This window comes from Sceloporus occidentalis, unplaced genomic scaffold, assembly GCF_023333645.1.
Source record: "Sceloporus occidentalis isolate IW3139 unplaced genomic scaffold, rSceOcc1.0.p SCAF_3, whole genome shotgun sequence".
Classification (NCBI taxonomy): Eukaryota; Metazoa; Chordata; class Lepidosauria; order Squamata; family Phrynosomatidae; genus Sceloporus; species Sceloporus occidentalis.
Genome location: NW_028316983.1, coordinates 6,085,027 through 6,155,811, shown reverse-complemented (window position 1 = coordinate 6,155,811; position 70,785 = coordinate 6,085,027). Strand labels below are relative to the sequence as shown.

The following is a 70,785-nucleotide window of genomic DNA, read 5'->3' as shown; positions in this document are numbered from 1 at the left end:
TTAATTTTGCTAGCTTTTGCCAAGCTTTCTAGTCTATTCAGGTCATTTTGAATTTTGATCCTGTCCTCTGGGGCATTTGCTACTCCTTCTAATTTGGTGTCATCTGCAAATTTGATAACTATGCCCCCAATTAAGTCATTTGTCTACCTCCGTTGTAGTATTGGGATGAGCAACCACCATAACTTAAGACTGGGCTGCACTGCTGATGGATAAGCCTAATGAAGTTACAAGAACAAGACTCTTTGTCATTTTTCTTTTGTTCTTATGTTTTGACAAAGGAAAAAAAACACCCTCATAAAGCCTGATCCCTGCCAGAGGGTCTTCTTGTCAAAATTGTGTTTAATGATCTAGAAGGTGTTCAGAGGGAATGAGCGTCACACTCACTCAGGCACCTAGGAGAGAAAAAATGCCATTAGGGAGACTATTAATGGGGATTTCCATTACTGTCTTCCAGCACCTGGAGGAAGAAGCAGAGAGTGGCACTATATAGGCTCTCTTCTGAGAAGAGACCAGAGAAACTAATCCTTTTTGTTCAGCAGATGGAAAGCCATTGACAGACCCAGAAGTGGAGATGCAATATTGCTGTTGTGGGTCTTCAAGTTGCTTCCGACTTATGGCCAACCTATTGTGGGGTTTTCTTGGCAAGATTTGTTCGGAGTGTTGCCTTTGACTCCCTCTGAGGCTAAAAGCGTGTGGCTTGCCTAAGGTCACGCGATGGGTTTTCACGGCTGAGAGGAGATTTGAACCCTGGTCTCCTAGAGTTGTAGTCCAACCACTATACCACACTGGCTTGGATGCAATACAGTAGAACACATTTCAGAGAAACCATGTGTGACATCCATGATAGATATTCAGGGGTAGTTGGCCATATAGCAAAGTACAATAACATCCAAAAGCCACAAAACAGTGATACCTTTAATCGGGAAACCAAACACACAAAATACATGACGCAAGTTGTTGAAGCTCCACTGGCTTCTCCATAAGGCAAAAATATTAATCATACAGGAGAAAAAGAAATGTAAATGTTAGTCCTAGGTTTGCATTTTCTCAAGGTGTCGTTGGTATTATTCTTTGGAGGGATATCAATGCAAGCAGATCCCTCCTCTTTCTGGCCATTGAGGCACTGGGAAGAAAGTCAGCCATTGGTGTATTCAATGTACTCAATTCACTGGGCTTGCAGGGAAAGCATCCACTTATTTCCCATTGCATATGGATCAATAAACAGACACATTGGCAGAGATGCAATCTGCTGTGCTTTTTAGGGTTGTCAGGTTGGATACATGTCATGTGCCTTGTAACTTTAAGCTGCAAAAGACTGATAAGCAGGATGAAGTACCATAAAACTCCATCAAGTTGGCTGAAGGTACCTGTCTTCCTTTACCTTTCAGCCTCAAACTTTCAGGCACAGTTATCCTCCCCAATATGGCTCATCCTTTCTTGCTGGAAAGCAGAAAGGTGGGCAGAAAACCCCCGGCTCTGTTCTTATCACTAGAACCTCTGGCCCATACCCTCCCATCCTCCACCAGGGAGGCAAGAGCTATTTTGGGATGATTGTGCCAGACAGTCTGAGTTGAAAGGTAAGGGAAAAGAGGTACTCCCCCCTCCAGCTCAAAAGTAATTTGTTGTTTATTATTACAGTGGGCCCTTCCCTTATGTGGGGAATGTTTTGGATCCCCTCATGTAAGGGGAATTCCTCGTATGCTCATGCCCCATTGCAAACAATGGGGTGTGTGCTCATGGTGCGGCACAGCATGCACACCACAGGCATGGACACTATTTGCTTTATTGTCGTGCAGCTTCAGCGTTTGCTTGAATCCGCGTATGGTGCGATCGCGCATGCAACAGGTGCACTGTATTATTAATTTATATAGCACCATTGATGCACATGGTACTTTACAACAGAATAATAATAATAATAATAATAATAATAATAATAGGATTTATTTATATGCCGCCCAATCACTGGGAATCCGGGCGGCTTACAACAGAGGGGATAATATACGGTTCCCTGCCCTCAGGTTTACAATCTAAAAGACATGACACAAAAGGAGAAGGGAATGGTGAGGGGGGGGGAAAGGGGATCAGGTCCAGCATTCTTATCTCCCTCTGAGGCCTGGACCAAGGCAGATGGACCGGAGGGAGGGCTCTTCTTCTTCAGGCTAGCCCTGGTGGAGCTGGGCCTGCCTGGTTGACTCCCTCGCAGGCCGGAAGATGACAATTATGGAAGGAGGAGTCTCTTCTTCCAGGCTAGCCCTGGTGGAGCTGGGCCTGCCTGGTCAAACTCGCTCATAGGCTGGAAGAGGGCAGTTATGGAGGGAGAAGTCTCTTCTCCCAGGCTAGCCCTGATGGAGCTGGATCTGCCTGGTCAACTCCCTCGCAGGCCAGAGGATGGCAGTTATGGAGGGAGGAGTCTCTTCTTCCAGGCTAGCCCTAATGGAGCTGGGCCTGCCTGGTCAACTCCCTCGCAGGCTGGAGGATGGCAATTATGGAGGGAGGAGTCTCTTCTTCCCGGCTAGCCCTGATGGAGCTGGGCCTGTCTGGTCAATTCCCTTGCAGGCTGGAAGATGGCAGTTATGGAGGGAGGTGTCTCTTTCCTCAGACAAGCCCTGGTGGAGCTAGGCCTGCCCGGTCAACTCCCTCACAGGCCAGAAGATGACAGTTATGGAGGGAGGAGTCTCTTCTGTCAGGCTAGCCCTGATGGAGCTGGGCCTGTCTGGTCAATTCACTCGCAGGCCAGAGGATGGCAGTTATGGAGGGAGGAGTCTCTTCTTCCAGGCTAGCCCTGATGGAGCTAGGCCTGCCTGGTCAGCATTTATGACTACAATACTTCAATATAAGATACTAAAATGTGGTTTGCCCTCAATAAACCCAGCAGAATGATGAGGAGGGGACAGAATCTTGCCCTTCCCAGTCAGCTAAGGCAAAAGCAAACAGCTGCAGCCTCTCCTAGATTGTGTGTTCTTCTGCATTAATACCTTTCATTGTCTTGACTGCACTCTGATATTACCTGGCCATATGTGTCCAGCTTCCATCTGTGAAATGTTTAGGGGAATTACTGGAAGTGCTGAAACTGGTAGTGTGAGCCAATATGAACTCTAATGGTCTGGGATCACTGCTTTCCAGTCCTCTGACTGAACAGATACCATTAAAAAGAGGGAAGAATTAAGGCACCCTTTCAAGGTTGTGACCCTGTTTCCCAGGCCATTGGGGCCTTATGGACACAGGAGGCCTTGGCATGAATGATGAACCACTGCACTTTTGTGAAGATGCGTCAGGGATTTGTCTCGTACAGCAGCAAGCTGGGATTGACACATCACATTCAAGCCAAGTGAGGCTGAATGAATCCATTTTAGATCATTGTCGGGAGCCATTAAGGGGCACAATGCTGATGAGATCTGTCTCTGGGAGCTGGAGGCGGCTGTTGCTGCTGCTGCAATTTGTGCCTGGTTTATTCCAAACCGTAGCTGGGTGTGGGGCGGGCAGGTGACAGATAGAAAGTCCGCCCACAAAAGCATGGTCAAAACAAACCGACCACGTTCCCAGGGATGAGGCTCTGGGTGATTACATAACCCGACATCAGCCGTTATGTAATGCCTAGGAAAGCTGCGTCACATGCCTCAGTCCTGAGCCACGGTCATTTTCAGCCTGGGACGCCTGCTAAATTGCACGAAACAGACACATCATTTACCTGTAGCTCTGCATGTCCCCAAAGCCCTGATGATTACAGAAGGCAACACAGCACACCTGGCATTAAGTGCAGCCTGGTGTTTCTGTTTCTCTGATTTGAGACTTTTTGTGACACCCAAGTGTGCAAAGTGGCTCAGAGCATCCTTACCTCACAATGGATACAGAGCCTAGCTGGGAGGTCTGGAAATCACTGCATTGGGAAACAATGTTTCCACAGAATTATAGGGTTGGAAGGGACTGCAAGGGTCATTCAGTCCATCCCCCTGCCATGCAGGAATACACAAGTAAAGCATTCCAAAAAGATGGCCATCCAACCTCTGTTTAAAGACCTCCAAAGGAGGAGAGTCCACCACCTACCAAGACAGTAAATTCCACTGTCAAAACAGCAATTACAGTAAAAAAGGAGTGTGTTTTCTAACGTTTAGGTGGACTTTCTTTCTTTCTTTGGGGGGGGGGGTTATTTGAATCCATTGGCTTGTGTTCTAGTCTCTGCAACAGCAGAAAACAAGCTCGCTCCATCTTTTACATGACATCCCTTCAGATATTTAATGTTAATTGTCACCCCCTCTCAGTCTTCTCCAAGTTAAATATAGTTTTCTCAATTCCTGAGAGACCTGCTGAGAGATGCACTTTAAAAGGGAAAGAAAAAAATAAAGTAAGAGCAATCCCACTGGGCTCATTGGAAGATTCTGGCAAGCTGAAGCAGCATGCTGAATGCACACATGCACTATGTTTGTGAAGCATAATGTACTAAGTGCAATTTTTAAAATATTTTTTGTGTGTGTCAGATCTGGATGTATTCTAGTGCATTGTCTACCCCCCTCAGATCTGTCCAAAATGTTAGTTTGAGGTGACCACTCTGTAAAACACAACGGAGTTTGGAAATGTTAGATGTGTGAACTACCAAAAAAGCAAATGCAACCACGCCAGTGGAGTAGTCCAAAAAGTAACATTTCCAAGCTCTTGTAAGATGATGTGAGGTGAAATTTTACTATTAGAAATTTCCTTGTGTATGTTACACACACTCACACATATTTAAAGAACACTGCCCAAGCACAGAAAATGGTAGTGTATGTATGTGACATGATAGCCCTGTTTAAATATTTGAAGGCGTTTCATACTGAAGATGGAGCATGTTTGTTTTCTGCAGCTCCAGAGACTAGGACCTGGAGCAGTGGATGCAAATGACAGGAAAAGAAATTCCAGTTCAACATTAGGAGGAACTTCCTGACAGTTCTTAACCAGAGTCTGTCAGGAATGCTTCGATTTTATATTCCTGCATGGCAGGGAGTTGGACTGGATGGCCTTTGAGATCTGTTTCAACTCTGATTCTATTTGCATATAATAAATATGAATATATTCTTGTACATATGTCCAAAAATATTCAGAATGTGGATTGTTATACCCAGTATGTTTCGCTGTTTGGACAATGCCCTCAACGGCTTGTACTGAATAGAAAACCATCAGAATTGTAACACTTTAGTTCTTCAGTGTATCTTCTGAAGAGCCCTCCTCTCCCTTAATCCTACCCTGGAAAATGCTTCCTATTCTCTCCTCTACACCCTTATTGCCTCCAGGCATCCTTATCAGCTAAATATTCCCATCTGAAGGGGGCTTGTTCTGTCACATGGAGGGCAGCCGAAAAAAGCCATCATTCTCTAGGGTCCAAAAAGCCAGTGGCTGGAAGCTGCATCCCATCTCATTAGGTCCAAAGAGGCAGCTTTGCTTTGTAAGCTCTAGTATCATCTAATGTATGGCATTCCAAGAGGTACAAGGCTAAATCCCAGCTGAGCTGCCAAGTTGCAGTCGTCCAGGTTGCATTGCGGACAGAGGAAAAACAGAGACACATCCCATGTGGCCGTTTGTTTTTGGCTTGTCTGTTGTAATCCCCCAGCTGTGCCTTTGGGAAGGGCCAAACCACAGGCTGCCTTTGAAAAATAGCAAATCCATGCTCTGTCATGGGGGACAGGGAGGCAGCCTGTTGATCACTGCAGGGCTGGATGTGGCACACTGGAAAGGTAGGGACCCTTCTCTTACCTGATGCGTTTCCCTTTTACTCAGCCAGCTTTTCCCACTTTTCATTCAGTTGCCACTTTCTGCTTTTCCCAGGGCAAGTTCTTCTAGGTCATCTTGATTCAGCTCCCACATTTTGGAACATCCCTTGTTTTTCTTCCCTTATTCAAGGTACTTCTCTCCAGGGTTGAATGGAGTGCAGGTTGCTACAGGATGGGTATCCATTGGAAAGGATTCTTCCACAGAGAATACCAAGAAGCAATAGACACCTGGCCTGCTACATGAATGTTCCACTCCTAAAATCCACACCTGTTGTCTGAAGCGGTACAACCTGGAGAAATGTTGGACACCTACTCACAAAGTAGGGCTCGAGTTCCCCACTTTGTCAACAAGGAGGATGCGCTGAGCAGGAAATAATTCCTAATGACTTTTCAGCCTCACCTTGCAGCTGTATTGCAAAAGGCTTTGCAACAGGTCAGGAGGAAGAGCATCCAGTTTCTAAACACCAAATTTCTCCCATACTGGCCTCCCTCCTGGGCCCATTTAGCAATGCAAAATTAACTTTTGTTATTACCATTTTCACTGCAATTTGTAGTAAGCTGTCTTGGATCCTGTGCTGGAAGAAAGGACGAATGGGAAATAAAGAATCGCCAAGCTAACAGCTTCTGTGGTTTGTACACACATTAACAGCCAGACAGCACTAAGAAAACACCAGTTCTTTCTATATACTTACTCTAGGAATGGGAATATGCATAGAATCATAACATCTGATGCCCTTCAGAGACTGCAACTCCCAGCATTCCTCATCCCTATGTTGGCTGAAGGCTGCTGGGCATTGTGGAGGGCTACATGATTTCCCCCCAGCTTTGTTTGGAATATTTGGCTAAATTCTGAGACATCACAGGTTTTCCTGTTCTCATAGCTGCATGCGCCTAAGAAAGGACCCATCAGTCTCTCTCTTTTCTTCTTTCCTCAACACCCCTTCTGTGAGAGACAGTGTGGTGTAGTAGTTTGAGCACTGGACTACAACTGGAGACCAGGGTTCGATACCCCACTCTGTCATGGAAAGTCACTGAATGACCTTTTGTGAGTGACACATTCTCAGGGTTGCCATAAGTCAGAAATGTGTCGATGGCACATATCACCACCATCCTTTCTGTAGGCAGCTAAAGGCCTTTTTGTTTTGGTGGACCTTTCATGGCTGATTGCTCAGGGGAGAAAAGGCCTTTCTGAATTTGTTTTACTTTTTATTTATTACGTCCTTTGCAGGGGTCTTCTTTTAATTCTATTGCAAAGGGATCTTGCAGCACCTTTGAGACTAACTGTGCAAAAGAAGTTGTAGCATGAACTTTTGTAGACTCCGTCTACTTCTTCCGTTCACTCCATGCATCTAAGGAAGTAGACCGAGTCTACAAAAGTTCATGCTACAACTTCTTTTGCAGTTAGTCTCAAAGGTTCTGGATGACCCTTTGCATACTAATATTCCAAACTAGCATAGCTATGTCTGAATTTAATTCTATTGTTAGTGTAATTATCTTTTCAATTTTTGTATATACATTTTAAAGCTTTATCTTTTTAAACCTTTGTAAGCTGTGCTGCATCTCAAACTGGGAAAAAAAGTGTTAAATACAACCACCACCACCACTTGAATGCTCATGTTCTGTATATCCTCAGAGCAGGTCACATAAATGGAAAATGATTAGTGCCCAAGTTCCTACATCAGACTTCTGTAATGTAAATCTCCGCATTCAGTTACTCAATGACTGTGTGTGTTGAATGGCAATGTTATGTAACCAAAGATGCAACTGACTGCACAACCAAAGCAATACTTATGCCAGTGGTTCTCAAACTTTTTACCTTTGTAATCCCCTTTTGATGTACAGTATATGAGTAAGAATATGCTGCCCCAGATGAAGACCTGCCTCCAGGGTAGCCAAGGGCAAACAATGAGTTTAGCTAGCTGCCGGCAGATGAATTTTAGCATCGTGAGAGAGAAGTATAAAATGAATGCTCCTTTTCAGATTCAGTGGGAAATAGGAAGTGAGGAGATGGATGGACATAAATGTCCAGCTTTATTAAAGCTGCTCTGCCCCTTGGAAACTATGTCAAGCGATTTACAGGAACAGAATTGAATTTTCTGGCCTCTTGTTCACACATATTTTTCAATCTGCTACGCCTAAATAAATGGCAGTTAACATTGCCAACTAGACCATGAGCGAATACAAAATCTCCATCCAAATTACACAAGAGAAAGAAACAGAGTGGTTAACACAGTAGTCTATACTAATCTGTCAGCTTGGGACAGGGTGGAGTGCTGGAATCCTAGCTGCTGCAAGAACTACTGTCTGGCCAAACTAGGAGTGTCTGGGTTTTTGCAAAGGCCAAACAGGCCAATTTCTAGTATGGGTTTGATTATATCCTAGAGAGCCAGTGTGGTGTAGTGGTTTGAGTGTTGGAGTATGACTCTGAAGACCAGAGTTCAAATCCCTGCTCGGCCATGTAAACCTTGGGCAAGTCACATTCTCTCAGTCTCAGAAAGGCAAAGCCCCTCTGAACAAATCCTGCCAAAGGGTTGCCTTAGGGTTGCCATAAGTCAGAAACAACTTGAAGAAACACAGCAACAAACTTAAAAAGAAGCATTTGGATTCATTGTGTATTTGAACTTGAGAATGTATGAAGCAACCTCAGAGTGACAAATATGGAAGGCCAGTGGGAGAAAAGGCAGAAAATCTCAAAGTCATTGGAAAAAAGGAACCAAGCTTAGTAATTCTCATTTCAGTTCAATCTGTATAGGAAGCCTGTATAGAAGAGAAAACTCCAAGCAGTCTTGGATGACACTGATTATCTTGATCCATTTCAAACTGGCTTCAATTCAGGATACGGAGTGGAAACTGCCACGGTTGCCTTGGTTGATGATCTCCGTCTGTGCATCGACAGGGGAAGTGTGGCCCTGTTGGTGCTCTTAGACCTCTCAGCGGCCTTTGATACCATAGACCATGGTATCCTTCTGGAACGCCGAAGAGGGTTGGGAATCGAGGGCACTGCTTTGCAGTGGTTCTGGTTCTATCTATCAGGCAGATTTCAGATGGTGTCATTTGGCGACAGTTGTTCGGCCAAGAGGGAGTTCAAATCGGGTGTCCCTCTGGGCACGATACTGTCGCCAATGCTCTTCAACATTCACATGAAGCCGCTGGGTGAGATCATCCGGAGACATGGAGCGGGGTGTTATCAGTATGCTGATGACATCCAAATTTGTTTCTCCATGTCTTGGACTGCTTCAGTGACCAAGGATGACATCTCTCCTCTGAATGACTGTCTGAGGTCGATAATGGATTGGATGAAGGAAAATAGACTTAAAGTGAATCCAAATAAAACGGAGGTACTCGCTATAGGCAATCCTAATCTGGGAATGGTGATAGGCTCTCCAGTACTGGACGGGGTCACACTTCCCCTAAAGGACTGTGTTCGTAGCTTGGGGGATGCTCCTCGACTCGTCGCTTCACCTGTCATTGCAGGTTGACGCGACAGCCAGGAGTGCCTGTTATCAGCTTTGGCTGATACGCCAGTTACGCCCCTTCCTGGAATGGGAAAACCTTGAAACGGTTGTACATTCGCTGGTAACCTCTCATCTCGAATTCTGCAATGTGCTCTACATGGGGCAACCCTTATGCCATGTCGGAAGCTGCAACTGGTCCAAAACATGGCAGCCAGATTGGTGACTGGGAGTTCCAAGTTTGATTCTATCACACCCTACACTGGCTGCCTATTAGCTTCCGGGCACAGTATAAGGTGTTGGTTATTACCTATAAAGCCCTAAATGCTTGGGTCCAGCTTACCTGAGGGAACGCCTCCTCCCATATAATCCTTCCTGCACTCTCAGGTCCTCAGGGAAGAACCTACTACAGTCACAGAGAACTAGACTAGTAACTACCTCCCAGAGGACATTTGCTTCTGCCGCTCCAAAAATCTGGAATGAACTGCCAGATGAGATCCGCCAACTAACATCTTTCGAGGCCTTTAAGAAGGCAATAAAAATAGATCTCTTCCGGTGGGCCTTCCCAAATTGATCCCCTAATTTTACTCTCCGCGTGCCTAAATTGTTTCTCTTCAGACCAATTTGAATACTTTTGATATTATTGTTTTCTCTTTTTATATGCTGTTACCTGCCTTGATCCAACATTATTAAAATGTTACCTGAAAACATTAGCTTGTGGCACGTGCTATACCAGAAGACCAGCTCTCTCTTGTTGTTGGAACATCTTAAACATGTGTTTGTATTGACAGAAAAACAGCAGTTAACACAGGTTTTGACTCAAGAACCATGTAACAGGGCTTTAATTCCCATATTTTTTTCACTTGGAAGAGAATGCTTAAATTCATCACACTCAGCTTTGATGGTAACTATGGAATGCTGGAATTTGCAGTTTAGGCAGTGGGCATTAAAAATTCCCAAATCAGAGGCCTTTAGTGTGTATATATGTGTCTTCAAGTTAGCTGTCAACGTATAACAGCCCCATGGATTGGGGATTTTCTTAGATAAGGAACACTCGATCGTGATTTTGCCATGTAAATACTAGCCAAGGGCACTAAAAACCAGGACAGTGCCCATACAGGGCTGATCCTACTTAGCTTTCAAGATCAGATGAGATCTGGTGCTATTGGGGTAGGACTTATAGCAACCATATTAGCTGCCTTTAATCTTGTTCCACCTTCTCTTCCACCTTCTCTTACATTTTCCCACATTGCAATTCAAAATTCACACCAGACCTTGGAAAACTTGTATTTTGGAAGCAAATTAATGGAAACAAATACAAGTGACATACGTTGTGTGGTTTTTGGCAGAGTGCATGCATTACCTTATGCGAGGCACATTAATGCAGTCCTATTTCTTCTAAACCCTTTCACCCTGGCTAATATAACTCCAGTCCAGAATCTTCTTACATAACTGGCTGCACTCTGGCAGTTTTTCAGATGGATTCTCCTCATTAAAAGAAGCCCATTCCCAAATCATTCCACAACCCATGTGTTGAAAGAACAAAAGTGGAATTCCCCCAACTGATAAATGGATCCTCTTCCTCGTCCTGCCTCCATTGGATGCACCAAGCAAGTCAATTATGAACACAAAGACAAAGACACCTTGTTTCAAAACTGGGTATGGCTTTTCAACCCCATCCACTAGCTTTATTCACACAAACGGTTTCTTTAATTTACAAAGCTGCTGCCATTCACACACAATCAGGGTTTCCACAGTGTTCAAAAGGAACTTAAATACAATGTCTCACACCAACCCAAGTAAACCAAAATTTTTCCTTTCTTTTTTTTTTAATAACAAAAATATAAAGTTGTTCACACACAGGTCCTAGATTACCAGCTTCTGTGCAAAGAAAAAGGAGGGTTTCTCCTCCCAAAGACAAACATTGGAAATGAACTGTTCTGAGAAGCCTGGGTTTAAGCCTTTCCCTGTTACACTTAGCAGGTGGGTTTAACAACTTGGTGTCTCGATAAACCTGAGATCACAACGGAAAAACAGGAGTAATTTCTCTGTGTCTGTTGGACTCTCACACAAATGTGGTCTACAGAGAAATGAACCAGGGAGCAGGCAACCTCTCCCACCACAACGTGGCAATTTTCCATGTAATTTCCTCAGGGAGAGAATTTCATCATACGCCTCTCCCCTTTTCCTGGTGCAAAGTGAAGTGATGCAGATGAATGAGATGAGAGTTTCTGGGGGCAAATGCTCCCTCTTCCCCATGGATTTGATTCTATTTCACCTCTAAAAGGACACTGGCACAGACATCCACATGCAATGTGCCCAACTACAAGGGGAGGCTGTGAGGTAGCTTTTCCATCTTGCTTATCAAGTCCTGGCATTCCATGAATTCATGTCTGGGAGCAAAGCAATCCAGACAATGATACTGGACAACTTTGTTGTCAGCCACTTCATTCCAGAGAGCTGAAGCTTGTATTTGATTGCTCCAATAATGATTATGGTAACAACAATTAGTGTTGGGGGAAAAAAGATGTAAACTGTACATCATTCACCTGACATCTTGGTTTAAAGGATACTACAGTGGAACTCAGGCAGGCTTAAACTCAGGATTTTTGCAAAAAGTAGACATATGCAAAGAGCATAAACAACAACAAGGAAATTCAGAGGCTGTCTCTCTCTTACTGGGATCAGGGCAGGGAACCTTATTGCTTTACCCCCCCCCCCCAAAAAAAAAACAAAACCCTCTGCAAGATATCAGGGAGGCACAGTGTGGGATCCTAAAGGAAAGGGAGGAGAAAGGAAGACAATTGCCACCCAATGCTAGCACCATGACCCTTAAAATTACAACAGGAGTAGCAGCAGGAGAAAGAGGAAAGGAACAAGGTCATGAAACCAGCTCTACTAAAAGGGAAGCACAAAAGTCTGATACTGAAGGTGTGACAAAGGGCAGGGAGTTGCTGAAAGAACAGTTGCAACTTTCAAGAGCCTACAAATAGGCTGACTCCCAGGAAACTTTATTCTAAAGGTGAAGTTGTGTGGTTTTAGGCTTCTGTCTCCTTGGCTCTCTTGAGCTGGCGTTGTGATGCTGCTGATAAATGTGAAAGCATGAGCTCAACCAGGACGTTTCTGGTTTAAGCAGCACCCTGAACAGGCAGCAGGCAACTGTAAACTCCTGCAAGCCAGGATGAAGCGGCCACTCAATCCCAGTCCAGTGCAACACAAATCCATGCCCAGTCACACCTAATGCAGGCTAATAATCACCATTCCTCTGGAGATATGCACACTTGCAAAACTGGCCAGAACCATTACGGTAGGTCCATGGACAGCTTAAAATCTTCGGCCAGCATTATGATTTGAATGTTCATGTCCTGGTTCGGCCAACACCACCACTTTGCCCCCCCAAAGCACATAGGACACAACCTAAGAAGGTAACTGTCCTATGTCTTTGGGGTGCTGCAGCTAATTGCTCAGGTGATAGGAATACATGCTGGTGATCAAGAAATCTACCCAGCTAGTCACTGTGTCCCCTTCCCTCTTTATGTTTTTTACCCCAGGGCACTGTTGCATGGCCAAACCTAAGGCCTTCTTTTCCACTTCCAGCTCCAGAACCCAGACTCAGGGTGGACAACAGTTCAAGCCTGGTATTCTATATCCAAATGCCAAGAAAGCAAAGCATGGATAGACTTTCCTTTCTCTCTTGCAGAACTGGGGACACAATGGGGCAACCAGTGTGCAGCACTGGGGGACAGGGAGGGGAGAAGAAGGGGATGCCACAGTATATAGGAAGGTAAAGCATGGGAGGGCAGACACAGGCAGACCATATTGTACACATGAAGGGATGTCAATAATCCCAGTTTCATGGATGGGTCCTCCTGTCCCTGCTATGTCAACAAAGAAGCCAAGTAAAAGGGATGATGGCAGAGTGCTATGAAGCTGAAGCCAGGCGTGAAATGCAGCTGACAGTCCCTCTACTAGCCACTGCAGCCATCTGAGAAAATGTCTGGCAAGTTTCAGCCCACACCACCAGTTGTAAACAGTTTGATGTAAACAGTTCATTAAAAACACACTTACTATAAAAGAAAGCCCTGTTAGCCCAGAAATCCATGTGCCATAGACTGTCAGTGATTATTTCACATCCCTGAAGAATGAGTAAGCAATTTCCTCTGGGAGACAACCCTATATGAATACAGACTTACCTGGCACTCATAGGACTCTGGGATCTCAGGTCAAACAATTTCTTGCTGGCTGTAACACCACAGCACATTCAGACATAGATCCAAACTGATCAGTCAGCAGCCAGATTGAGGGTGAGCTGGGGGATCTTCTCTCCTTAGAGATTAGATGAGTGTTTTTCCAAAGAGGCTATCCTGCTTCCCGAGATAGATACACTCAAAAAGACATGGGCTGGAAGTTGAAATGGTCAACAGAGAAAACATTTGGCCATATCTGAAGATCTTAGTGGCAACCCTGTCAGCAATGAACGAAACCTATCCAGGCAAGATATAGGAGGGAGGAGATGACTTCATAGGACAGTGAAATAGAAAGAAAAACTAAATGCAGTTCTGCAGCCTAATGCTGCCTCTATAGGAGTCCTTCAAACCTCCAATAAGGCACTGTGGTCTAGCTACCACAACAAAAGCACAACCCTAACTGCAGCATGAACAAAAGTGAGGGGATGTGTTTGAAGATACAAAAGTACTGAGATGATGACATTTCAGGATGGACTGAGCTATGTATTTGCATGGACAACTTTTTACAGGGACTGGATCATGCATCCACCCTCATGGTTTCCTCCACCATCCAAAGTGCAGAAATGAAAGGTAAGGGCTACTGGGCGCTAACAAGGCTTCACACACAGATGCTCTAGTACAAAGGAAGGAATACAAAAGCTTATTTGGTCCAAAAATGCAGTTTGTTTAAGATGGGCTGCACAACAAGATCTCTACTGCAGACCAATACAATTACTAACTAGTTAACAGTAGTGTATTGCCTAGTGCATAGTTCCCAGGCTGCCATAGGCAGTGTCAAAACAGAGATGATCAGTGCCTCAGACTTCTGTTATCCTACTGTGCTGTGATACTGAAAGGTACAAACAGCCCAGAAAGGTGTCCAAGAGTCTCCTCTTAGAAAATAGTTTCAAGTTGCTAGCCAGATGAGTTCCAGACCTGAACCAACTCTTATGAATCTTCTTAAGAGAGAAAAACAATAACCTTATTGTTTGGAAGACTGCTGTTTCTGCCTTGAATATAGCTGGGTAGGATTGTTATAGCAGCAAAGGATGAAAGAAAACCTGTTTATGAAAGCTTATTTTAAACTGCTGTGATTTAATGGGTTGCAGTTTATTACTAGCCATAAGGAACAAGGTCTCTGTGTCCCTTAGAATTTTGTAGTCATTCTATTCAAGGAAATTGCAAAAGTTTCCTTTGGAGAGATTATGGCCTAAATCAGGAAGACCAGGACCTACAGCTGCATTCCTCGCAGCCCTGGATTTTGCATCTATTACAAAGTAAGGAATTTTCATTCTCTTATTTGGCTTTCCCAGTTTACAAGTCAATTTCTCCTTGGAAGTCTAATGCAATGACCACACTATTTGAATGGGGGTTTGCGGAAGAAAAGATACTAGAATTTGGGAGTTAAGAAAAATCCAGACAAAACCAAGCCGAATTTGCAAATGGTAGGTCTGGAAAGCCACAAGCAAATTTTCTAATCCACAAATTACCACCGAAGGAAGAAGCTGGTTCATGTGAAAGCCCACATCCCAGAATGATATGAAATGGGGAAGAGAGGGGATGCAAAGAGCAGCATAGTAGATAAAAGTGACTTCTTTCATGGCCTCCATTATAAGGAGCAGTCTTCCTAGAGGCATAAAACATAACATTTTCTCCAAAGTCCCACAGACGAAGGCTACAGATAATGGTTTCAGTAGCAGTGTGAAGATATACACAAGCAATCATACAAGTGGTCTACTACAAAGTGTTGACTTGGTTTTACGGTTGTGATTGAGCTACTTTCCTTCATTGCTATGTAGCACAATAGTGCAAGGAACAAATCAGTGAGGTTCCTATAGTTTACATACCACAAACCAAGACCAAACAAAGAGAAGTACCAGAGCAGAATCTTGCCCTCAACAGCAGCCAGAACCTGTAGTGTCAAGATCTTCTCTTCACTGGATGAGGTCAGCTAGATCTACAGGTATGAAAGGAGTGTCAGCAACAGTGTTTTTCAAACCAGAGGCCTACAGAACAAGGCTAACTCTCTCTCTCTCTGTATGTGTATGTGGTATGTACAATGGCCTATCTACACAGAGCAAGGAAAAAACTGTGCTGTACACTCCCATTTACAGTGAGACAGATCTACTCAAGATCTGCCCCAAAAGTCCTCAAAACAGGTAACACACTCAAGAGACCTATGAAGAGGGATCCGCTTGAAGTTTTAGGATCTCATGGTCATTCAAGCAAACAAAATACAGAACCAAGGAAGCCACCAGTCCTTTGCAAACCATACTCACACAGAATTACACACACAAGTATGAACACCTTCCATCCTTCCCAAATATCACCAGCTTCTTGACTTGTAAAACTTGGCACACTGAAGTGCAGGCCTCTCATTGCTACCATAGTGCTTCTAATTTGTGGGCCACCTTAACAAGGGTTTTCTTACTTTAATTGTCATCAGACATTTTCCTTTCAAGCGCCAACACCAAAGAACAGTCATAGAAAGAGAAGTGAGGTCTGGGGGCTGCTGGATCTCCCATCTTGCTTTTTGTTTCTGACTTTAGAGGCTCAGTAGCAGCCACAAGAAAATTACTCATATTTAGGCACTAGCCTCAGCACCCGAACTGAATCTCTCCCTGCGTAAAACTGCACAAAGAACAAATGTTATGAATATCTTGGCCCAGAATTCCAGTGCTTAGCAGCAGCAGAAAAAAATATGCAGATTTTACCCAGTATTTTGTTTAGATAAAAGAGGAATTCCAGATGTACCTGCACAGATTTAGCTGATAAAAAAGCTGTGTTGGCAGAAGGGAGGGGAAGGGGAATATATAAATTTAGAAAAATTTTAATAGTCTGGTAATGGAATGGGTTTCAATAGCTCTTGCCCTTCTGATGTATCACTGGAACTTTGAAGAAAAATCTCTCAAGGCTTCACTTTGTCAGAGATCCTGGTGTTCGACCTGGACCATCCTCAGCTCTTCTTGATCCATGTAAATCATGGTGATTGTAGGTCCCTGGTAAGAAATCCTGGAAGAAAAGGGAAATGTAATAATTACATATTGGTTTTTTGTCCTGGCCTCCAAACTCTTTGTATCTAAATGTTTATAACAACCAGCCTTGATAAGGAATAGGCACTTCATGTACTAGAATACCATTTTCCCTAAAGCAAGGAATGCTGGAAGATATGTAGTAGGTAAGAAAGGCTGTTAAGAATCATAGAGTTGGAAGAGACCACAACAGCCATCCAGTCCAACCCCATTCTGCCATCAAAGCACTCCTGACAAATGGCAATTCAGCCTCTCTTTAAAAACCTCTGAAGAGACTCCACCACTCCCCCAGTCAGCGTGTTCCACTATCAAACACTTCTTACCATCAGGACATTCATCCTTATGTTTAAGGGAATCTCTTTTCCTTTAATTTGAATCCATTGTTCTGTGTCATGTTCTCTAGAGCAGCAGAAAACAACCTCGTTTCATTCTCAATATGACATCCCTCCAAATATTTGAACATGACTATCATGTCACGTCTTAACCTTCTCTTCTTCAGGCTAAACATACCTAGCTCCCTAAGTCGCTACTCACAGGGCAAGGTTTCCAGATCATTCACCATTTTGGTTGCCATACTCTGGACACTCTCCGGTTTGCAAACATCCTTCTTGAATTGTGGCACCCTAAACTGGACAAAATATTTTACATGAGGTCTGACTAAAGCAGAATAGAGTGGCACTATTATTTCCCATTATCTAACTACTATACTCCTATTGATGCATCCTAGAATTGCATTGGCTGTCTTAGCCACCGCATCACATTGCTGACTCATGTAAGAAAAGGTTTAAAATCTTGTCTGATCCTCTGATCTTGAAACACCAAGGAACAAAACTAAAAAGTCCCTGGAAAGTCATAAACAGCAGCTGGAAGTGAGGCAATGTCACTTCTGGTCATTCAAAATGGCCCCTGATCCAATATGACAATAGCCCTCTTGAATTCTGGAGGAGCTGAAAATTGAGTGGTGCAGCCCTTGGGACTCTGGGCGCAATCCTGCCCCTCTAGTAAGCAAACTCCCTGACATCTCAAGACAGGAGACCGACAAATATGCTGTTCTGCTGGAGTCCACCCGCCTTGACAATTCCTCCCCCTGCTATATGATATTAACACAGGAAACTGCCCTTTTCTGAACCAGACTATTGATTCCTCTAGTGTCTAGTCCCAACAGAGTTAACACTGGCTGGCAACCAGGGCTCTTCTTCCTTTCAACTACGATTCTTTCCCAGATGTAACTTGAAATATCTTGATACTTTATCATCCAAGATCCAGCCAGGCTGACCCTGCTTAGCTTCTGAAATCAAACAAGATCAGTCTTGTTCAGGATGGCACATAAATGCTGGATATAAATAATAAGAATGACACTGAATGTGATTACACACATGACCGATATGCATTTACAATGTTCATAAGTCTTATGTAAAACTTAAGGCCAGCCCTGTCACTTAGTAAGCCCTGCTATGCTTCAGGCAGATAAGAACAGAAATACAAGACCCAGAGTGCTTTGCGTGGCTGCCTATCTTTCCTGTACAGTGTATTATATGAACTGAATCAGTATTATTTCTGGTGTAATGCTTTGTTTACCAACCAGAAACTGGAGAGTTCATAGCTACCGTATACTGGTAAATCATAATCAGAATAAGTAAATGCACACCTAAAATTAACAAAGCCTCTGTCAATGCAGTTTTTTTTAAACAAAGTGTTTTTACACCAACCTCCACTTTTCTTTTTTGTCCTCTAGCTGAATTTTTTTTAGCAGCATTGGCACAGGGAGGGTGGGGAAGGAAGGGTGGGGAAATGGTGACTTTTGGCAAAACAGTGCAATAAAGCTTGGGATGGGGAAAAATGGGATTCTGCTCTAACTGATCATATTGTACTTGCGTGGGCCCACCTCCAGGCAAGGTAAAGAACAGCTGTCTGCAGAATCCCTTACTGTTCATACATGGGTCACCAAAATGGAAGCCATAAGAAAGGTGGAAGCTGATGGAAAAACTAAATCCGGTGGTGCATTTTGGCAAAGTTTGGTGGTGTTTTTTTTTTTTTTTTACTGGCCCTAGCAAGTTGAACATGTTTTTGTTTGCTTATGTAAGAGTCATCTGACCTGGTTATTTCATTTTTGCATGGGTGTATTGTTAAGTTTTGTATAGATGGCTTGCAGAAACATGTTGAACTGCTCCTTTTTGTGATACAGGAACTATCCATATTGTGCATGTTTATGTGCCTTTTCATAGGGTTTTCTTAAGCAAGTAATACTCAGAAGTGATTTTGCCAGTTCCTTCATTGTAAATACAATATAGTCTGCAGCACATGGTATTTGTTGGAAGTCTCCAATCCAACGACTAACCAGGGCTGACCCTGCTTAGCTTCCAAGATCAGATGGGAACTGGTGCCTTTAGGGTATTTTGGCCTTCTTGTTTTTGTTTCTTGGCAAGATTTGTTGAGAGAAGGTTTGCCATTGCCTTGCCCTGAGGCTGAGAGCATGTGACTTGCACAAGGCCACAAAGAGGGTTTCATAGCTAAGTAGGGAATTGAATCCTGGTCTCCAGAGTTGTAGTCCAACACTCAAACCACTATGTCACATTGGGTTTTTTACTTCCATGTTATTTCTGTCTGGTGCCAAATTTTCAGTTAAAGAAGTCATGCCTAGGAACACATCCACTTCATTAAGTGAGGAATACAAGTATAAACAAAGTATTGGAGCTGTGTCCTCCAAATGAAGCTTTGGGTCACCCCAATCTTACATCCAAGTCTTCAGGAGTGTGACATACCACTGCATCCAGCTCAGTACTTGGACATATGGTTAAACATGGCACCTTCATGCCAATTACACTCAACCTGCAATAAGGCTTGGGCCAACTCAGACATACACTTAGATTTTCAGAAGTGTCTTCTTCAAACTGATATACTTCCACCTTCACCACATGTGAATGTTAAGACACTGTCAAATAAATGGGATCATTTTGTTGACAGCCAAAATACACAGAAATAAAGAAATGGTGGGTAAAGACCTCAAAGCTCATCTTCTGTTAAATATCCAAATCTCAAAGACAGTGGCTTCTGTAAGATGTTACATAATCTCTGCCACTACTTTGCTAAGGGCAACACTCTTTTACACACAGCTTCCAATGTCTTCTGAGCATTCTTTGCCCAGGCATAGAGAACAGGGGTCTACACTCACTGAGTGGGTTGTGACTTTACCAGAAAAGACAAAAGTTAGCCTCTGACACATGGAACATTACTGAGGCAAAGAGGCACCTATTCTAAGGAAGGTCAGGATCCGTGGGAAGGATTAAATCAACACAAGCAGCTGTCAAGTACCACATCGTCTATTAGGAAGGACAAACACAGGGGAAGTATTTCACAGATCAAGATCAGACAGTTCGGCTGAGCAAAGTGGACTTCACTGGCAACCAAAAGGGACATCTCTCAACCTCTCACAGCTGAAAGGCTGTGAACTGATGCACTAGCTGTAAGAAGGCATGCAAAGGACTATGCAAATGCCACAATCCCTACCTTTGTTACACGATGAGAGGAACTGCTTTCAGAATAATTTAACTTGAATGGAGAAAGCCAGCGTGGCGTAGTGATTTGAGTGTTGGATTATGACTCTGGAGACCATGTTTCAATTCCCAATTCAGCCATGAAACCCACTGGGTGACCTTGGGCAAGTCACTCTCTCTCAGCCTCAGGGGAAGGCAATGGCAACCTCCTCTGAACAAATCTTGCCAAGAAAACCCCATAATAGGCTCACTTTAATGGTCACTGTAAATCAGAAACAACTTGAAGGCACACAACAACAAACAACAATGGTAGCATGATTATATACTACCTAGAATGAATACATAGAGAGATCCTCTAGCACCTTTGAGACTAACAGAAAGAAAGAAGTTGTCTACCAAAACACATGCTGCCAACTTCTTTCTTTCTGTTAGTCTCAAAGGTACTACAAGATCTCTCTACATACTGATTCCACAGACTAACACGGTTATATATTTGAATTCTACCTAGAATGAAGTTATGCCAAAAGGGAAAAATGTATCTAAATTTTCAGTCAAAGTTTACCCATAAAAGAAAAAAGCATACAAGTATATTCTGTGAGCGATAAAACAATGTTAGTAGTATCATATTTTCAAACGTAAGCCAAGGGGTTTGCAAGTTTATTTCTGGCTTATTAGTACTTGATGTGAACAGTATGCCATCTAATTACTTTGGGAGTTTACAATCAATAGCAAAACAGTCTCTTGCAATATATCCATATATAGGTGAAATAGAAACATTAAACCTCATTTATTCTACAGAAATAAATGTAAAGGTTGAGTCCACATCAAGAAACGCTTAGGCCAACCTTACACGACCTTTTTACCCTGGGGGAACCCTTGAAATTATTTTCAGATGTCAGAGAACCACTGCATAAAGTTATTGTATCTACAGCTGTACTCCCCATTCCCATCACAATCTCTCGCAGAACCCTAGCATTGCAAGGAATCCTGGTTAAGAAATCCTGGCTCAGGAACTTTCATTGCAGGAACTTGGTTTGGTTAAAAAGAAACCCCAACTTTTCTATGCTGTGCCACTCTCGGTGTCTTGGAGTGCAAAGGGACAGGAGTCTGGTGGACTGTGCTGTGAAAAGATCAGAGGGTGTCTCAGGAACAAAGATTTCCCTTGCAAATGCTACATGTAACCTCAACTTTATTTGCAAGACTAACTGATTTTTATAATAGTCTTCCTACCCAAAAAATCACTCCCCAGCAGTGTGTACATCCTTGGGAAGGAACTGGTTAACTGATTAAAAGTGCAGAAGCTCTGAGCATAAGGTTTATTCAAAGGATAATCAATAGGTCCTAGGTTTCTGCCTATCTTTTTCTGCAAACAACAAACCATCTGTGCAACTCCAGTGTATCTACATAGGACTTTCTTCCTCCATTTTACACTTCCCAACACACCAGCTGCTGCGGCTATCATCACTCAATTGTTATGTAATGCATTACATGTTGAGTTCAAGAGTTACAGTAATCCAACTAGCTGCTAATTTTGGCTTCTTCCAATACAGACTATGTTTCGCTTCTTCTTTCATCTGTTCAAGCCTCTTCGGCCTTACCTTTCAGGCAAACTGTACCAGCTCAAGTTTTGATCTTCCCTTTCCTATGCACTGTGTTTATTTCAGCTTATAAATCCTGACTTGGGAAGGTTTTATCATATTGCTCAGTAACTTTTGAGTACAGTCACTGAAAAAAAAAGGCTGGCACAACTGAAGGGAGGAGCAAGAACAACAGGGCCAAATGAGATTCAGACAAGTAGTAATAAGGGGACCAGTTTTTCATGATGAGGTACCCTGGATTGGCAAAGGGCAAACCTCCCTAACATCTTCATGCCAGGATCCTGAGCTGGACTGGCTCCTTTTCCTTTTTGTTGAGATTTAAAAAGAGCCACCTGTCCATCAACTGCCAACTGCTTAATAAAACGTGCAATCCATTGGAGTCCACGAATCAAAATATGACAGGGCAAACCAAATAATGAATAAGAATATGCCAGAGTTGGGGGAAGATTTTTTTCTTTTTTTGGCATCACCAACTACTTAATAGGGCTATACATTTAGGTCTCCTAAGCATGCTATGGTCCCATGAAACTGGACACTACCAAATACAATTGTCCTACGATATCTACTACCAAACCCTCAGCATAAACTGGTATTATATAATGGGCTTAAAGGAGCAAGGAAGTCCTGAATTCACTTCACCCCAGCTCCTAAGTGGACATAGGTGGATCACACTCAGCTCTACTGTTTGTCTGTCCAACTTCCCAATACAAAGGCATACAGAAACAGTGTACATATGTGCCTTCAAGTTGCCTGTTAACTTCTGGCAACCCATGAATTTGATAGGGGTTTCTTAGGGAAATAATGCACAGATACTTTGCCAATCCCTTCCTCTGAAATATAGCTTACAGCACCTCACGTTGGCGATTTCCCATCCAAGTACTAACCAGAGCTGAGCCAGCTTAGCTTCCAAGATCAGAAAGGATTTGGCGCCTTTCAGGCATTTAGGCCTATTACAGAAAGAGTACCAACAACTTTCTCAGGGCACTACAAGGATTATCTAGAACAGTGGTTCCCACACTTTGATCCTCTATGTATTTTGGACTTCATCTCCCAGAAATTCTGACCACTGGCTAAGATGGCTGGGACTTCTGGGAGTTGAAGTCCAAAACACGTGGCGGACCAAAGTTTGGTAATCGCGGGTCTAGAAAAAAAGCAGGACCTCTACTCTTGTTGTTCCTAATGACAATAAGACATGTATGTGGCTGCATGCACGTGCCACCGTTTGGGACAATGGGGCTTGCCATCTGCAGATGCTGAAATCTGTGCATAACAAGCCCAAGGATGACAAGGTCTCACTGTAGAATGGCCTTCACTTTGCGTACATTTACTATCTGTAAATGGTTTTAAGTTGCTCCATGGGAATCATCCATTTCTTTTCTGAAATGACAGAACAAGTCAAGTGTCAACACCCCTGTGGAGATCTCTGTAACCAGGCAGTCTGGCTAGGGAACACAAACAAGTATCAAGTCAGTTATTGGGCTCCCAGATCAGGCCCCTTGCCTCTGCCTCCTTGACACAAAGCACTGGAATCTCAAGAGAAGAGAGATTTGGGCTAGTTTTTTCTTTGACATACAAACCCAAGGTTGCTGGGGCAAACCCCTCGGCAGAAGGCCCAATTAACTGAAAGATGTCAAGTCTGCATTAATTAGCAATGGTTCTTCTCAGGCACTAATTTTCTTGCAAGAATACTTTTCTGAAAGTGGAGCTAGAAACAGCCCCTTAGGAGAGGAGGGAGCTGCTGAAACTGCTATAATAAGAGAAACCCTGAACAGAACAGGAGCACCTATTTTACAGGATCAGTGGAGAAAAGCAAGTACATTTCTGGTTCAGATACTGGTTGACAGAGATGGTGTGCAATTGGAAAGGGTGGGTCATTATAAGGCTCAGCTCTGGTTAAAACTGACAGAGGATTCCAATATGTGTGCGTGTACTTGGGACAACTGTAAATACATACCCTATTCTCACACAGCAAGCCATTTCTAGGCTGAAGGGCATTTCTGTAGGGAGGCCAGATGATGGCAGGTGTGATTCTCCTTCCACCTCCCAATTTCACTGGCTGGCTCAGTAAAGGGTATCTCTTCCAGTGGAGGAGAATGTAATATAGGCAAAAAACCATCTGGGGCTTGGAATAGACTCCTCCCATGTTGCCACATCCTGCTTGTTTTTTTAGGGGAGGGAAGAGGAAGTGCTAGGAATCCATGACAATTTCTTTGATCTCTGCTCTGAGACAATTTTCCACTTCACTTGGGGATGAAGGCAGGACTTGAGCAGGGGGCAGAGACCAACAGAGGAAACCTCTCTGGGCCAGATGAAGGATCTCAACAGACTGGAGATTCCCTTCTACAATGAATGCTTGTAAATCTAGACTGCATTTTGGTTCTTTCTACTGTGCTCCTGCCACCTGTGCTCTTGCCCAGATGTTCCAGGTCCCCCCCCCCCCCATTTGAAACAGGGAAATAAGCATGACACAAAATGAGCATGCTTTCTTCACTTTGTATATAACCAAATGGTGCTTATGAATCATAAGAGAGAAGAGTGGAGGCAGACGCCTCATGGAGAGCACAGAAAACCATGAGACTTATTAAACCACTCTTCAGTAAAGAGTGCTTGACTCAAGTCAACATCATGGCTTTAAAGAAACATGTCCTTCCTCATAATCTTGGGGGGAGGGGGGTAGTGTATAAACCAAGATGGATCAAACTTCAGAAGCCCATCCAAATCCTTGCAACTCAGGGGAACTAGTATGATGTCTACCATCTTAGAGCAGTGATTCCCAAACTTTTGATCCTCCAAGTGTTTTACACTTCAACTCCCAAAAGCCATTGCTACCTTGGCCAACAGTCAGGAATTCTGAGAGCTGAAGTCCAAAACACTAGGGAGGGCCAAAGTTTGGGAAGCACTGATCTTAGAGCACGGTCATAAGTTATGTTTGCAAGATGCTAACCAAGCCAAAGGAAGCAAAGGCTTTCTCACTGGCACTGCATGTGCAAGAGACAAAAGGCCAGAAGGATTAACAGATCAAGCTGAGACTGAGTTTACTCCAACATACAGCTGGACACAGACAATTGACCCTCCTGTATCTTGGAGACTCACTGCACTGAGCAAAGAACTACAAACTGTGCCCATTACCAGGACATAAATGGTTACAGTCTGGCCAGTTGAGTTCAATTAAATACAATAAAGGATCTTCTAGGACAGCAGCTCTTTGAGCAGTGCAAAGCTCTGCTTTCCTTTTGTTCCCCATGGCCACTTTAGTGTGTGTGTGTGATAAAATTCCCTCTGCAGATACTAGCAGAGAGAATTTATGACCCAGCCTACCAAGGCACCTGATTCCATCCGATCTTGGAGTCAGTCCTGCTTAGTGCTTGGATGGGAGACTGCCAATGAAAAGCTGGTGCTGAAGGCAATATTTCAGAGGAAGGGACTGGCAAAATCACCACAACATGTTCCCCGCCCTATGAAATGTATGGGGTACCATGAGTAGACAGGTGACTTGAAGCACACAGACCCTACCCCTGTTGATGGAAATAACAGTGGACAACTCTATGCTTGATTGAACACAATAGCTCTTGCCTTCTCTTCAGAGGTTACCACTAGCGATTTGGGAGAGCTTGAGCCTGTTTAGACCATAAAACCTCAGACTCTCTCAAGAGGGGAAGGTACCCCACCCCCTTACATTAACAAGTTCTGGGGCATCTCTTAGGTACCTTGTTGCCTGACTCAGGTCATTCACAGTTCACTGTAGCTCTCTGGAGAACTGTGCTCCAGAGATAATAGCAGGGTGACTGTTTACAAGACTGGCTTATCCAGGATAAGAGGTAATTCAAGAATCCACAAGTAAAGGTTGATGATTTTCAGCTCATGCCAGCTCTTTCACACAAACAAATGGGGCTGGGGGGAGGCAGTTGAATACATGCTTTAGGACAGGGGTAGGCAACCTGCGGCCCGGCGAGGCCTTGGGACCGGCCCCAGCCCAGTCCTGCTGCCAATTGCCGCCGGGGCTTTTGGGGAGCAATTGTCTATAGAAGCCTCAGAAACATGCATTTATATTAACATTTTTTTTAAAAATCAGCAAATTTTTTCACGTGTCCTCCATTTTTTTTAAAAAAAGTGTCTTCCATTTGAAAATTTTGTCCTACATTTGTCCTGGTTTATTTATATATTTAAGTTTTTTTTAAAATTATTTAATTATTTATTTTTTGGCTTCGGCCCCCCAGTTGTCTGAGAGACAGCAACCCGGCCCCCGGCTCAAAAAGATTGCCTACCCCTGCTTTAGGATCTAAGGTTAGATGCAGAAGGTGTCAGGTTCAATTCCAGGGATCTCCAGTTAAACCAGGTGAATCAAACAGTGTGTTTGAAGACTGTATTGGGTTAATGGACCAAATACCATGACTCAGGATAAGCTTGTTTGTTGTTGTTGTTGTGTGCCTTCAAATTGTTTTTGATTTACAGCGATTTTATGGTGACATTATCATGGGGTTTACTTTGCAAGTTTCTTCAGAGGAGGTTTGCTTTTACCTTATTCTGAGGCTGAGAGACTGTGAACTGCCCAAGATCGCCCAGTGGGTTTACATAGCCAAGCTGGGATTCGAATCCTGGTCTCCAGAGTTGTACTCCAACACTCAGACCACATCAAGCTAGCTCTTTTAAGTTTGTGCCCTGGGCTAAATGCTGTGAAAGCAGTGGCCAGAAAAGCCTGGCCACAATGACCTGCTGTCCTCCACAAGAGTCTGTCAGGCTAATAGATAACCACAACGATCATTGCAGAGTCAAACAACAAGACTATGCTTCCATCAAACTGCCACACTCATCTCAGAAAGCACTGCTCAAATGCAAACAAGGAGATGGTCAGTGTGGCACATCCTTTTCTGTTATATAAGGGGCAACCCCTTTCATGACAGCTGTGCTCTTGCAAGGAGTTATTACCACCTTAGACCCAGGAAAGGGCAGCTGGGCCTTAGACTAAATAGCCTCAAGGCAGGTCTGTCCCCTCACTGTGTTTATTAGTTTTTCATTTCCCATTCCAAAGAGACGGGGCAGGATTTCCCCCGAAGGGCACAGCCTGGTTATGCAACTCAGCAGCAGCATGTTAGCAGAGCATGGATGATCACAGACGGCAAACGTAGATGTTGGGGGGGGGGGGGAGATGAGTGCTGGGCGATGGCACCATCATCTCCCAAATCCAGCTCCCTGATAGCCTATCAAATAGTTTGAGAGAATCCTGTCATTACATCATGGATGAAAACTTGAGGCAGCATTAAACTTGCATTCTTATCTGTTTGTCCGGAGGACTACAGAAGTAAAATTCTCCCATGTTTTCACTTCCTAGAAAACCTACAAAAAAGAAGGCAACACTTTGTGCTTGGACGTTAGAAACGTTTAAAGGTACTACCTGTACATCCAAAGCATTGTTGACCCCTTCATGTTGGGCATTAACCTACAAGCAGCCATGCCTCCAAGGGTGATATGGCACCAGCTTGGAGAGGGATGCATTTAGGTCAGGACAGAGAAGAATTTTACCTTTGTCGCATGAAGGGGGCTTTGGGAACAAGCATCTTTAAATGGATCCACTTTACCAATCATGTCAAAGGCCATTTAGCTGACTTGGATGGGTCACTTTGATGAGAAAGTTCAGAGCTCTTCATGAGACAGACCCTCAACACATTTCATTTTACTGTATTATAGCAGCATTTCCTTTTCGCACAAGTTCTTTGGGGGAAAGTCAGCAGTCCTCTTGAACTTTGTAGCCTGTGTAGCTCAAACTAAAACATGCAGTTATGTTAGCCAAAAGCTACAAAGGAGATCCAAAGTGATGTTTTGAAGGATGCACCACATTTAGGACCAAATGGAAGAACTGTTGCAGTATGTATCAGGACAGCATAAGGTCCCAGGCCCAAGACTGGCACCTGCCAGAAAACCTCACAGTTGAATGCAAACAGATCGGGGCTAAATGCTCTTTTTGCTTTCATATCAAATAGATGGTGATATGTACATTTTTCTTTATAAAAGCAAATATTAAACAGGGTTTTTGAGAAGGCAACAGGCAGCACTAGGTGATAACCCATATAACAATGTTATGCAAAGTCTTGCTGAACAGGGAAAAGAACAGCACATCACTTTTTATGTAACTTTTGGAATCCATGCTGAAGGGCAGGACAACAGTTGCAGAAAATTTGGAAATGAAGCTGCCAGGACACCTTTCAGATATATGCCCCCTACTACTGGAACAGGGAGACCAAGGGTTATGGATGCAAGATTTAGTTTTTAACAGTTGGGCCCTATCACAAGCCTGCATAAATCATGACCAAATTACATGCAGTTCCCCAGCAATGTGGAGTGTGCCTGAGTCCTTGGTAACTTCCAGCCATGGATTCAATTTTATTGAGATGCAGGTAGGTTCTGGATTGTGGCCTGAAATTCTGTATAATCTAAGCAGGCCTCCCCTAAGAATAACATATGCATCTTTCCATCTTCTCCACCCTTCAGATAATCCACATTCACATTACCATGTACCAAGTCATCATTCTTGCAAAATTTCTAACCCTACTCCCCCACATCTACTTGCATCCTGCAATATTGGCTTCCATAATTTTATTCTAGTAGAAAGGTTTCTTCGCCATAAACATTTATCCACTGCAGCAGCATTTTGGGAACACCTCTCAAAAAAATAAAGACTGTTTTCCATCATTTCAAGCCAAGTTTTCTGACTCTGCACATCCTTGGTAACGGACTGTATATAGCTTTGCAAATGATTGAAGAGTCTTCCTGTTCCTGAAATGTGTAGCTGTTTTGCTGGCAATGCCTGGAATGGATACAAGGTGTCCTTTGTCTCCATTTTAAATTTTAGGATGGTAGAGAAGACTGCGGGTCAAAAACACACTACAGAAATAATCCAATTTGAGACTACTTTAACTATCCTGACTCAATACTAGAGAATTCTGGGAACTGTAGTTTTGTGTGACATTTAGCCTTCTCTGTCAGAGAGCTGTGGTGCCATAATAAACTACAATTCCTGGGATTCCCTAGCACTGAGCCAAGGCAGTTAAAGCGATCTCAAACTGGATTATTTGTACAGTGTGTTTTGGACCTTAGTCAAATTCCCTGACTGAGACCAAATGACCATAGAATCATAGAGTTGGAAGAGACCGCACGGGCCATCCAGTCCAACCCCCTGCCATGCAGGAAATCTCAATCAAAGCATCCCTGACAGATGGCCATCCAGCCTCTGTTTAAAGACCTCTAAGGAAGGATACTCCACTACACTCTGAGGGAGTTTGTTCCATTATCAAACAGCCCTTACTGTCAGGAAGTTCCTCCTAATATTGAGGTGGAATCTCTTTTCCTGGAGCTTGCATCCATTGTTCCGGGTCCTAATCTCTGGAGCAGCAGAAAACAAGCTTGCTCCCTCCTCAATGTGACACCCCTTCAAGTATTTAAACAGGGCTATCATATCACCTCATAACCTTTTCTTCTCCTGGCTAAACATCCCCAGCTCCCTAAGTCGTTCCTCATAGGGCTTTATGGTTTCCAGATCCTTCACCATTTTGGTCGCCCTGCTTTGGACACACTCCAGTTTCTCAACATCCTTTTTGAATTGTGGTACCCAGAACTGGACACAATATTCCAGGTGGGGCCTGACCAGAGCAGAATAGAGTGGCACTATTACTTCTCTTGATCTAGACACTATACTTCTATTGATGCAGCCTAAAATCGCATTGGCCTTGTTAGCTGCCATATCGCATTGTTGACTGATATTCAATTTGTGGTCTATCTGGACTCCCAGATCCCTTTCACATGTAGTTTCATTCAGCCAGGTGTCACCCATCCTGTATCTGTGCATTTCATTTTTCCGCCCTAAGTGCAGTACCTTACATTTCTCTGTGTTGAAATTCATTTTGTTAGCTTTGGCCCAGCTTTCTAGTTTATTCAGGTCATTTTGAATTTTGATCCTGTCCTCTGAAGTATTAGCTACTCCTCCTAATTTGGTGTCATCTGCAAATTTGGTAAGTAAGCTCCCAATTCTGTCATCCAAATCATAAAGATGTTGAATGGCACTGGGCCCAGGACAGAGCCCTGTGGGATCCCACTGGTCACTTCTCTCCAGGATGCCATTTTTGAGCATCCTTTGGGTTCAGCCAGTAAACCAATTACCAAATCCGTGTAACAGTTATGTTGTCTAGCCCACATTTCACTAGCTTGTTTGCAAGAATGTCATGAGAAACTTTGTCAAAGGCCTTACTGAAATCAAGATACACTACATCCACAGCATTCCCCTCATCTACCAAGCTCGTAATTTTATCAAAGAAAGAGATTAGATTTGTCTGGCATGACTTGTTTCTCTGAAACCCATGTTGACTTTTTGTGATTATGGCATTGCCTTCTAGATGTTCACAGACTCTCTGTTTAAGCATCTGCTCTACAATCTTTCCAGGTATAGATGTCAGACTAACTGGACGATAATTGTTGGGATACTCTTTTTGAAGATGGGGACAACATTTGCCCTGCTCCAGTCTGCTGGGACTTCAGAACAGGAGTGGGAATCATGCAATCCTCCAGATGATGTTGGACTGTAGGACCCAGCGATCCTGAATAGCAGTCAGTGGCAATCACCATCTTACATGACATATTCTGCTTTTTCTCTCTCTCACACACAAGGAAGAAGTCTTCTAAAATGATGCCTGCTACTCTATTCTCATACTCTACTAGCTCATGCAGTGCTCACACGGTATCATAAAAAATGAGATGTGCTTTTAAAGTAATGGCCTGTTTTTTGGGCTCGGCAGAGTACATAAAAGGGAGCTGTGGGGTATGAAGTTCTCTCATGGGACCTGATGAAGTGTGCAACTGTTGGTTCTGTTTTACCTTTCTGAAGGACTTTTATTTAAAGGAAGAACTAGACAGGGTAGATGAAAAGCTCACAAAGGAAAACAACAACACATTGGAATCTGAGTACATAGATAGCCCCAAGCTGCTGACACTCAAAAGGGCTCCATCATTGCAATACATTTTTCAACCTACAGAAGCAGAAACAAAACAAAACAAAATAGGCCTTTATAAAACTTACCCCAGTTTTCAAAGCACACCAACACTGGGTGACCTGAGTTTAAGCAGCACAAGTAACCTGGTCCATCCTGGATTCAAGCTCAAAGGCATCGGGTCGGTCCTGTGGGTTAGCAGCCAACATGTCTTTCAAGAGCTGCTTGATCCCCTCAGACATGGAAGTCCTGCGTTTCTGGGGGATGTGCAACTCCATCTTTGGGTTTTCTAGCAGCGCCTCCCCAACGGGTACAATCTCAGTCCCCTGCTTGATGTAGGTCCCCAGCAACTCCTTCTTGGTCTCAGCATCAATAAATGTTATCCTCTCAATCATTGCCCAGATAATGATGCCCAGGGCAAAGATGTCTGCCTTGGCAGTGTAGTGCCCTTCCCAGACCTCAGGAGCCATATAGAAGTCTGAGCCACAAGCAGATGACAGCCAATACTTGTTCACATTCACATTTTTGTTATCATTCCCCCCATCTTTGCCTCGAGCAGTCAAACCAGCGCAGACCTTGCTGAGCCCAAAGTCTGCCACCTTGAGAATGGGTGCACCTGATTTCTCTGTGATCAGGATGTTGTCTGGCTTCAGGTCCCTGTGCACAATGTGGTTCTTGTGCAGAAAGGCGATGGCGCTTGTTAGCTGGAGCATAAAACTCTTGTTGGTGGCAGGGTCTGGTCTGCGAGAAAGAATGTACTGGTTCAGGTCTCCCCCTTCACAATACTCCATGACAAACCAGAGATAACAAGGTTCTTCAGCACAGCCCAGGATCCTCTCACCTTGCCAGAAGGGGAAAGAAAGGACAAGCAAATGAATTACTGCACAGGCAAGACTGGAAAGTTACTTAAGCTTAATTAATACCTGCAGGAATGGACAACTTAAGGGATATGTCCACCACTTTCTTTAAAGTCAATTACACACAAAAACTATACAATGTACTGGTCATTTTTTGAATGGCTGGATATTAGAGGCTAAGAGTTGGGATTCATGCCAGAATATGATGCTATCTTGGGTACTGCCCTGGAAGCGAGGCACGATATTAAATTAGGCTGTTTGTTATTGTTGTATGCTTTCAAGTCATTTTCAACTTATAGCGTGCCTATCATGGAGTTTGCATGGCAAATTTCTTCAGAGGGAGTCTGCCATTGCCATCCTCTGAGGCTGAGAGAGAGTCACTTGCCCAAGGTCACCCAGTGGGTTTACACTAGCTCAGCTGGAATTTGAACCCTGTATCCAGAGTCAAAGTCCAACACTCAAACCACCACACCACGCAGGCTCACCTGTACCCTATTCTTTCAGACACTTGGCAAACTTCAGAATGCTTTTTAGCCATGAATAGTATTAAATAATGAGAAACAATTTTAATTCTGCGCTCTATTTCAGTTCTACAAAAACTGCCCCTTTCTCATGCAAATATACCAGTGATACCAGTTTTCTGCAATCTTGATTAGCAGTGATCTGTTAGGTGACAGCTTTCAATTCATGGGTTCAATCCACACAGAGGCATCACACAAGCAATGGTTGGGTGATGGTGTGCATTGCAGTGGATGAGAAGATGGCCATTCATTGGGAAAAGGCCTCTGGGAGCTATTTGACAGAAAAAGCATCAGTGTTAAATTGGTAGCCTGGAATCCAACAGCATGTAGCCATCACCAGCATACCCTCCAGCAGCAGGATTTTGCAGATGGGAATTTAATCAACTCAGATGGAAAGTAAGTTAGTGCTTATCAGCTGCTTTTGTTCTGTTGTAGAAATTGCAAGGAGTCTGACTATAAGGAAGAAAACCACCAACAAAAGGAAAGGAGAGAAAACATGTTCTTAGATCCTGCAGATCTCTCCTCACTCTGAACTGAAACATCTGCAGACAAGGGTGGCAGGCCCAGTAAGAGCTCATACACAAACATTACAGGAAAACTATCAAATATATCCTAAGTACCTAATAAGATAAAATATAAATATCAACATAGAATAGTGCTTCCAGTGGTGGGACATAGAGAACCTCCGCAGCATGTATCATTGGCTGGGCAAGTGTATACAGGAAGAGATACTCCTTTAAGTATAAATTCCAAATAGCAAACCGTGTCTTGCATTTTATGTAGGGGGAATTATTTTACTTACCATTGTATTTAATAGGACTTAAGCATCCACAGATTTTGGTACCTACGGGGGTCCTGTATTTGCATATCACCCTGCTAGGAGCAGGCTCTTTTGTGGTAAAACTGTACCACACATCTCCACAAAGAGCTCAAGGCAAGCCAGTCACAACAAAATGCAAAGTAAGTTAAATGACAGTTAAAACCTCACGCATTTTGAATTTAGGTAAAAAGCCCCCTTGCGATGATTGCTTAAGGAGAAAAATAAGGAAGGCAAGTCCAGTTAGGAGCTTCTGTGCTTACACTGCAGCATGCCATAGTGTCACTAATGCCAGAAAGGAATGCAGAGACAAACATGCATAATCCAATCTACTTCCATCAAACTGCAGGCTGTGTCTGCTTTCTGTGACATTGTAATGCAGCACTGGTACAATCATGCAATGGAGTAACAGTAACGATTGTACCAACTCCTTGCCAGGTTGTCCCAGTGGCTCAGTAGATGATAACCCTTTGGAAAAAAACAGGACATGCAAAAAATTGTGTAGGAACTCCTCAATCCTTGGCATGAGGCAAGCTGATTTTATAAAGCAGGGGAGAACTATATTGTTTGTGTTCTCTTTTCAGTTCTCAGACATATTTCTGTTCCACCTTGCAGCAAGTCTGAAGTTTTAAAGTTGACATTAGGGATGTGCACCGGACAAGAAGGAAGAACTTGCAATGAGAAGACAAGTATGACTGAACAGAGCAAGAAACAAGAAGCTACCAAGTCTTCAGTAACCGCCTCTGTAGTAGATAGATAGTGAGGAATGCCAATTATTTGCATAAACAAGTCTGTCACCATGACTATTACTATGGAAATTGAAAGTTATATCACAATTTGGCCATCCTGTCCTGTCAACAGAGATGGAGAAAATATTTAAAAAGAAAAAAAATGACATCATAAAGGGTGTGTAGCTCAACAAAAATCCAGGATCAATAAGGCTTTAATTTCACTCAAGAAAAAGTGGGGAGGGGAAGACATTGTAAATTGCTGGGCAGTGTTGCCTCTAATTGCTGGAGGTGAACAAAAGAAAGAGGAAAGGCAGTGACAATATAGAACAGGGGTAGGCAAGCTTTTTGAGCCAGGGGCCGGGTTGCTGTCCCTCAGACAACTGGGGGGCCGAAGCCAAAAATTAAATGATTAAATAAATTTTTTAAAAATTAATTAAATAAATAAACTGGGACAAAAAAGTAGGACAAAATTTTCAAATGGAGGACACTTTTTATAAAAAAATGGAGGAGACACAAAAAAAATTGCTGATTTTTTAAAAAATGTTAATATAAATGCATGTTTCGGAGGCTTCTATAGACAATTGCCCCCCTTGCCTGCTGCCTGCCCCCCTTGCCTGCCACTTGCCCCCCTCTCCTGATAGGTCAAAGGCCCCACGCCCACACGCAAGAGGCCAAAGGCTCCGGCGGCAATCAGCAGCAGGACCGGGTGGTAGCCGGTCCCAAGGCCTTGCTGGGCCGCATCCGGCCCGCGGGCCGCAGGTTGCCTACCCCTGATATAGAAACTGAAAAGACAGTGGCTGCACTCAAACCATGGAGGTCTTTGGGGGTCAGTTAATGAAGCAACAAGCCATAAAGGCTCTCAGCTCTGCTCCATTAAATGCTCAATACCACCCGGTTAAGAAACAAGATTGCTTTCGTGTGGCCACCGCTCTTTCAGTCAGGTGCCATAAACTTCTGCTTGGTATGGCCAACCAACACATGAAGAATGCTTCAGGGAGAGGGTGATCCTTGCTTGACATGCTGAGGCCACTATGTTTTAAGATTATTACGGGAACATCCTGAAGATGTTCTCAGTAGATAAAATACTGGCCTATCCAAGTACACTTGCAGAAAGGATTAAATAAATTTGCCATGGTTCACCCTGTTAGAAAGGGACATTTGTGAAAGCCTGTTCATTGCAGCAGATATTGCTGTAACAGCTTTTTTAAAAAAAGATAAACCAAGTTGGAACTGTAGTTAGGGAGCTCCTCCATTCCTCTAATGTCTTCTACCTCCTTCATCCCACTATCATTTCTGGTCAAACAGGATGTGCAGATTTCTAACTTACTACAGAAAGCCAACAAAGCTCCTGTTGCAGTCTTCATATAAAGAGACTGCAGGTAAAGATTTGCTGCTGTGTACCTTCAAGTTACTCCCAGCGTACATAGACTGTAAGGCAAATCTACCGCAGGGGTTTCTTGGCAAGATTTTTTCAGAGGGGGGTTTGCCTTTTCCTACTGTGAAGCTGAGGATGTGGCTCAACCAAGGTTTCCATGGCTCAGTGTGGATTCAAACCCTGATCTCTATAACTATGGTCCAGTGCTTAAATCACTACACCATGCTCGTTCTTATAAAGATACTTCCATCATACTATTTAAAAAAATCCCTAATGTCTGTCTCCAGCTAAGAGACATCAGCCCAAGCATTCCTATAGCCCAGCGATTCCCAAACTTTGGTCCTCCAGGTGTTTTGGACTTCACCTCCCAGAAGCCCCTGCCACCTTGGCCAACTGAAGTCCAAAACACCTGAAAGACCAGAGTTTGGGAAACACTGCGGTGCTCTGACTTTGGCTTTAGTTCACTAATGTGGATGAGCCAGCAAGGTATAGTGGTGTGTATACTGGATATAACTCTGTAGACCAGGATGTAGAGAGATCTTGTAGCACCCGTGAGTCTAACTGAAATGAAGAAGTTGGCAGCATGAGTTTTTGTAGACTTCAATCTACTTCCTCAGATGCATTTAGTGTGCTCTAAATACATCTGAGGAAGTAGACTGAAGTCTACAAAAGCACATGCTGCCAACTTCTTTATTTCAGTTAATATCAAAGGTGCTACAAGATCTCTCTACATACTGATTCTACAGACTAACATGGCTATATCTTTGAATTCTACCTCCATAGACTAAGGTTTGAATCCATGCTCTGCCATGGAAACACACTGAGTGACTGTGGGCAAGTCTCACTCTCTTAGCCTCAGAGGAAGGCAAAGGCAAACCCCCTCTGAACAAATCTTGCATGAAAACCCTGTGTTTGGTTCACTTTAGGATTGGAAATGACTTGGAGGCACACAACAATACCACCAATGTGGAGTTTCACAAAATTTTCAGTTGACTAGTATTCTCTCTGACCTACTGTTGATCCATCCCATCTATGTGACCACAACTTCAGAACTGCAAATGCAAAAATGCAAGAGTTAAAAGATTTTGGCAAGATAGTATGAGAGATTTCCTTATCTTTAAGATTGGTTTTTCCATTAAGTTTGCGGGGTTTATTTACAGAAAAAGTAGGAAGATGAAAAAAGGCAATGGTTAATCCTGTGTTAAATGTACTTGAATCAAGCTAAAAAGCAATCTTTTTTATTTTACTGCAAAAATTATGACTGCCCATGAATTCCTTTTTCTTGAAGCTTCTCCTGAAATGGCCCAACATTTTGCTTAAGGGCACTAGTTACTCAGCTAGTTTTCTCAGTGAAACCAGTATGCATACAGCTAGATTATTTTACTCTTGTTTCCTTCTGCTTAACAGCCCTGCAATGCTCCAATGAACTAGCTATAGAGGAATGTCCAATGCATGCTTTGTTATTTGTTATTTAATTTTAAATTGGTTAGAAGGGGGCCCCATCCTTGTTTTCCTCTGTAAGAACTGCAATTAATGAGGGCCAGATCTAGCTTTAAAACCTGCTTGTTGGCTAACACAGATTTATTTTTTCATCCTGAAAAGCAGCCCTGTTGTTAGAAACTTTGCAACACACTTTGGGACCAGACAATTCAACTTTTCTCAACTTGACAGCATAACTCAGGGGTAGGCAACCTGCGGCCCACAGGCCGGATGCGGCCCGGCGAGGCCATGGGACCGGCCCCAGCCTGGTCCTGCCGCCGATTGCCGCCGGGGCCTTTGGGGGGCAATTGTCTATAGAAGTCTCAGAAACATGCATTTATATTAACATTTTAAAAAAAATCAGCAAATTTTTTCACGTGTCCTCCATTTTTTAAAAAAAGTGTCTTCCATTTGAAAATTTGTCCTACATTTGTCCTGATATTTATTTTTTGGCTTCGGCCCCCCAGTTGTCTGAGGGACAGCAACCCGGCCCCCGGCTCAAAAAGATTGCCTACCCCTGGCATAACTAGATGGAGCAGAATGACAGCCAGTAGCAGGGAAAGATGAGGATCTGTTTAGACAATGTTACACAAAAATAAACATGACGCCACACACAAAGACAGCAAGCCTACTGTATGAGAAAGCCCACTTGAAGACAAGGGCAAATCTTTGCAAGTAAAACACATGTAGAGTTGCAATGTAGGCCTTTCATGGATGCTGTGGTCTTCTCTCCCAGCTGCTCATCTCATATTATTATTATAATTATAATTATAATTATTATTATTAACCTTTATTTATAAAGCACTGTAAATTTACACAATATTATAAATTAAATATTTTTGCACATTTATTTACTTAAACAAGCTTACTTAAATTTACTTCAACAGCACCCCCCTTCCACATTCGCTAGAAACAAAGGAAAACTAGGTCTGCTAGTATTATTGCATACAATGTCCACCTTCTCTTTTCACACTTGAGTGACCCACCATGTTACAGTGAAGAGCTAATAGAGAATGACTAGCAGCAACCGAAACAATCAAACCAGAAGTTCTGCCTATGTCCAGAAAATGAATGCCGCACATGTCTGTAGTGCCCGCCTGGGCGGTCTGTGAGCTCCTGCATGGCACACAGCTGAACAGCATCTGCAGCATGCAGCCTGACACATGAAGGAGGGGAGGTTGGCTTATCCATAATAAGCCAGCTCTGCAGAGCGACACTAGGGCCAATGAAGAGCACGCAGTTCGGCACAAGCCCAGGCTGGGAAATGTTATGGCACTAGGACAGCGCACGTTGTGGTGGCACGTGGCACACCCTTTTCCCCACTCCCAATACAACAACAACACCACAAACATTGCCAGCAACGTTCTGGTGAAGAACTGCTGTGCAGAAGGGCCCAGATGCTGTTTGCTCTTCTGCTTTATCAAACCACTACATCATGTTGGCTCTCTTATTTGGCATCCCCTCCCTTAAACCAATAGGTAAGCTTGTGCTCTTAATGTTTTAGACTTCACCTCCCATAATCACTAGGGTTGGCGTCACCCAGTGTGGTAGATCATGGTGTCACCTGTCCCCCCCATTGACCTTTTCCAATCCCACACGATACAGAACCTTTAGTGATGTTTTTTCTACTGTTACTCATTAATGATAATTCCTGCATATCACTCACTATAATGGTAATACTTGTGACATGAAAACAACTAGCAAAATCAAAAGTATACCTTTAAATTATATTATCACACACAGCCTCAGTGCATTTACATGTACATAGTTTCATGTGGTTGAAGTGAAAATTTGGTAAAAGGTGATGTTTTTTAAAAATGCAAAAAAAAAATAATAATTAAAATTTAATTTAAATATTTGTTTTAAAACAATCTGGAGCCTCTCCTTTCTCCTCCCACTGAGTCTCATCCCACTCACACCATCTCTTCAGCATTTTAAAGGAACACAGACGTATGCCACAGCTGATTTCTTCCAAAAAGCAGATGTTTGGGGAGCAACGTTGTCACCTGGTGCGATCTGCACTCCCCTGGTGACGCCACTGCCCCTAATCTTTGGCCATGCTGGCTGGAATTTAGGAGAACTGCTTTTCTGTAGGACACTAGGTCAGGTACCCCCATCAATTGGAAAAATTTCTGCCCCAGCAAAGTTAGGGGTTGCAGAGACTACTAAAAGCTCCAAACCTATATGTGGACAGAAGCTACCTCTAACTTTAAGAAAGCAGGTGTTAAAATGTGTGTGTGTGTGTGTGTGTGTGTGTGTGTGTGTGTGTGTGTGTGGCGCCTGAAACCTATTTGAATTGTGAACTGCTTCTCCCAGAAAATTTACAACTTCTGGGCCAGAAAATGTGCAGTCTGGAAGAGCCAAGGGCCACAAGTCGAGGCTGAGTGGTGTGGAGGCAACCCAGCAGGGATAACAATACTGGGGAAAGAAAACAAGGCACTTCTGTTACCACCAAAGGAAATGAATTAGCACTGTTGGGAATACTGGTTGCAAGGGCCTAAGAACTGGTTCACAAACCTGGGCTTCAATGCATTGTTGGTCTGCAACTCTTAGAGCAGGGGTAGGCAACCTTTTTGAGCCGGGGGCCGGGTTGCTGTCCCTCAGACAACTGGGGGGCCAAAGCCAAAAAATAAATAATTAAAAAATTAAAAAAAAATTAATTAAATAAATAAACCGGGACAAATGTAGGACAACATTTTCAAATGGTGGACACTTTTTTTAAAAAAGTGGAGGGCATGCAAAAAAATTTGATTTTTTAAAAAATGTTAATACATAAATGCATGTTTCTGAGGCACCTATAGAAAATTGCCCCTGCGTGCGAGAGGCCAAAGGCCCCGGCGGCAATCAGCGGCAGGACCGGGCTGGGGCCGGTCCTAAGGCCTCGCCGGGCCGCATCCTGTCTTAGAGGCTCTAATTATACTGCCCAGGCCTTCTAGGAGTTGAAATCCAACAACATATAGGGACTAATAGGTTAAATGAGTTCCTTATCCAAAAGACTTGTGGTTATCATCAAGCTTTGCCCTCAACACCATGGTGATCCTGTTGCATGTAAAGACAAGGATGGAAAAAATATACAGCAGTTGCTTATTCTCTTCTTTTAGACTGTAAATAACTAAAACTGCACAATGACAAATATTTGTGGACTATTAACTAGCAATAGCACTTACATTTCTATACCGCTTTATAGTGCTAAGCACTCTCTAAGCAGTTTACAGTTCAAAACCAAGATACAAGGGCTTCAACTTACAGACCTGACATCTCTAGCCATGTCTGAATTTTAAGTAAAACAACTTGCAAAGTACTACCAGAATAAACTTAATACATGAAAACTGTGCGCATTAACTCCTGTTAGGAGGATGTGCCTGTCTTCCTCCATTTAACTTTGAGCATACATCCATGATCTTAAGCATCCAAAATATTGGTACGTGTTCATACAGGTGCTTAGCACCATGGCATCCCATTCAAGAGCAGGTAGAGGATCCCTATATGCCTGAAAGCACAGAAATTTTACAGGGCCAGTATGTAAAAAGTGTGGTTTTGCAGGAATTTCATCTATAAGAAAAGCATCCATTAAAATTGCCCTCTCTCACATACACATCTCCATCAGTTTCCGCCTCAGGTCTGGGGCAGGGCAGTTTGGCAGGCCAACAGCGGGGGAATACCAACTTTTTTCCACCAATAAATACTGCACAGAGCCCGTCTACCACACCTTGCTTTCCATCCACTTCTTTTACATTAGTATATGCTGCAAAGAGTTTAGGGAATGTTTCCTAAACTGTTCAAGGGGGAAAGCACATCCCATGTAGGGGAATACAAATCACCTTTCCTTCCTCCATTCTGGAAACAAGGAACAGAACGTCTTCATGAAGAGCAGGAACAAAATATTTCATGTTTATTTTATTTATTTCCTGAATTTGCATCTCACCTTTCTTGCCAGGACAGAATCCAAGACAGCCATATCCCCCACTTTCCTATAAAATATTCAAGAGAATCCTCTCCTCCTAGGCTAGTCCTAGAGATGGTCACTTCAAAAAGCTGGTAATGGATGACAGAGAGAGGAGCAACACCAACCTTTTCTACACACACGCTCCCAATGTGCATTTCCAAGTTGTGGGATGGAAGTCCCATTTATGGTCCCAAAAGCTACCAGATAATATACTGTATGAGAAAGATAGTCTGCTTAAGAGTGCTGTGGAGACTCTCCCAGTGCTTAGAAGTTACCCTGACATACTTTTTTTGGCAAAAGATTAAAATGAGGTAATGACAGTTGGCTTTGAAAATTAGTATGAGATTACAAGTAGAATGTGGTTAAAAGTAGTTCACAGAGAGAGGTATGAACATTTCACTCTGTTCTGCTCTGGTCAGGCCCCACCTGGAATATTGTGTCCAGTTCTGGACAGCACAATTGAAAAAGGATGTTGAGAAACTGGAGTTTGTCCAAAGGAAGGCGACCAAAATGGTGAAGGGTCTGGAAACCATGTCCTATGAGGAACGACTTAGGGAGCTGGGTATGTTTAGCCTGGAGAAGAGAAGGTTAAGGGGCAATATGATAGCCCTGTTTAAATACTTGAAGGGATGTCTTTTTTTTTTTTTGTAGGGGAAAGCGCAAACACAGTCTCCCACTACCACAAATTATTCAGCCAAGTTTCCCGCATTTGGGGAAATCGCAGGGGTCAGCACACCTGGAGTGCAATGGATAAGTCTCACCCTGGGAAAACCATCTTTATGATCATGGTGTCTCCCCTTGCCAGGTAAGTATTTAAGGGATGTCATATTGAGGAGGGAGCAAGCTTGTTTTCTGCTGCTCCAGAGACTAGGGCCCGGAGCAATGGATGCAAGCTACAGGAAAAGAGATTCCACCTCAACATTAGGAGGGGTTCTAGTTGGCAGATTTTTATCCCAAGCAATCTTTTTAGGTATATTATTTTATTTTCCTATGTTATATTTTATATTGATGTTGGTCTTTGGCCGTAATAAATAATTTCATTTCATTAGGAGGAACTTTCTAACAGTAAGGGCTGTTCGACAGTGGAACACACTCCCTTGGAGATTGTGGTGGAGTCTCCTTCCTTACAGGCCTTTAAACAGAGGCTGGATGGCCATCTGTCGGGGATGCTTTGATTGAGAGTTCCTGCATGGCAGAATGGGGTTGGACTGGATGGCCCTTATGATCTCTTCCAACTCTATAATTCTATATGCATTTATAACAGCAGAAGAAACAGTCAGAAGTCTTTAAAAATCTTTATATTTTTTTGCTATTCTCTCTACAGATCTTTAGTTTTTCTTTTTTGGCTCCCTGCCCCCACCCAATTGCTATTTCTCCTCTTCCAGCACCTATTCTTGTTCTACTTTGAGTACTCTGATAAAAAACTATTAAGACTACAACTCACAGGAACCCGTTCTCCTCCTCTTGCCCTCAGCCAAGATTGCCATCCTGGCTGGCGATACAGGGAGGAGTAATAGTTTAAGTTTTTCCAAACCTTGGCTCAGTCATTAATCAGAATGGAAATTCCAGTCAAGAAATCAGAAGACGACGCGGACTTGGAAGGGCATCTATGAAGGAACTAGGCAAGATCTTGGAAGTAAAGAAGACATATAATTGAATATTAAAGTAAGGATTGTCCATGCCATTGCATTTCCTATTTCTATGTATGGTTGTGAAAGTTGGAGTGAAGAAAGCTGATAGGGGAAAAAAAAATCAACTCATTTGGAAGGAGGTGCTGGAGAAGAGTTCTACAGATAGCACAGACTGCTAAAAAGAGAAATAAATGGATCATAGGGCAAAGCAAGCCTGAACTCTCCCTAGAAGCCAAGATGACTAAAGTGAGGCTGTTGTGCTTTGGACATCTAGAAAAGCCAACACAGGTTGAGTCTCCTACTATATCTGGATTTCTGAAATACTGCAAAGTTGTCCACAAGGGTGGCTGAGATACCTTTGCTTTCTGACTTTTAAGCGTACACAAACTTTATTTCGTGACCAAAAATATTAAAAATATTACATATACATTTACCTTCAGGGCATGTGTAAAAATTGTATATAAAAGACATATGAATTTCATGTTTAGACTTGGGTTTCACTTCCAAGATATCACATTGTTGTTGTTAAAAGTCCTCAAGTCGACCCTGACTCATGGTGACCCTGTGGCTATCTCCAAGCCCTCTTGTCCTCCACTGATATGATCAGGTCCTGTAAACTCATACTGTACCAGTAACCTCCCTAACTGAGTCTATCCATCTAGCGTGTGGTCTTTCTCTCTTCCTACTTCCCTCCTAATATTATTGTCTTTTCTAATGGGGTCTGCCTTCTCATGATGTGGCCAAAGTACAACACCCTCAATTTGATCATCTTGGCTTCCAGGCTTGAGCTGGTCAAGGAGCCATTTGTTGGTCTTTTTGGCTGTCCACTGTATCCTAAGCACTCTTCTGCAGCACCACATTTCAAATGAGTTGATTTTCTTTTTATCCGCTTTCTTCACTGTCCAGTGCTTGCATCTGTACATGATGATAGGGAATACGATGCTTTGGATGATCCTTAGTGTTCAGTGCTACATCTTTGCTTTTTATGATCTTGTCCAGTTCTTTTATAACTGCTCTTCCCAATCATAGTCTTCCTCTGATTCCTCAAACACAGTCTCCATTTTGATCAATGTTTCATCCAAGAATTGGGGACATAATCATCAAATTTGCAGATTGACACCAAATTAGGAGGAATAGCTGATACCCCAGAGGACAGGATCAAAATTCAAAATGACCTGAACAGACTAGAAAGCTGGGCCAAAGCTAACAAAATGAACTTCAACAGGGAGAAAGTAAGGTTTCCACCACTTAGGGTGGAAAAAATGAAATGCACAGATATAGGATTATGGGGGACACCTGGCTTAAGGAGACAACATGTGAAAGGGATCTAGGAGTCCAAGTAGACCACAAGTTGAACATGAGTCAACAGTGCGATGTGGCAGCTAAAAAGGCCAATGGGATTTTAGGCTGCATCAATAAAAGTATAGTGTCTAGATGGAGAGAAGTAAAAGTGCCACTGTATTCTGCTTTGGTCAGGCCTCACCTGGAATATTGTGTCCTGTTCTAGGCACCAATTCAAAATGGACTTTGAGAAACTGGAGTGTGTCCAAAGGAAGGCAACTAAAATGTTGAAAGGTCTGGAAACCATGAAGCCCTATGAGGAAGACCTTAGGGAGCTGGGGATGTTTAGCCTGGAAAAAAAGAAGTTTAAGAGGTGATATGATAGCCCTGTTTAAATATTTGAAGGGATGTCATATTGAGGAAGGAGCAAGCTTGTTTTCTGCTGCTCCAGAGACTAGGACCAGAACAATGGATGCGAGCTCCAGGAAAAGATTCCACCTCAACATTAGGAGGAACTTCCAGACAGTAAGGGCTGTTCGACAGTGGAACACACTCCTTCCTCAGAGTGTAGTGGAGTCTCCCTCCTTGGAGGTCCTTAAGCAGAGGCTGGATGGCCATCTGTTGGGGATGCTTTGATTGGGAGTTCCTGCATGGCAGAAGGTGGGAGGTTGGACTGGCTGAATCCTGAGATCTCTTCCAACTCTATGACTCTATATGTTTTAATAGAAACAGTTTGAATGGAAAGAGAAGCCCAGAAATGGATGTCATAGGAAGTGCTTTGTTTGTGAGTTCCTGCATGGCAGAAGGGGATTGGAGTGGATGGCTCCTGAGATCTGTGGTAACTCTATCATTCTATAGGTTTTAATGTTTTGGTCCCCAAGCTGTGCTTGTGAAAACACACCCAACTAAAGGTGGTGGCAGGTTTGGGTTTGCAACGCCGGTACCTGGTGAGATCAAACTCTTCTACCCAAAAAGTCTCTGAAGCTGAATGTAAAGTTCAAAAAGGGGGAAGTTTAATTTAAAGAACAAAAGTAAAGAGTTTTCTCCTCCCCAGCTCTAGATAACTTGAAATAAAAGATACTTTACGGTTTGACTTTTAGTAATCTTCAGGGTGTCATCTCTCTGGGTTTGATCTCCTCACTCAATGGAGCTGGTGCAGGGTCTTTCAGCTCCTGAATTCTTTGACTTATTTGATGTTGGTAACTAATTTTGCTGACTTGTTCCTGGTAACTAAAATGGCTAACTTGTTCCTGGTAACTAATTTGGCGAACGTGTAAGAAATGCCCTTTCCGGCTGTCTGGGCCTGTTTGCCACCAAAAGACAGCTCTCTGCCAGCTCACAGCAAAGACTGCCCCAAACTAAAAGCCTCAGCTAAAACAGAGCTTGCTGGGAAGGGGCAAAACCGAACCTGGAAAAGTGCAGGGGGTGCTATAGCTCCTCCCACAACTGATACAATGAACATTTCCTACACTGAAACATACTATGGCCTGAACCGATATGAAAGGAAATGCAGGGGAGACTCAGACAGTCCTGGCTGGACATCCCAGCGCTCTTTAAAGGATTTTGGACTCCAGCTCCCAGCCAGCTCCCAGAATCCCAGGCTATTGGCCAAGATGGCTGCAGCTTCTGGGAGCCAGTGCAGGAGGAGTCTTCATGGAAAGAGGAGCCCAGAAGTGGATGCCAGAGGCAGGGCTTAGAGCGGGAGTTCCTGCCTGGAAGGGCCCTATGCGGCCAAGACACACTCTCTCAGCCTCAGAGGCTGCCAGCGGCCAACCCTCCGCCCCCCGCCTTCTGGCCCCGTGCGGCTCCTTCGATGACTCTGGATGTCCCTGGGGTGCTTGGGGCGCAAGGAAGGAAGGAAGGCAGGCAGGGCTGGCCCTGGAGGAGCCCCTGGCCCTCGGCTTACCCTTGAGCGAGGTCTCGACCAGGCGGAGGTAGAGGGCGCTGCGCTTGTTGCCGTGGCTCATGCGCTGCCCGAGGCCGTCGCGCTGGAGGACGCACTCCTCGAAGCGGATCACGTTCGGGTGCCGCCTCCGGAGGCTGGTCAGGGCCCAGAACTCGGCCAGCGCCAGCTCCACGTTCTCCGGGGCGTCGCAGCGGATCCGCTTGACGGCCAGCCGGGCCCCGCTGCGCCCGGACACCGCCTCGTAGACCACGCCGTAGGACCCGCGCCCGATCTCCGACACCAGGCGGTACCGCGGCGGCGGCGGCGAGGGGGACGGGCCGCAGACGGCCTCCATGGCCGACGACGACGAGGAGGAGGAGGAAGGCGCAGAGGCAGGCGCTGGGATGACGGCGATGGCGGCGGCGGCCCCCTTCGTCGGGACGCGCTCTCGCCTCAGGCGCCGCTCCGGTGGCCTTTGTGTCCCTCGGCGGCCGCCGTCGTTCTTCGTTTCCATGGCAACGCCGCGGCGCGGCCTAGTTGGTCGCGGCGGCGGCGGTGGGAGTAGCAGTGGTGTCGCCGCCGCCGTCGTCGTCGTGGCCGCGGCCGGGAGGGTCCCTTCTTCATCCCGCCCTCCGCCCCGCAGCTCCGGGACGGGGCTCTTCCGCACTCCCTCGCGGCGGTTCCTCTCTCTCTCTCCGGCCTCCGCCGACGGAACTACGGAAGAAGGAAGGAGACCGTGAAAGGGAGGGGAAGGTCGGAGGTTAGCAATAGAGAAGAAGGAAAAAAGCCCGCCTTGCCTGCCCCTTTAAAAACGGCGCGGCCAATCAGCGGCCCGGAATGAAAGGGGCGGGGCATGGGTCGTACCACTTGTGCGCATGCAGAGGGGGGCAAATATAAACCCAAACGTCCAAATTCGTGAAATGAAGCCTTTCCCAAACTCAGCTTTGTTTTTTAAAAAGCCAATAAAAATAAACCTCGACGCTGGACCACAATTGAGGGACACAAAGGGCTAAGTTTTTACCCCTTTTACGCGAACCCACCCCCCTATTCTTTCTTTTGGAACAGTCCGCTCCTTGGCGTGTAAACATTCATTCATAGCTGGGGCGGGAGAGTCCATTTTGAAGGCGGGGGGTGTTTGGTCAAAATCGGCGAATTCACTTATCTTTTTCTTTTTTCTTATCCTTTTAGGAATATTTATTTCCTCATTTAAAAAAAGGAAACAGCCATTTGCAAAGGGAATAAGGCTCAAAGGTCACTCCACTCACCTGGTGCCTTGGGAAGCCTCTCCTCTGGACCCCCCTTTTCTTTGGAGATGGGGGAGTCCCACCCTGAGAAGGAGGACCACCAGCCAAGGATGCTCCTCTGAGTCTGTGAATGGATGCAGAGGAGGATGCTCTCATGCAGAGGAGAGCCATTACATAAGCCTCTTATGCAATAGCCACTGGCCATCTCCAGGGAAGAAGGGGCAGGCAGCCAGGCCTCAGCAGCAGATGCCAAGCCGCACGCAGGAGAGACATGTGCCCCTTGCTCTCCCTGGAAAGGATGCTTAAAGAGGGATCACGGTGGCCATGAGCGCATTTGTTTACACCCAGCTTCTCACTCTTAAAACAAAAAATGGGGCTCTGCAGTTTAAAAGAGTGATGCAATTAAAACAATTAACAGCAAAAAACAACGACACGCACAAAGGCTGCTTCGCAATGGCTTTGTTCACCAACGACCGTCGCTGCTTCGTTTCCACACACAAGGGGATTTTGAATTCGAATTGACATTCTCACACGCCGGTGGGATATGTATACGAGTCAGTAGTCTGATGCGGCAGCTAAAAAGGCCAATGCTATTTGAGGCTGCATTGACAGAGGTGTAGTGTCTAGATCAGGGGTAGGCAACCTTTTTGAGCCGGGGGCCGGGTTGCTGTCCCTCAGACAACTGGGGGGCCGAAGCCGGGGGGGTGGAGCTTCCACCCTCCAGGGGCGGAGCTGCACATGGGGGGTGGAGCTTCCACCCACTGGGGCGGAGCCGCATAATAATAATATTTGCAAGAAGCTACTAGGGCCGGCAATGCCATAACACAGGAAAAATGCATGCACACTGTCTCAACCCAGAAAAGAGCAAGCAAGTCCATGTGGGGGGATTTTGCAAAGAGAATACCAAAGGATAACAACAATAATAATAATAGCAATATTTGCAAGAATGGAAGCGACTAGGCAAGGCCACAAAACAGCAAAAAACGCATGCCACTCTCTCAAACCACTTTCTTTCTCTCCCTTCCTCCCTCCCTCTCACTCCCACCCCCTCTCTCTCTATCTCTCTCTCTTCTCCCCTCCCTCCCTCCCTCTCTCTCTCTCTCTCCTCTCCCACCCTTTCTCTCTCTCTCTCCTCCCCTCCCTCCCTCTCTTTCCTCTCCCTCCCACCCTTTCTCTCTCTCTCTCTCTCCTCCCCTCCCTCCCTCTCTCTTCTCTCCCTCCCACCCTCTCTCTCCCTCTCCTCCTCCCCTCCCTCCCTCCCTCCCTCTCTCTCTGCCTCCTCCTCCTTCCCCCCGCCCCACCATTTATAGGAGGGAGGAGGGAGGACGGAGCCAGGAGGGAGGTGGGCGGCGCCCATTTGAAGGCCCGGTGCGGCTGCTGGAGCCCCAATTCAGGGCTCCAGAGGCCGCATCGGGCCTCCCAGAGGCCCGGTGCTGCTGTTGGAGCCCCGTTTCAGGGCTCCGGAGGCCGCATAAGGCCTCATAATGGGCGCCGCCATTTTGCCCTTCAAAATGGTGGCGAAGTCTTGCGCGACCTTTATGGTCGCGCGAGACTTCGCAGCCATTTTGAAGGGCAAAATGGCGGCCGAAATCGGCGGTGATTTCGGCGGCAGGAGGGACCGGGGGCCGGCAGAAAGGCGCCCGTGGGCCGCATCCGGCCCACGAGCCGGAGATTGCCGACCCCTGGTCTAGATTGAGGGAAGTAATAGCGCCACTCTATTCTGCTTTGGTCAGGCCTCACCTGGAAGACTGTGTCCAGTTCTGGGCACCACAATCCATAGAATCATAGAATTGGAGGAGATCACAAGGACCATCTGGTCCAGCCCCATTCTGCCATGCAGGAACTCTCAGCCAAAGCATCCCCAACAGATGGCTATCCAGCCTCTGTTTAAAGACCTCCAAAGAAGGAGAATCCACCATCTTCTGAGGGAGTGTGTTCCACTGTCGAACAGCCCTTGCTGTCAGGAAGTTCATCCTAATGTTGAGCTGGAATCTCTTTTCCTGTAGCTTGCATCCATTGCTCTGGGTCCTGTTCTCTGGAACAACAGTAAACAAGCTTGCTCCCTTCTCAATGTGACATTCCTTCAAATATTTAAACAGGGCTATCATATCACCTCTTAACCCTCTCTTAATGTGTAAGAAAGTGATTCAAGGTTAGAGTGAGTGAAAAGATGGTGAGTGAGGGGAGAACAAAGTTACAGTAGATAAGGTTAGACAAGATGGAGAAAATAAGAAGGGAAAAGGGAGAGGAAGTAAAGGAAAGAAAGTTAAAGATAGGAAGATCGTTTTTTTAAAAAAAAGATCAAAATCTAGAATGTTTAATGGAAACTGCTATTGGCTTTGAAGCTTTTTAAATACAAATTTAATTTTTCTCCACTTATTTAGTGACGAGAGCCTGTCCAACCATCCCACCAGCGTTTGGACAGAAGGCTGCAGACAAATTTCTGCTTAGAATCATAGAATCGTCGAATCACAGAGTTGGAAGAGACCACAAGGGCCATCCAGTCCAACTCCCTTCTGCCGTGCAGGAAATCTCAATCAAAGCATCCTGACAGATGGCCATCCAGCCTCTGTTTAATGATCTCCAAAGAAGGAGACCCCACCACTCTCTGAGGGAGGAGTGTGTTCCACTGTCGAACAGCCCTTACTGTCAGGAAGTTCATCCTAATGTTGAGCTGGAATCTCTTTTCCTGGAGCTTCTTGTTCACTGAGTTATGAAAATCACACAACCAATGGAAATTTCGTTATTCTTTGTTTCATTCCATTGCAACACATGCTGCAAGGATAAAACCTTGCAAATAAGTTGAAGAACTCCCTCATTTGCTCCTGGGTCTTCTTTCCAGGCCTGTCTGGGTAAAACGCTGCTATGCTATGCAACACTGACCATGCGGCTCTTCCTAGCTGGGCACGATCCAATGGACCCTCTGCATAGTAGTCCTTGCCTCCGGTTTTCTTTAACTGCCTTTTGTTTGAAGGCTTCTGCTGTTTTCGAAGCGTTTTTTTCATTTTCAGGCTTAGCCTGACTCAGGAACAAGTCCGGAGCCCCAAAGATAGGAAGAGCTAAGGAAGATAGAAAGGGGGAAAGGATGGTATAAAATAGGAAGATATAAGAAGGGAAAGAGTAGTTGGAAGGCCATCATTTTTAGCTATACTTAAACGATAACTAAGGGTTGTATAATAACGTATGTATGTTTGAAAGTTAGTGTCTGTGTGAAAGTTTGTGACTGTAAATTTACATTGTGTGCTATGATTTAACATTTTTTGTGATTTTATGTTCAATAACGATTACTTTCACTTGATCTTAGCCAAAAGGCCTAGAAGCGAGAACCAGAATCTTTTAGAAATTTAATCTTTACGAAAACTAAAACAAATAAATACATAAAATCCAAATTAGTATTTGGCATTGTTTTTCTTTACTTTGTCCTTTACATCCTTCATTACATACATCTAAGTCTTACCCTCGACTTATCCATGGATCATATCAAAATCCATAATTATGGCCCCCAAACCTGCCCTCAACTAATATATGAGGTCAGCTTATATACACTAATCAGCATCATCAACAACAACATGCAAGGGTAGCTGTGTTGGCCATCTAGTAAATTCAAAACAAAAATCCACTAAACAGCGATACCTTTATTGGCCAACTGAAATGCACAATATACTTGTTGCAAGCTTTCGAAGCGAACATTTCAGTAGGTGTAGAAATAAAACGTGCCAATCCTGTCCAGATTTGAAGGTCCCAGTCTGCTGGCTCACTCTTCAGGGTTCCCCTGTTGCAGCTACAATGTGGTATCTCACAATCCAGAAAACATGCAAGGGTTGCGATGTTGGCTGGTTGCAAGGTTTCAAAGCTCCAGGAGAAATTGGAGATGTTAGTAAGGTGCCTGCATTTTGTTGTTTCTGTCCTTAGTTAAGATGGCATGGGGAGGGTATCTTTAGCAGGCTGGCTAAACAGGTATCACTGTTTGGTGGATTTTTGTTCGAACAACAAAAACACTTCATTTCTGTGCACAAAGACTACTTCACAATGTTTTGTTCACCAGCAACCATCGTCAAAACTGGGCTTGCCTTTTCATTTCCACATACACAGGATTCAGAATCTGAATTGACATTCTCACACACCAGTGGGATGTATATGGGTCAGCAATGTAATGCGGCATCTAAAAAGACCAGTGCAATTCTAGGCTGCATCAACAGAAGCATAGTGTCCAGATAAAGGGAAGTAATAGTGCCACTCTATTCTGCCTTGGTCAGGCCTCACCTGGAAGAGTGTGTTCAGTTCTGGGTGCCACAATTCATAGAATCATAGAATCAGAGTTGGAAGAGACCACAAGGGTCATCAAGTCCAACTCCATTCTGCCATGCAGGAACTCACAATGAAAGCATCCCTGACAGATGGCCATCCAGCCTCTGTTTAAAAACCTCCAATGAAGGAGACTCCACTGCTCTCAGAGGAAGTATGTTCTACTGTTGAATAGCTCTTACTGTGAGGATGTTCCTTCTGATGTTTAGTTGAAATCCTGTTGCTTGCATCCATTGTTCCGTGTTCTAGTCTCCGGGGCAGCAGAAAACAAGCTTGCTCCATCTTCAATGTGACCCCCCCCCCCTCAAATACTTCAAAAAGGATGTTGACAAGATGAAGCATGTCCAGAAGAGGGCAACCAAAATGGTGAAGGGTTTGGGAACCATGCCTCATGAGGAGAGACTTGGGGAGCTGGGTGTGTTTAGCCTAGAGAAGAGAAGGTTAAGGGGTAATATGATAGCCTTGTTTATGTATTTGAAGGGGTGTCATATTGAGGATGGAGTAAGCTTGTTTTCAGCTGCTTTAGAGAATAGGACCTAATGGATGCAGGAAAAGAGATTCCACCTCAACATTAGGAAGAACTTCCTGACAGAGATGTTTGACAGTGGAACACACTCCCTTGGAGAGTGATGGAGCCTCCTTCTTTGGAGGTCTTTAAACAGAGGCTGGATGGCCTTCTGTCAGAAATGCTTCGATTGAGAGTTCCTGCATGGCAGAATGAGGTTGACTGGATGGCCATTGGGGTCTCTTGCAACTCTATGATTCTATATATGTCTGCCCCTGGTTTCCACTCCACTATATGCATCTGAGAAAGTAGACCTAAGACTACAACAACTCATGCTGCCGACTGTCAACTTCTTTCTTGAGTTAGTTTCAAAGGTACTAGCCCTGTTTAAATATTTCAAGGGATGTCCTATTGATGAGGGAGCAAGCTTGTTTTCTGCTGCTCCAGAGACTAGGACCTAGAGCAATGGATGCAAGTTCCAGGAAAAGAGATTCCACTTCAACATTAGGAGGAACTTCCTGACAGTAAGGGCTGTTCGAAAGTGGAACACACTCCCTCAGAGTGTAGTGGAGTCTCCTTACTTAGAGGTCTTCAAACAGAGGCTGGATGGCCATCTGTCGGGGATGCTTTGATTGGGAGTTCCTGCATGGCAGAATGGGGTTGGACTGGATGGCCCTTGTGGACTCTTCCAACTTTACGATTCTATGATTCTATGATTCTACAAGATATCTGAACAACAGTATTGTACCACTCCATTCTGCTTACACTGATATAGGATGGGGGACACCTGGCTTGACAGAAGTACATCCAAAAGGGATCTAGGAGTCTTAGTGGAGCACACGGTGAACATGAGTCTGCAGTTTGATGTGACTGTTGAAAAAGCCAATGTAATTCTAGGCCACATCAACAGGAGTATAATCTCTAGACTGAGGGAAATAACAGTACCACGTAATTCTGCTTTGATCAGGCTGCATGTGGAATGCTGTGCCCAGTTTTGGACATTACATTTCAAGAGGGATATTGACCAGCTGGAGCATGTCCAGAGGAGGGTGACCAAAATCATGAAAGGTCTGGAAACCATACCCTGTGAAGAGCGACTTAGGGAGCTGGATACGTTTAGCCTGAAGAAGAGAAGGATAAAGGGATGGCAATTGTTATATTAACACAAGTATATTCAGGTCGCTGCACTACATCTGCAAAGGAGATCAAAATTTATCATTGAATGGGTGCACAGTATTTCTTAATGTAGGGATCACTGAGGCCAAATGTGTCTTTCATTTTTTGACTATGCAAAACATAATGCCATAGAAATGGGGGTTAGTAGCTAACACAAGGCTTAACTATAGAAGAGGAAAGCATTTATTTTCCTGCTAATAAAATTAAGACTGCTGCGTACCGGATTTGTAAAGTCAGGCAGCGTTGGCGGTTTTCCAGTGGAAAATGGCCTGAGCTATTCCTACTGTCCCTTTTAATTCCGTTTTGATTATATTAAAAAATGGTGACAGGAGCTGTCCTTCCCTTTCTAACAGATTTTAGGAAGCTTCTGCTTAGTGATATTGAAAACACAGTCATCAGACATATCTGACCTTCAAGGCTCGTTGAACGATAATTTTATGACATAAATAGAATAATCCATGCCATTTTTCTGCCTATATGAATCCAGGAATCCCCGTTAATTGACATTTCCAATTTCTTGGCTCTTTGTTTTATGACTTTACTGGCACTTGAGGTAACCTGGAGCCCATTCACATTGGAGGTTTATAGTGCTATTATTCCACTTTAAATGCCATGGTTCTGTCTATGGAATCCTGGAATTGGCAGTGTAGGAGGGGCATTTCGAATAACAGAATTGGAAGGGAACCCAAGGATCAACCAATCCAACCCCTTTCTGCCATGCAGGAACTCTCAATCAAAGCATCTCCGACAGATGGTCATCCAGCCTCTGTTTAAAAACCTCCAAAGAAGGGGACTCCACCTCCCTCCGAGGCAGTGTATTCCACTATCAAACAGCTCTTCCCAATCTTTTGGTGGAATCTCTTCCTGTAGATTGAATGCTCTGTGTCCTTGTCTCTGGTGCAACAAACAACAAGCTTGCTCCATCCTCAATTTGACATCCCTTCAAATATTTAAAGGAAGGTTTCCCAATCAAATACTGGAAGATTTGCAGTTGGTAAGAAAGGCTGTAAGAATCATAAAGCTGTAAGAGATCACAAGAGCCATTCAGCCTCTCTTTAAAAAAACTTGCAAAGAAGGAGACTCGACTACGCTCCAAGGAAGGAGTGTGTTCCTCTGTCGAACAGCCCTTACTGTCAGGAAGTTCCTCCTAATGTTGAGTGGAATCTCTTTTCCTGTAGCCTTGCATCCATTGCTCCATGTCCCAGTCTCTGGAGCAGCAGAAAACAAGCTTGCTCCCTCCTCAATATGACATCCCTTCAAATACTTAAACAGGGCTATCATATCACCTCTTAACTATTCTCCAGGCTAAACATACACAGCTCCCTAAGTCACTCCTCATAGGGAATAGTTTCCAGCTCCTTCACCATTTTGGTGAATGTGTTTAGCCATGCCTTTAGCCATGTTTCCCTGTAAATTTATCATATTGAACACATTCAGAATTACAGCTAGGGCACATTTCTGTCTTTATGATGGGCCTGAACCCCAAAATATGGGATTTTTAGTATTTTAGAAGGAAAAACCTCCAGCCTTCAAACAGAGGACCTCCTTTATAATAAGAGACGCTTGCCAATCAGCTAAAGGACAAGCTTTCCAGCCCTCAACCAAGAGACTGTTCCTATAATAAAGGACACCTGGCAACCCTAGTGTTGAGTTTTGCTCTGAATTTTAAAGGGGCTTTTACAAGGTGTTTCGTGTTTCTGCCAAAGAGTGCTGGTGCCCAACAAAACTACAAATCCCAGGATTCCATAGGATGGAGCTACGGCACTGAAAGTGGTGTGACTTTGGTGTTGTTGCTCCATCCTTTGCATGATTTCTACAGTATAGATGGAACCCTATGACTCTGGAGATCAGGGTTTGAGTCCCCATTTGGCCATAAAAACCCACTAGCTGACCTGGGAGAGTCACACACTCTCATCCCCACAAAACCCTGTGATAGACTTACACTTACCTTAAGGTTGCCATAAATTGGAAATAATCTGAAGGCACACAACAACAACTGCCACCATCTATCAAGATAAATAATGTCCAGGAATTTGCCTTGTCTTGCACCCACAGCGCACAGACTGACATTTTTAAAAGCAAAGTAACAGCCATGATTTTAGTACAATAGCTTTTTCCTGGATGCTTTCAAGCCGAACTACAAATCCCAAGATTCCACAGAATAGAGTCATGGCAGTGTCAAATTGCTTTATTTCTGCAGTGTGGCTGCATCCTAAATATGTGTGAACAGCAAAGCTCTGAAAAGAGAAAGCAGATAAGACTATCACACTGGCAACCCCACATCATATCAAAGAAACTTAGCTCTGCAAATTTGGTTACCAGATTTATGAGTGTGAAACTCATAAGAAAATAAATCATTCCTGGATGCATTTTGAATAAGTCTCAAGCAGGCTCCAGAAGATTCTAGATTCACTTATGCAAGCCTTAGCTGACCTGGTTGTTTCATTTCACATGTGCATATACTTCTGAACTTTGCTGAAACAGGAGCTGCTCTCCTTTTTTTATATAGTGCAGAAACCTTTCCATGTTGGTTCTGACTCTGATACTAAATTTTCTGTTAGAAATGTCAATCCCAGGAACATGTCTGGTTTGCTCACTAAGGTATAGCTGTACAGATATGTCCCAGCATTTTTGGGTTACCTGCCTAAAAGCAATCCTTGTGGGTCTAGCCACTGTCGGCTGCAGAGCTACCGTTACAACCATAACATTATGCAATGTTTCCTTGCATGCTTAGGTTTCCGGAGAAGCTGTTAGGTAAGGAGATATGAAGAGATCCCCACCCAATTCTGCTCCAATTATAGTCCTCACCTATTTGCTTCAGGGTCCAAATTCATGGTGCTCTGGCTTACCTATAAAGCAAATTCTTTTTGGTCCCTTCTTCTGCGGGAAATGTTAAGACTTTTATAACATCGTTACTGAAAGGTTTGCAGGTGTGGCAAAACTGTATTGAAGAGATTCAAAGACAACCTACTGTATTTCTTTACCTGTAGCCTTCATGCTGTTAGTGTACGTTTTTAAGGGGGGGGGGGGAAGTAGGACCCGGGAGCATCCACAGAAAAAAGCTGGAAATGCATCCTAAGATGCTCAAAAGGTGGCTGTTTTGTTATTAATAGAAAAACCTGGGAGCATTTTAGCCAGTGCGTATTCTCTATTAGAATAAAATGCCAGAAATTTCTTGTCCTGTAAATGAATTGTGCGCCCTTGGTTCCAATATTTCAGCAACAGGCATTTTTTGAGCATCTTCAAATGTGATTCTTGTTTCTTGTGCAGAATGCAGCTTTGAACCAGGTTATGATAATATTAATATTCTCCAAGCTCCTGTGATTTATTTAATGCAGAGTTCAGCAACCATAGACTGATAAATGTTTTGGGAATGCTACTCCCATGATTCCTTTCTACTTGCTACATTTGTTAAGACTGATGGGAATCTTTGGCAAAAACGTTGGGAGGCCACATGTTGCCCAGTCCTGATAGTAGGCCATCCAAATACATTGTAGTTTGATTGATTAAAGAGAGTTTGTATTGCTGTCTAACATCCCAGTGCAATGGTGGATCTGTTCTGGATTTCAAGGGACTGAATCCTGTCCTCCAAATCCTCACCTTAGATCGCACTTTAGGCTGAGATGCAGAACAGGTTCTTCACCCTGCTGATAACCGAGGTCTCGCCTTACCACTGGTAACAAAAAAGAACAGGCCCCTGCCCTGTGGCACTTACAATCTTAAATTGTAAGCAACAGAGAGAAGTGAGAAAGATGCTGAGAGGGAAACGGGAGACTTTCATGGCCAGAATCCTATTGAAAATTCAGTTAAAGGACTGAATCTATCTGGGGGATAAGATTCAACACCTTTAAAGTTTGGACTAAAATCCAGATAGGATTCACTACTCCACTAATATAGTCGTCCCTCCTTATCCACGGATTTTTTTATTCATGGATTCAAGCATCCACAGCTTGAATTTTTTTTTTAAAAAAGGATAAATTCCAAACACTGATTTTGCCATTTTATATAAGGGCTACCATTTTGCTATGCCATTGTATTTAATGGGACTTGAGTATCCACGGATTTTGTTATCCACGGGTGGGATGGGGGGGTCCTATAACCAAACCCCAGTGGATAATGAGGGCCCACTATAGAAGCCAACAGACATTGTTGCCTTTTCCTTCTCTTGTGCCCAACTCAACTCACAAAATTGATTGCTGCCAAGCACACAGATATACAGGCTTTTTGTTCAGGCTCACTATAAATGATCTTATTTTGGCATTGTCCAGCTTCTCTCTGCTGTATCCTATTCCTTCCAATAGGATGAGAAAAAGGAGAGAGATTGGTTAAGCTCAAGGAACAAGGAGAATGTCTCCACCATCCTCACCATATTTTCAGATTTTGTCTTATCCTCTAGGGAAGATATTACCCCAAGGTCTAACCCTCTGTGTCCCACAAAAGGGATACTGAGAGCCTGTAGCTATGGGGGCACCCTGGTGTGGAAATGAAACCTCACATATAAGGAGATCTGAAAGGCTCAGCATGGGGGAACTCAAGAGCACATAGCCAGGATAGATCGATCATGATCAGAATCTGCATAGTCCCTTCACTGATAGGAGTGATAGTGGGTGATAGACCTGCTGTTTCAAGTGAACAGAAATCCAAGTACACTTCTTGGGAACAATACACTTTTGTCCAAGGACTTTGCACTGATTGCCCAGCCATTCAAAACTTCCCTTCTCATTCTATTCCCCTGGAAGCTACCCTTTAATCCTGAATTGTGCCCTGGGACAGGTTTTGCTATATATATAAAATATGCCTGTTTACGCACCCAAAATTTGGTCTCATTTAGGTCAGACAGATACTCCATCCATATCTTGCTTGACTGCTTAGCATTGCTGGCCATGTCATGATCCTAAGGCATCTTGCTGAGGCACTTCTCTTCCCAGTATCACCTGATTGGATTCCACATTTGGAATCAGCACAGTATATCCCTCTGCCACCCCTTAAATTACTATCTGCTACCATCTTTCATTTCTTAGTCCTTGAGCATGTAGATGAGTGAGTGTCTTTGCACTGATGGTGATTATCTTTGAATCATAAGTAAAACAATATTTGAAAATGAACTCTGGAGTTCTGTTTCTCAGAACTGAAATAAACAGGCTTGATCCCTGCTTTGAGTTGCCCAAGCCCTCTTGGCTGGTTTCATTTCAGCTAATGAAATCCCCTTATTTGGAAGTTTAATATGGGTGCTCTCCTCGGACCCTGGTATTTTGGATAACAAGGAGCACTTGCCTTGGGCCTTGTCTACACGGGTGTTTTACCCTGAGTTCCCCCTGGGCTTGTTGCACCAAGCCTATGTGGTGCAGGGCCAAACCCTTGAAATGCATCCAGACTGTCTTCACAAGTCCTGTGCTGAATCCAGGGCATCCTCCTCCTAACCCACATTTGGAAAACTCACCTTTTGCTGCAGGGTTTTTTTTTTTTTGGGGGGGGGGGTTGTTCAGCAATGGTTGCAGCTGCCTTTTCACTTGTGGTTCCCATCTCTACCCAATGCCACCACTGCGGGCATGAATCACTCTGAGTCAGACTGAGGTACCTAGTGTTGATTGTGTGGCTGGGTGCCTCTGTCTGACCTCAGTAGTGGCACTGGGCAACCCGTGTGAGAAGTTGTTGTTAGACGATGAGAGCCAAACCCACAAGGTAAGGCATGAATTTGGGAGGAATTCAGGACCACAATACTCTGGGGGGCAGCCCGGACTATTCTGGCAACTGTAGATGAACCCCTAGTATATCCATCCAGCAAAATTATAGCAGTTTGATACTACTTTGACTGCCATGGCTCCATCCTATGGAATTATGGGATTTGTAGTTTGGTGAGCTATTTAGAAAGAATGAAGGTACCCTGAAAAGAGTGTAACTGTGGCTGAAATAAGTTTAATTATATAGTGTAGACAGGCAGCACTCAGAATACCTTGGGAATGTAGGTTCAGAGGAATGGAATAATGCATGAGTTCAGTCTCTGGCGAAGAATTCCAAATTCTTGTGGAGTGTGGAAACACACTATCTAGATAGTGCAAGGGATGGCAGAGCTGTCGCCTTTTGACAGGCTGTCAAATCCATGTCGCTGTGTGCTTTCAAGTCATTTTCAACTTATGGCAACTCTAAAACGAACCTATAATGAGAGTTTCTTGGCAAATTTCTTCAGAGGGGGTTTGCCATTGCCATCCTCTGAGGCTGAGAGAGTGTGACTTGCCCAAGGTCACCCAGCGGGTTGCCATGGGTGAGTGGGGATTTGAACCTTGGTCTCCAAAGTCATAGTCCCATGCTCAAACCACTATCCCATGCTGCTCTTCTGTAAAATCCTATCGATCCATATAATCACCTTGTCAAGCACCACTTCCCCAGGGATGTTAGGGGCAGCGGTCAGGAAAGCAAAGATGAAATGCTATCAAAATCTTTTCACAATCAATTCCTATTTCTGCTTTTGATGGTGTGGATAAGAAGAAGAAATATTTGCCAGTTTGTCTCCCGGAAAAGAAAGCAATCAACTGAGAGCTGTGGAAGAGAGACTGTGGGTAAATCAACCCCAATCTTTCTTGATTTTGCTCAGTGCCCATGGGATGGGGGTACTGTTAGTGCAAGAGAGGTTTTCAAGTGAAGATTAAGCAGCAATGAAAAGGAAGAGCTAATTGGCTTGAGGTGTTTCTTCCGCAGTATTAGCCAACTTAGTAAATCCACTCCAGAGTACACCTGGAAGCACCTGTGGGGGGAAAGAGTTGGCTGCTAGTTGGGTTATGTCTTTAAAAGAAGAAGAAAATTGGGAAAGCAATTATAAGTAGTTTACCAGGGTGTCTTATAATGGGGATAGATTTTGCTACGCCTTCAGGGACTCTTGTAAATTTGAGATTATATTTCCGCACCTCATTACTCAAGTGCTTCTAAGTTTTCTCTCTGACTTTCCAGATTTATCTCTAACTCTTGCTTTCTTCTTTTTGGCTGTCAGATCCTGGAGTACAGTCTCTTGTTGTTGAAGTCTCCTTTCCATTTCCTGTAATCTATTCCCCTGTGAGCGTAATCGTGTTCTGTACAGATGATAACTTATTTTCCTTGTGAGTCTAATCAAGTTCTTTACAGATGATAACTTATTTTTCACATCCACGATTTCCCTGGCAATAGTCATAATATCTTCTAAGCTTTTATCATTCTTCTTCTTCTGATCTCTGCCAGCCAAATTTTTCATCTAAAAACCTTATCATTTTCTTTTAAGCTGTCTCCCAACGTCTTCGCTTTTTCAATGCTTTTCGCAGCATTCTTTTGTCAAAGGGAAAGAAATATACAGCAAAGACCCATTTAATCATCTCCACCTCTTTTTTCCTGCTTCACAGAATATTTCTTTGGACCTTTCCAGTCTTGTCCCATTCTTGCTGCATGCTGGATCAATCTGACCCATAAACACTATAAAAAGGAGGAAAAGCAAAGCAAACCTCAATGGAGAATTCAAAGGTATAGCCATGTTAGGGGCTGTTCAGACCAGCAGTTTGGACTGGGTTTGGGTGGAGTTGGGGAGTAGTGACCGTGCACCGTGCCGCATGTCATGGCGCTCCTCCAGCAGGGTACAAAAAGGACAGATTGGGGCCATGACATGCGGTTGCTATGGCCCCAATATGGCTGAAACAGGGGCAGCTGCATGCCACCCTTTGGAGCTGTCTGTACAGCCCCTAAGTCTGTAGAATCTGTACGTAGAGAGATCTTGTAGCACCTTCTTCTTTCAGTTAGTCTTAAAGATGCTGCATGATCTCTCTACGTACTCAGTGGAGGATATATACAATGACTACAGGACTCGTGTTGTTAACTCTACAGTGCTATATAAATAAAGTATAATAATAATGAAGTATAATAACTGCCTTTGAATCGATTTTGATTTGTGGAGACCCTATAGATGAGACACCGCCAGTTCCTCCTATGCTCACTTGCTCTGCTCAGGTCCTGCAGGCCCAGGCTCAAAAGACACAATCAAAGCACTCCTGACAGATGGCCATCCGGTCTCTGGTTAAAACCTCCCAAGATGGAGACTCCACACCAAGGCAGAGTCTTCCACTGCCTAACAGCAATTACCACCAGGATGTTCTTCCTAATCTTGAGGTTGAATTTCTTTTCCTAGAGTTTGAATCCATTATTCTGTGTCCTAGTCTCTAGACAACAGAAAACATGCTTGCTCTGTCCTCAATACGTTGCCTTTGAGTCGGCCCCGACTCATGTTGATCCTGTGAATGAGACATCTCTAAGACCTCCTATCCTCCACTGCTCTGCTTAGGTCTTGCAGATTCAGGCCGCGAGCTCCCTGACTGAGTCTATCCATCTAGCATGTGGTTTCCCTCTTCTTCTTGCCCTCTGCCTTCCCTAACATTGGCCCGGTACATACCTCGCTGAAGGTCTGGGCTGGAGGCCCTTTAAGATGCCCTTGTCACATTCTAGGGCCGGTTTTTCTGCCGGAAGGAAGCCGCAGCCTCCAAACCGCGAGGCTTCCCACCGGCAGAATCTATGTCGCGGTGGTGGTGTAACGAGTGCGCCACAGTGTGCCACTGGCACACTCATTATACAAGTCCCGTGCGGCGCTGTGCAGATGCCATGTGGTGTTTGCATAACAATGGCGGCACCCGTATGTACAGGATGCTACCATTTTGATGCCATCATCATGTGCTAGGGTTGAGGGGTGCGTGGAAGTGCCGCCCCGAGGCAACCCTAGCATGTGACAAGGGCATCTTAAAGGGCCGGTATGTACCGGCTCAAAATTGTCTTTCCTAATGTCCTGCCTTCTCATGATGTGGCCAAAGTACAACAGCCCCATCTTGGTCATCCTGCCATCCTTGGTCATCCTGGCATCAAGTTCAGGCTTGATCTATTCTAGGACCCATTTGTTTGTCTTTCTACCGGCCCATGGTAACCTCAGCATGCTTCTCCAGCATCACATCTCAAATGAATTAATTTTCTTCCAATCTGTTTTCTTCACTGTCTAGCTCTTGCATCCATACATGGTGATAGGAATACAATGCTCTGGACGATCCTTACTTTAGTGTTCATTGTTATATCTTTGCTTTTTATGATCTTGTCTACTTCTTTCATAGCTGCCCTCCCCCAGTTCTAGTCTTCTTCTGATTTCTTAACCGCAGGTCTCCATTCTGACTGATGATTGATCCAAGGTATCAGTAAACTTTGGCTATTTCAATCTCATTGTTTTCTAGATTAAATTTATGTAAATCCTTTGTATTAAATACTGTGGCTGGCATTCTGCATTGCAGTTATTGATTTGTAATCTAGAATTACAGATCCACAACTGCTTAGTATTCAATGTAATCTTACTGTAAGGCTATGTAAGTGCCCTCCCTAAGCTCTCCTTAATGGTCAGGAGCCACATTGGGCGAAGCAGGAACGTTCAGTTACCAATTGGGGTGAAAGGAAGATGATGTTTCCAGCACCTTCCTATTAGCAAGTGAGGCTACAACTATCAGAACAAGGACTCTTGTTGCAATTCTTCGTTGCAGCCTAGCTTAAAGTGGGAGGGAATGGGAAAAGTCATCTTCTTTTTTTAAAAAAAATTGTTTGAAATTTGTCTTTTTAAGAGAATTGTTTCTTTAATTGTCTTTTAATACAGTGTTGGATTATGATTCTGGAGACCAGGATTCAATTCCCATCTTGGCCATTGAAACCCATTGGGTGACTTTGAGCAAATCAAATGCTCTCAGCCACAGGAGAAGGCAAGGGCAAACCTCCTTTGAACAAATCCTGCCAAGAAAACACCATAAAAATAAACTATAATAATAAAAATAATAATAATAAATACTCTTCAACTGTCCGAACTCGGTAGGGGCAGTCCCAGTTAATCCTTTCTCGCTTCACTTTTTCAGCTGTTTTTAATATGTCTCAGTTTCACTTTTCTCCTTCCACTTCCTCCCTATGCCCTCTTACTTCAGTTGCTGAAAACAGTGTTCAAAGTGCAATTGTAGTTTGTATTTAATTAAATCAATTATATTTTGTTTATAATACAAGTGTTTTTTTGTCTAAATCTCAGTTACTTGTGGATACCAAATATGTCTTGCAAGTTTCTTTATTACATATACAAACAGCTGCAAATAGTTTAAGTGTACTATTTCAATCTTTATTTACAGTCAGTCGACTTGGCAAGACATGCTATAACTTAAAACCATATAAAATAGAAAGGTTACATAAAAGATATAAGAAGTTTACATAAAATTAAATTATCAGCTTGGGTCACAACACTGGAGGTTATTACTGGTTATATAATTATACATCTAATTCTAGGGTATGTTGCCATTAGTCTGACCCCTTTTTGATAGTTTTGACAGACAAGGTAACATTCATGCATTTATCTTACAACAGCATTTTAATATACAACGTTTTGGAATAGCCCAGCTTACAGCTAAATAAGGGGGCAATCAGCTGGTTACGGTACTGGCTATAAAAGACACATGAGAACAAACTGTGTGATAGAGTTTCAACTACTTCTGGTCCACCATTGTATTATACATCTGTGTGTGTTTGTGGCTTAATACTAATTGATTAACTTAAAGGATGTGCCCATTTGATTCGCTTACCACTTGATTCAGTATCTGATCCGAACTGACGAATCGGTTCAGTGGCAGAGCGTGGTTCCCATTACATTTGTGCCAGGGACAAGAGGCCAGGGACTGGAGAGGCCAGGGAAGCTGGGGACTGGAGAAGGCTGCGGTCTGGAGAGGCCAGGGAAGCTGGGGACGTCACAGGGAGCAGATTCGAATCCTCATGTTGGTTCACACTTGGCTGAATCGTGTTATTTCAAAATAAATTGATTCAACAAAAAAGAACTGGAAAAAAACAGTGTCTTTTTGATGCAGGTTAAATGGGTCAAGATCATGGCCCCCCTTTCGGAATAATTTCAAATTCAAATTAAGTGGGGACCAGGGTCATTTGAGTCGGTTTGAATTGATTCACAATCCAGTTAAAACTGTAGTGGGAATGAGCCCTTAACAAGGGGAGAGGAGAGAGGAGAGGACACTTTTTGCTCTTCCCAGGAGGCTCAGGCAAAAGCAAAATGCTGCAGCTTCTCCCTTGTGTGCACTTCCTCATTAGTAACTTTTCCCATCATGACCACACTCTGATGTTGCTTGATCACATATATCCCAGTTTTGAAATGATATGGAGAATATGCAATTCAGGATGCTAGCATTAGTCTACCTAGTGTGAACAAAATGAAGGCAACTGCATTGGGGCTGGAGGTCAATTGTGGGAAATGTAGTTTGTTGTGGCAACAGAGCCCTCTGACAGAGAAGGCTAAATGTCTCACAAAATGACAATTCCCTGAGTTCCTTTGCATTGAGCCATGGTTGCTAAGTGGTGTCAAAATGGATTATTTCTGCAGTGCGGATGCAGCCCAGGAGAAAGAGAGAGAGAGAAAAGACCATGTTGGAGTAATTGGATGAAATAACACCCCAAGAGCAAAAGCACACTTAACACACCAATCTTGTGTAATTTCAGGGACACAGGGTCTCGCAAAAGGTCTCATTTGCAAACCGCCATGTTCTGCTGAAAGAAAACATTGAGATATCTGTGAGCTTGTGAGGCTCTCTGTGTTTGTGTTCAAATGGAGTGGCATTTGCTATTCACATTCCTAGCAAAAGCCCCTTTGGAGTCTTGTAATTGGTAAATGACTACTTTGGCACAAAAACGCCCCTGCCCAGTCACTTAACCTATGGCTTTTTCAGTCATTGTCACAGGCTGCAAATTATACCTGTTTGCCTTCTCATTTCTCACTGTTGTTTTGCTTCCCAGGTGGACAGTTAGTGCATTGTTCTCCAAATGTCTCCCTAACAAAGTTACAAATCCTTCTCTTGAAAAGCTGCTGTTTAAAAAAGAAAGCATGAGAGAAAGGTTATTTCCCCTCTGCTGAATTTTGCTTTCTCTCCATCCAAGGGATGCTTGGGGAACAGGGCATTTTCTGACAGTCTGGCATTTTTTACCCTTTTTAAAAGTCTCTTGCTTTCAGTCATCAGGAGGGGGAAAAAATCCTCCTACCAAGGACAGTTTGATGAAAATCTCCCATCTAGGATGCAGAAATGCTTGCTTTGCACATCACTAGGTGACAAGGCAAGGTGAAATGATGGATGTTCTTAGTGAAATTTGTGGGGGATTCCCCCCAAAATTGCACCACATATTAAGCCCAGGAGAAGCTGCTGATGCTGATGCTAAGGAAGCAGTGCTGAACAGAGAGCCAGCATGGTGGGATGCTTTGAGTGATAGACTAGGAAACACTGGGTGACCTTTGGTGAGTCACACTATTTCAGCCTCAGAGGAAAGGAAGGGCAAACAAATTCTGCCAAGAAAACCCTGTGATAGGGTTAGAGTTGTCATAAATCAGAGGCTGGATGGCCATGTGTCGGGGATGCTTTGATTGAGCGTTCCTGTATGGGAGAATGGGGTTGGACTGGATGGCCCTTGGTATCTCTTCCAACTCTATGTTTCTTTGAAATCAGAAATGACTTGAAGCCACACAACCACAGTGCTGAACAACAACAAGACAGCATCGCAGCTGCCACCCTGACAATTTCTGAATCTCTCAACATTCCTGTTCTGATCACATTTTGTCATGCCCTCCAACTTTTGTGCAAGGCAGTCCTGAATAATCCTCTGTCATCCTACTTTTTCAGCTGCTTTTAAAATCTCCCAGTTTCTCTCTCTTCCACCCTCTTCTCCCATCATCCCTGTTTTACTTCGATTGCTGAAAACTGTTCAAAATGCAAAAGTAGTTTGCAAACAACTAACTCAGCAGGGAGGTGAAGTCCTTCCTTTCCCAGGAGGCTTGTGCACATCCCCATTAATAACTTTTCCCCTCTTGACCACACTGAGATGTTGCTTGGCCACATGTGTCCTAATTTTCATTTCTGAAACGTTAGTGGGTATGCTTTTGTTTGTTACTTCTGTAACTAAAATATGTGTTAGATCAGGTTGGCACCCTCACTGCATTTGCAGGGTTGCTAATGAAGATTTTTGTGCTGCTGTTTAGGGTGGTCTCCAACTTCTTTATAATTTCTTTATTCTTTTACTTGTTTAATTTCTCACCCAACTGTGCCATTCCAGAATCCTGACCACCTTAATATAGCTTTGTATTCATGAGTGTGTTTAATTCTTTTACCAAAAGAAAAATAAGAAAGATACTTGAGCATATGACCACCATCACATCTCCTGGCACTGAAATCTGCCCAAAGGAGTATTGTCTTTGGTATGAGAGCCAGGGTTTGAGTCTTGGACTATGACTCTAGAGACCAGGGTTCGATTCCCAGCTCAACCATGAAACCCACTGGGTGACCTTGGGCAAGTCACATGCTCTCAGCCTCAGGGGAAAGCACATCATCCTCAGGGTCACCAAGAGTGAAAGTCGACTTGAGAGCAGTTAACAACAATAGTAACAACTGTCATAATAGGCGAGTATGGCGTAGTGGATTGAATGTTGGGCTACAGCTCTGGAGATCAGAGTTTAATTCCCCAATGAGCCATGGAAACCCACTGGATGACCTTGGGCAAGTCACATATTCTCAGCCCCAGAAAATCGTATGATAGGGTCATCTTTGGATCCCCATAAGTTGGAAATGACTTGAAGGCACACGACAAAAAGAACCACTGCCACCTATTAGAGCTAATAATGTTCAGTGCTGAATTTGCCTTGTCCTACTCCCACAGTGCACAGAGTTGTCATTTTTTAAAGTAAAGTATCTGCCTGCTATGTAAAGTTAGGTTTCTGCCATGTACAGTACCTTTTCCCTGAATTCTTTCAAACCAAAAAAAGAAAAGAGAGGTGAAAAAAGGAGGCCTGTGTTAATTTCCAAGGAGGAGGGAGGCTAACTGTACTGATTTCTCCCCCACTGAGATGAAGGTGACTTTAAAACAGAACTCCTGAAGGCAGAAGGTAATTGCAAACCCAGAAAAAGTCCTCAGTGCCGTCAGCAGCTCCTTGGCTAGTTAATTTTACATGAAGGAATGGAGTCGTTCTCTGGTGACAGATCACCTGGCACTTTCGTCACCTAATGACTGCCTCTGTGATGAAAGAGCCGATTGGGCTGCTTTTGCAAAGCAAGTAGCGTAGGTGGCTGTGGTCGTGGTGGTGGGGGAACAGGGGGGCATGCCTTTAAACTCTGCAACTCATTTTGAGATTAAACCCATCTCTTCTCCCACTGGAAATTTTATGACCAGGGGTGGTAGCTGTGTAAGTCTGCCAAAGCTAAAATAACAAAGGCGGAGATCCAACATCGAGGAGACAGAGTATAACTTTGCGATCACAGAGTCACACGGCAGTGGCGCAGTGTCATGAGTCAATTTGGAACTTATACAGCCAAACGTGCAGTCTGCAACCTTTGATGATGCAAATGCACACCGATCCACAACCTGGCACATAACACATGCATATCTATGTGCAACCATGTGTGATGCACATCAGGGTGACCATGCACGTGAGACATGGCCAACCCCGTATTTTTGCAAACTTGAACTGCATATGGCCATTCCACAATGGACAAAAATGCCCAACAGTTTGCAAAGGAGAACTTAGATGTAAGATACCAATGTATACAAGTCAGCATCATAGAGTGTCGGACTAGGACTCTAGTGGCCCATTTACACTACAGAATTGTAACACTATCATTCTACTTTAACTGCCATGGAATTTTGGGATTCTATTGGATCCTTGGATTGGCAGTTCAGGGAAGGATGCTTAGACTTCTCTCCCAGAGAGTTCTGGTATCCCACCACACTATAAATCCCAGGATTCTATAGGACAGAACCATGATGATTAATTGTAGTAGTCAATTGCCATAATTGTGAACAGTACAATCCCTGTATTCTTGGGGGATATGTTCATGGACTTACAGTGGAAATGTGAAACCCTATTGAAATGAATGACTTCTGATGGATGTTGACCAAAGAATCACACTGGAGGACCTAGAGATTCCTAGAGAGAACACCTCTCTAGGCATTTCTAGGTCCTCCAGCATGACTCTGTGGTCAACTTCTGCCAGAAGCATACCAAAGAATTGTGCTGGAGGACCTGGAAAATGCCTAAAGGGAACTCCCCCCCCCCTTTTTTTTTTTTTGCTATTCATTGGGGTTTTTTTTTTTTTTTTGTGCCTTCAGGTTGTTTCTCACAGTGATCCTAAGGCAGACCTATCTTGTTTGTTTGTTTGTTTTTAGCAAGTTTGCCATTGTTTCCCCTTGAGGCTGAGAGCATGTGACTTGCCCAAGCTTACCAAATGGTTTTCATGGTCTAGCAGGGGGACTGAATCCTGGTCTCCAGAGTCTCCAGACCAGCTACCACTGATTTTGTGATGGAGAAGATCTTTCTCAGGCTAAGATACCAGACAGCCACCTGAATTCAAAACCAAACAGCCTCCCCCAAGGAATAGCTCAGGAAAAAAATTTTAGACAGCATTTCCCATAATTTCAACACCATGGAATCATGACCAGAATCATCAACACCAGAAGGAACCGAAGATGTCTGGGAGAAACAGGTTCAGGCAGACCATAGAAAAGTTCCTGCCTTGATATGTCAGAACATCTGAAGGGTGAAAAGCTGAAGATGTCTTGGTGTTGGTCCCTTGAGGTATTCTGGGATCTTTAAATCAAGATAGTAACTTTCCTAAATTCTACCTGAACCTTTGTCCTCCAAGACTGTTAGGTTCTTTCTGGCTGGTGGTGATGGGACTTGTAGTGCATTTGCCTAGAAAGTGGTTGCCTGGGAAATACTAAGCAAAGTGGAGAAATCTATTTTACAGATGGCTGGGAAGATAAATACTTTAAGGCAGTGGCATCTAGGGTCTCTGATGCCAATGGGGCACTAGGCTAGGCTCAGAACATGGATAGCTCCTTTACTAATAGTTATTAGTAAATAATAATAATAATTATTAAAATGCACAGGACAATTTGATGAAGAGTCGGCATTGCAAGCTTAAAAGACACCAAACATTTAAAATAAAAAGTACAAAAGTACAAAAAGCACCCCATAATTTAACATGCAGTAACCAATGTTATTGCCAAGCTAGTATAAAAAGTAAAAAACAAACAAAACTCTTTTACATTATAGGTAAATTTCTAAGTTGCCAACATTAAATCAATTCAATACTTTGAGTCTCCATGGCAATTTGTGGCAATTTTACCTAACTCTCTCTTTCTAACCTTTTCTTTTTTGCAGCCAAGGCAAAAAGGGCTACTTTATGTGTTACATAGTCATCGGTATCACTCAAAAGAAATTGAACAGATTCTACAAGAGAGTTTCTACTTCCATGTGTCAGAAAGAGTATGGGTCACAATTCAGGGGACAAATTAAATGTAATGCACAATGTCCTCCACCTGACATTCACTACAAATACATAGACTGTTTTCAAATAGCACCTTATTACAGGGTCCGTCTCTAAAGCTAGGTTTTAAAGCTGTTATTGCAGCTATCTAAAGCTACCGAGCTATGTTGCTAACATGCAACCATATTACAGAATTGCGATGATATGCAATGGGATGACACCACATAATATGTCCTATTGCACAATGAGGACTCCTACCACAATGTTATGCTGGAGCAAATTTGTTTTCTGCAATTCCAGAGAATAAGTCCTGGAGCAATGAGTTCAAACTACAGGAAAAGAGATTCCCACTTCAACTTTGGAAGAACTGAGAGCAAGAGTGTTTGACATTGGTATATGCTGCCTTGGAGTATGATGGAGCCTTTTTCTTTGGAGCTTTTTAAACAGAGGTTGGATGGCTTGTGTATTCCTATATGGCAGATGGGGGTTGGACTGGATGGTCCTTGAGTTTTTTTCCACCTCTATGAGTCTATGAAAGATGCGGACATTTATCCCAACCAAATAGAGGCTACACATGATTTTCCATTGCTCTCTATTCTGGGTTAGTAGTGCCTTGTGGCTCTGTCAGGGGCCTTTGTCTCCCTTTTCTTGTGCTGTCATTGCTCAAGAGTAGCTTGTCTTACAAAGTGCCATACTAGCGCACATCACGACTCTTGTGCAATAGCCACGCTGCTTGTTCCACTTGTACAGTGGTTCTGAGGAGACAGCTATAAAAAGGCTGCCCTCCTAGGAATATGACTATTTCACAATGCCGTAATTCTAAACTGCACACTCATACATTGCAATGGGTTCTTGTAGCACATTTGAGACTAAAGGCCCAAACAGACGGGCCAAAATAAAGCAGCTTTGGGTCACTTTGGATGTATGCTGTTTAAATGATGCATGCATCCTAAGAGGCCAGAAGCTGCGCTAAAGTCCTAAGGCACTGGAGCGCAGCTTTGGCACAGCTTCTGGCCTCCTAAGATGCATGTGTCAATAAACAGCATACCTCCAAAGTGACCCGAAACAGCTTTATTTTGGCCTGTCTGTTTGGGCCCTAACTGAGCTCTAATCTGTCCTGCTGAAATAGTGCAGTTGGATATCACTTTAACTGCTGTGGCTCAATACTGTGGAATCCTGGGATTTGTAGCTTGTTGTGGCAGCAGAACACTCTGACAGAGAAGGCTAAATCTCTCACCAAACTACAAATCCCAGGTTGTATAGTACTGAGCCATAGCAGTCAAGGCAGTGTCAAATTGCATTATTACTGCAGTGCAGATGCAGCCTGAGTCTTGGCTGACTCGTGAACAGCAGCAGTTCAAGGGGCTTTCTTCTAAAGACAGCCATGGTAGCTCTCCTTAGATACTGGAAGGATTCAAATGGATTCAAATAACAAGGAAAGAGGTCTCACCCAAATGTTAGGAAGATATTCTTGAGTATAAGAGCTGTTTAACAGTGGAGCAGACTGCTTCAGAAGGTGATGGGGTTTTCTTCTTTGCAGGTCTTTAAGCAGAGATTGGATGGGCATCTTTTAGGATTGCTGGGTTGTGTATTTCTGCCTGGCATGGAACTGCGATAGAAGGCCTTGATGTGCCTTCCAATTCTAAGATTCTGTGAATCTACAGAAAATATCATACAGTGATCAGGCTTAAACCTGGGGAAAGGAGGTGTAAAGAGAGGAGTAAGGAATATCATTAATCTAAGAAACGCAGACAACACCATACTACTAGCAGAAAACTTCACAGACTTGGAATCCCATCAAGGAACAATACACCAGTTTCTGTATGTTATTTGTTCCTGTCTAACAGGTCCTGCGGGCTATCTAAAGCAGGAATCTGTCTATTTGCATCCCAATTCTCACCTCGGAAGCCCCCAACCTGGAGGGTTACCTCATACAATTTAGACTATTGATCATGGGGTACCTGGGCTTTGCCCCAGGCAGAGTTTTCCCTATAAAAAACCCAAACTTCTAATATTCAGTGGATTAGCTGGATTGTAGGCACTCTGTCGCTCACCTCTCCATTAGACCTCATTTGCCACTCTGAGCACTCTGAGTCCCACATCTCACCCATCAAGCTACATCTACTGGAGCAATATCGCTACTGGTAAATATCTCCCTTAGTGAAGTCTCAGGTCTATTCCAATCTAACACCTTT

General features: G+C 43.8%; 1 protein-coding gene, 1 long non-coding RNA gene and 1 other non-coding gene across 3 annotated transcripts; 1 reads left to right on the top strand and 2 right to left on the bottom strand.

Annotated features, from left to right (window-relative positions):
* Positions 1 to 10,539: 10,539 nt before the first annotated feature.
* Positions 10,540 to 45,563, bottom strand: STK35 (serine/threonine kinase 35). The gene is made up of 3 exons (XM_089513522.1): positions 45,063 to 45,563; positions 30,608 to 31,359; positions 10,540 to 16,431 (listed from the first exon to the last, which is right to left on the bottom strand). The coding sequence occupies exons 1-2, from the start codon at positions 45,553 to 45,555 to the stop codon at positions 30,647 to 30,649; spliced, it is 1,206 nt and encodes a 401-aa protein (XP_089369648.1). The 5' UTR covers positions 45,556 to 45,563; the 3' UTR covers positions 10,540 to 16,431; positions 30,608 to 30,646.
* On the bottom strand, positions 40,893 to 41,057 carry LOC149315495 (U1 spliceosomal RNA). The gene has a single exon (XR_016280791.1). It is a non-coding gene; the product is annotated as a U1 spliceosomal RNA (small nuclear RNA).
* Positions 45,564 to 45,716: 153 nt separating the features above from the next.
* On the top strand, positions 45,717 to 49,632 carry LOC149315493 (uncharacterized). Its single transcript, XR_016280374.1, has 3 exons — positions 45,717 to 45,801; positions 46,230 to 46,822; positions 48,670 to 49,632. It is a non-coding gene; the product is annotated as an uncharacterized LOC149315493 (long non-coding RNA).
* The last annotated feature ends 21,153 nt before the right edge of the window (positions 49,633 to 70,785 follow it).

What these genes read in the sequence shown, in the direction of transcription:
- STK35 (XM_089513522.1), bottom strand. Translation starts at nt 45,555, where the DNA reads ATGGAAACGAAGAACGACGGCGGCCGCCGAGGGACACAAAGGCCACCG. An exon ending in GGTCGAGACCTCGCTCAAGG is followed by an intron (nt 31,360 to 45,062) that starts GTAAGCCGAGGG and finishes CCTTCTGGCAAG; the next exon opens with GTGAGAGGATCCTGGGCTGT.